The sequence below is a fragment of the Monodelphis domestica genome, chromosome 6 (genome assembly GCF_027887165.1).
Source record: "Monodelphis domestica isolate mMonDom1 chromosome 6, mMonDom1.pri, whole genome shotgun sequence".
Classification (NCBI taxonomy): domain Eukaryota; kingdom Metazoa; phylum Chordata; class Mammalia; order Didelphimorphia; family Didelphidae; genus Monodelphis; species Monodelphis domestica.
The window spans coordinates 130,342,872-130,414,960 of NC_077232.1; the positions used below are offsets into that span (position 1 = coordinate 130,342,872).

At 37.5% G+C, this 72,089-nt stretch overlaps 1 protein-coding gene across 1 annotated transcript; it reads right to left on the reverse strand.

The window, feature by feature from the left end:
* Positions 1 to 285: 285 nt before the first annotated feature.
* On the reverse strand, positions 286 to 52,431 carry BEND4 (BEN domain containing 4). The gene is made up of 5 exons (XM_001365112.5): positions 51,894 to 52,431; positions 39,877 to 40,437; positions 25,898 to 25,989; positions 19,201 to 19,441; positions 286 to 8,649 (listed from the first exon to the last, which is right to left on the reverse strand). Exons 1-5 carry the CDS (start codon positions 52,429 to 52,431, stop codon positions 8,432 to 8,434), a joined length of 1,650 nt encoding a protein of 549 aa, XP_001365149.2. The 3' UTR covers positions 286 to 8,431.
* Between the last annotated feature and the right edge of the window lie 19,658 nt (positions 52,432 to 72,089).

Consider the following 72,089-nt stretch of genomic DNA (forward strand, 5'->3'; position numbering starts at 1 on the left):
TGCTTTGAACTAATCGTGTCTTCTGGCTGATAGAGAAAATGTAAAGACACAAGTAGAGTCTTGTAAGCCATCATTTTGAGTGGAAGTGTGGACCCTGAGTACTTTGAACCTTAAGTGACAGTTCTGGAGACCCTATTTGTGAGAAGAGGATACTCCAGCCATAACAAGGAAATAAGCATATTATTTACCCAAAGGAACAAAAGACCCACACATTGGTGAGTTAAGTGGTAGATACAGTTTGGGGAATCATGGGAACTTTTTAAACAAAAGCTAAAGCATTAACCACAGTCTTGACATTTATTGTGCATTTTTTTTTTCTCAACAGAACACATGGCATTCTAGAGGTTTGTGAGGTAATCAAATCAATATTCAAATTAGAGAGGAACACCTGAAATAGCAAATTCTAGTAACAAATGTCTCATAATTAAAAATATTGGAGGTTTAAAAAAGTGTTATAACATTTTAAAATTACTGAAAGAAATGTACTAACACATAGAAAACAACTCTTATTTTCTCTAGAAATTGCTCACAAAAAAACCCCTTTCTAGTCTATATTACACTATGCACTTGCAGTTGTACGGTACCTGGTATTTACCTATCCCTAACGGGCATTTACACTACACAGTACAATCAAATAGAAATTATTCATAGAGAAATAATTACACTGTTAACAATAAAAATATTAGGATCAATGGTTTTATCACAGTTTCTCCACAAGTATTTGTCATAAAAAATTGAGTAAAGGCATGTTGGCACCAGTGTTGGGGCTGCTACATGAAATCACAGAGAGGGAAGGTAGACCAAGGCAGTGTTTAAATTGTGCAGGGTTTGGTTGAACTAATGACTTGTAAACTTTCTTCAGAGTTCACGTAATTTTGGTAAGCCCAAGCCCCACAACATGGGCCCTTATAGGTCACCTATAGCTCTCGCCTGTAGATCTCTTTTCCCCACATAATTTAAACAAAGCCAAAGTGACAATAAAACCAAATGATAGGAAAGAATCATAGATCAGGATGGATCCTCTACAAAGTCTCCAGGGCAATTTTCACAGTGACATAAACAAGGAAAAATCTTTCCCTTCTGAACCTTATTCCAGTCAATTCTAAGACTAAAAGAAAGGGAAAATGTGGAAATGAGAGAAATCACAATTTAAACAGGGTTTCTTTCTGATTTCTGTCAGTCATTGTTGATTAGTTTTTCTAAACAAGTTTGGTTTTTGTTGAACTTCAGTTTATCTCTTTTTTGGTTTGTGTGACTGGGATCCTGTGCTAGTGGAACTGTGCAGAACATGATGATAAGAAGGCTTACTATATTTGCTTAATCATTTATTTCCTTGAAATGTTTTCTAATTCTTACATAGTTTTTACTATGGGCTTTTACATAGGTTGTAACTCATGTAGAGACCTATGAGTTTTCAAAGAAGCTGGCCTAGCGGTGAGGACTTAATTTATTTTGTATGCTCTTAACCTCAAAATCAAAAGGGATTTTAGGAAAAAGGTGACCATTAAATTACTTTGATTAGCTAAGCACAGTGAACAAAATACTTATCCCATTGAGATATTGAGGAGACAGAGGAGAATTTTGGGAACTTGCATCAGTGACAAGGAAAGTCTATGGAAGGTGACCAAATTACCATTCCACTTGGGAGAAGGTTTCTTTATTTGGCTTTGTCCACTTTAGAGCCACTGAGTCTAATGTTCAGAATGATGTGAAATTTGGGCAAGTTGGATTGATGCGATATGATATTTAGAGATCTGGGTACTTATCTATAGGTGGGCAGGTTTCTGAATATGTACCACAGCATATAGATTCTCAAAGAAACCCTAGAGATTCTGTGCCATTTGAAATGTAGTCTTTATCTTAGCCAGCAATGAAAGATCATGAGGGGAATGAGTGAGGGGTCATAGTTAGGATGACTTTCACATGGTTCTCCAAATATACTACTTTAGAGAACAAAACTGATCTATTCAGGGGATTTTTTCTATAGAGAGAGAGAGAGAGTGTGTGTGTGTGTGTGTGTGAGAGAGAGAGAGAGAGAGAGAGAGCAAGAAAGAGCAAGAGAGAGGGAGAGAGAGAGGGAGAGAGAGAGCCAACCAATCCCACTTTCCACCACTAAATCAAGTAAAGCTACATTTCCCAGTTGTCAACCCAATAGGTAACTTTGTAGAGGTCTATGATCAACTGTATGATACTTTTTGACATAACTCCAAGTGAAATGATTATTTTTATTCCATACTCATACATTTGAAAGAAACCGTCACAATGTTTACAAAAATACATCATCAATGATACATACTGCTGTTTAGACACATTTACAGTAGAGTTCTGACTTAAGCGTTCTATTAGAAGACGTTTCACCAAGCAGATTTGGCAAATGTAACCACATTAAACATACACCAGCAAAACTTGCATCATATGTGCAAAGTTATTTTCTATTATATTTCTAAAAATTTGAATGTAAGTGCCACCAAAATCTACCACAGAAGATCTGTACTGTGAAGGGAGCATGGTATTTTCTTTCACTAAATGACATGAAGTTAGGAATTTGAGTTTTTCCTCTAAAAATTAAATTTAAAGCAACAAAGGGTTTTTTTTTTTAAGCTGGGAAAATAAAATGAACCTAAAGAGGTAGTTGATAATGTTTAGATTAGGTCCTAAAGTCTATACTGCATTAGAATCCAAATGTAGGAAGTGAATATACACTGAAATACTACTGAAATAGTAGTAACCAGGCACTGTCTGCTACTGGTGAGCTGGCAGCTCTTTAATACATCCAGGTCCCGATTAGTGTGAATAATAATAAATCCCATGAAGTGGTTGTCTTATTCAAATTTGCAGAGTATATTTCCACTGGCCTAGAACCAATTACCTTGTTTTATATAATTATGACTTCAAATAGTGCCAATTTGGATGCATGTGACTATTTCAAGGGATTCATTATTTATCCTAATCAGGACTTAGCTGTACGGTGTATTGCTAGCCTGTTCAATTTATTGGATTGTATGATGCCCCTGTTGACTATATTCATAGTCTTTTCTCTTGCTAATAGAGGGGGAAATGCAACTTGTTAGAATAAGCAAGGAATGGAAATGGAAGATCAACTCTTCTATAAACTGTCAAACACTGAATGCTAGGTTTTGGAGAAATGAGTTTATCTTTTCTGTTTATTTGTTTGTTTCTTTAATAGACTGGTCCACCTAGACACATTCACCAGATAGCCATCAACATTAAAGGTACCATTCTCCACAGATATCCAGGATCAAGAAAAAAAGTCAGTTCCTTGTATTCACTGGATCATGGGATCATATAGGAAACCACATTTTAACATGATGTGCTATTGTATTTTTATTTATTTTGTCCAACATTTCCCAATTATATTATAATCTGGTTTAGGCTACCCTTTGCACTTCCGCTCTAAAGCAGAGAGAACAATATTAAATGTGATGGCAGGAACTTAGCAAATGTCTAGAGGAGGTTACTATTATAGCAAAAAACAGGATGGTGAGTTCTATCTCCTGGGATTTTCAAGTAGAGAGAAAAAGAGTTGTTTAGATAGCTGAGTGGGCATTCTCCCGAAATGAGGAAATATTGAGATTAGCATACACAAGATTTTGAACCCATCATCCCCCAAAGGCCCCAAAACTATCTGCTGTAATTATTAGGGAGGTAGTATGCCACCATGGAAAGCCTCTCCAACCCTGGTATTTGAGAGATCCAGGTTCTAGTCTTGCCTCTTCTTGGTCCTTGGTTTTTTCATTTGCAAAATAAGAGAATTAGACTGAATGCTCCCTGGGGCCTCTTTTGGTTCTAAAAGCTTTTGGTATCTTTGTGATATTTAATTTCTCTCCTGACAAGATTCCTACCAAAGTCCTGTGTAGGTTTTACACAACAGCATCCACTGCAGTATGGCTTCAGCCCACAAAGGAAAATGCAGGCTTTCCCTCTTGGGCATGATATAGACAGGAAAAATCTAGGGCATGATGAGACCTTAACACTATATTTGCATTAACTTTCCAAATAAGGGAAGCCTACGTACCTTTTCTGCCTAATACCTTGCATGGTATGATTTTCCTTTCCTTGTTGCTTATGAATTTTCTACAGCTTTCTGATGACTCTCCTAAAATGCGAGGCCAAGAACTGACCACACTACCTCCGAGGAGGTCTGATCAGGTCAGAGTACAGCTCAGTTTGGTTTATTTAATGCCATGCTGGCAGTAGAGCATCAGTCTGGGATCCAGGGAGACTTACTCCTACAAAAGGCCATCTCTTCAACACTAGGATTCTCCTAGTGATGCTAGATGGCTGTGAGTCATGCATGGGACACCAAGAGCTTGGAAGACTCAAAATTACAAACAGCCCATAAGGATAAATAAAAAAGACATGTGGTAGAGAAAAATAGGAAGCAGCATGTTGCCAACATGACCTGTATGAAAGAAGTGGTATAAATGATGCAGGTTTATAAAGTGCTTTAAGGTCTGGGAAGCACTTTCACCATCATCAAGGACATATTTGCTTAGAAAAGGAAGTGGGAGAGTTAGATAGGCAAGAAAAAGACAACAGATAAGACAGAAGACTACACTGTTACACCCTCATACTTTCACACATATAAAAAGAACCAGAGGAAGGTCTCAGGGTGTTGGATGGATACTCTATGAAGGATTTATGGGAATATACAGGCAAAAATTATCCAGGATAGGATGAATTCTCCTTGGTGGAAGGAATACTTTGACTTAATGAGGTTATAGATCCATCCGAGTTTCAAAGTAAAGTTGAAGAGGCCCAAGAGCTGGTATGATGCTAAAACTGCTGAACAATGATGTAGACAACCAAACTAAAGAAGCTGGTATTATATTTTGTAGAATGGGAAGACAAGAGCAGATCCCTAATACAAACTCCAAGCCAAGATATTACTCAATAAGTAATAAGATCAATGCTAGGGCAGTAATTCTTGATGGTTATGATATTTGTATCAGTTATAGTAATACTTTTGACATCTTAACAAGTTAATTTTATTTGAGCTGTACTTAAAAAAAAACCTTAAATGGCACTATGGGATCATTGGCTTTGAGGTTCTAGAACTATGAAGGAATATAGCACCATTGAAAGGGATGCTCAGTGCCATCAGGCTTTTCTGGATAAGACAGATGTCTAAGTGGGTGTGATGAGACAGTGTCAGATGGGCAGAAGAAACAGTTTAGGGAACCATTGAAAAAGTAGAAAACCACTATGGATGCACCGTATCTTTCTGGACCTCATTTTTCTGATCTATAAAATGAGGGATTTGGTCAAGAAGCACCTCAAAGTCTATTCCAGAGCTACTATGGAATGTCAAGAAACAAGAGGCAGACAGACCAACTTTAAACATAGGAGTCAAGAGATAGTGGTTCTTTTTTTTCTGACAAAACTGGTGCAGTGCCTACAGTGAAAGCCTCAACAGACTATCCAAGCTGTGGTGATGGCAGAAAACTGAAATGATTTTGGGTCAATCACCTTAAATCTTTTTAGTCATATTGACACATGGATAGCATTGCTTCAATTCATCCTAATTTGTACTTAGATACAGAGTTCTGACAAAGCAGATCAGGGGATACCTTGGAACAATGCCCCTTCATTCAACACCAGCAAGACCCAAGACTCTCAAGGTGAAGTCAAGGAAACCATTTAGTGGATTCTTTCACTGCTCAGAAAAACAAAAACAAAAACAAAACAATCCAGAGATTTCCTGGTCACAGGTGTTACTCCTTCAGAAAAAGCAGATTTGTTTTAGAAATGATAGCGAAGGGGAATGCTTAATTCTGTCAATACAAATAAATAGAACTTATTCAAATGTAATAGAAAAATTATACAAACATGGCAATTTTCTTTCCTGGCCAATATTTTTTCCTTAAATAACGATGGCCCAGATCTTTGAATGAGCCTTTGTGGAGGAAAGCAGCAACTATAATCATTTTGCAACATGTTGATGGACTAATTCCTCAACTGCCTGGTGGCCTAATACTAGAAAGGCCCTAACTCTTAGGGAAGCAGAAACAAAATATTAACAAATGATATAAAGACAACTACTTGCTTTTTAATTAGATAAGAGACCCTGTAGTTTTGTTTAAAAGGATAGTTTTTTCCCTAAAATTGTAAAAGTATTTGGTCATTTAGCCTTGTTCGTTGCCCTTAAACATGGAACATTTTCTTATTCCAATAATAAATGTTGTCACTTGCATTTCCTCTTTTTCTACCCATCTCTCTTGTGAATGCTTTACTTATCTATCCTAGGTTGGTGCAGAATGCTGCTGATTGGTTTTGTACTGCAATTGAGTTTGAAAAGTCATAAAAAAACTCAATCTGTATCCTAAGAAGCTAAAGCTTCCCAATAGTGAGATTTCAGTCTTCTTTAACATGTTAATATCTCTCTTTGCTTTTAGTTTGGTCTCCTATTTGATCCACAGTCATTAGATCCCTAATGATAGGTTTGTCTCTCCTAAGAAGTCCCATTCCTTCAGCCAAGACAATTCCCTAATGTTTTTCAAAATGTGAAGTATATTTCCTCTGTGGATTTTTAAGATGGATAGTGACATGGGCATCTTCCCCAACTGTCTACATGGGCACCTAGAGGCACCAGTACCTTGTAGGGGCTCTCCTTTAATTTACTGGCCCATTATGCCTTGATTGTGACATTGTATGTCCTATCATTTACCCTTTAACAAGTATGGCAACAATAGTCTATATAAATAACAATAAAATAATATGAAACCTTAGAATTATGAAATAATGCTGTAAATCATAGCAAAAGAAAAAGGGAGAGGCAAATACCTCACCCCGTGTCTTTCTCACAGCAGAATCTCAATAAGTATTTGTTGAATGAATAAACAAATGAGTGAATGAGAAAGGGTAATTTTTAGACCAATACCCAGCAAGGCAATATTTTATAAATACAGACATGTACATTTTCATTCACTTGACAAATATTTATTGAGTGTCCACTGTGTGCAAGACACACCCATATTAAATATACGTGACATCAGTTTCATGTAGTCATTCCCATGAACGGTTTTAATAATCAATAAAAGCTGCCATTTTACCACTCTTCCTATAAAGAAATGCAATCATCTGGCATAGTTTAAAAAAAATAAAAGAAGTGACTTGACATCTGATCCTGGAGCCCTCAGGAGTAATTATACTAGCATCTATATAATACTTTTTAAAATAATGATAGTTTCCAAAGACATTTTTAGTTTCACACATGTAACACTATAGATGAAATGTGTATGGGAAAAGACCATATCAATACAATTTGGTCAATGTTGGTGGAACAAATGGAGGAATAGATAGAAGTTTTAAAGTTTTACATAAACCCACAAGAGCTCAGAAGCCAATTCATAAAAGCAAATAAACATGCTTCATGGACAATTGCTAAAAACCTTGTTGCATAAAAAAAAAATGAATGGTATGGAAGCTGTGTCTATATGACGTCAGAACATCTGTTCGATTCAATGAAAAGAATGAGCCAAGCCAGTTTTTGGCACACTTGCAGACCAAGCAACTGATTGGAATTTCCATTTTTAAACCAATTATTTTGGGATTGTGTAAACATAGCCTTGTTTAAGGTGTCTGAAACAGTGGTTCTATGAATCTGTAATTTCAGACATTTGAAAGATGGCTTTTGAATGATTCTCTGCTGAGTGGACAAAATGCATTATTGTTTTTGTAAACTCCAGAGATGACATGGTACCTTCTATGTCAACATGATGGAGTATCAGTAAAAATGACTGAGTGTGAACTGACTACAAATAACCCATGCCTATATAGATGATTGTATGTTCTCTGTATTTTGCAGATTCATGTTCTTTTAAAAAAATATTGCACTTTGCTAGCACAGGAATAGGCTACTAAGCCATGTATTCCTTGTCTGAGCTGTTATAGATTAGGAGTTCAATAATCTATAAGAAAAAAGGAATTTATTGACATTAAAGCATTGAATTAACTTATGTATGTCCTGATCATTAAAATATTACTTACCTTAAAACAATTATGAAAATCTCCACCCTCTCCTATGGAAAGAATACTGAGCAACATTTACTTTGAGATCACATAGCCAACTTTAATGGCAGCATTTAATGATTTCAGAAAGATTTCTTGTAAGTCCACTTATATTCCCCATCTGACAGTCTAGATATAAAGCATTTGAAACCAACTGCAGTTTTCCATTAATGACTCTGAAAAGTCTGTAGTAGGCATAAAGTCTTCCCAAGCTGACCCTGAAATGGATTTCTATCTGGGACTCATGGCACTAGGATAAGAGGGTGAAAAAGTAGGGTGTCAGAAGTATGACTGAATATGAAATGCTTTGGACTCCTAATTGATGTTAACAGTTCATCTCACAATCAGTATTCTCTAGTTGGCTGGCTGCTACTGTGGAATAGATAGCCTCTGATTTCCATCAATCTCCAGCTGCATCCTGGGAACCTTTATTGAAGACTTCATCCTGTGAAGGCTGATGCTCAATCCCTTCATAATATGAGCTGCCATTATGTAGGAAAGTCCCCACAGCTCGTCCTTGTCGGGCATGGCCAACTGCATCACTGAATACTTTATTTATTTGCTCCTCTGATGGCATCCACCAATCCGGGTTGGAAGTACAATGCATCCTAATGAACTCTGTGAGAAAGCACACAACAATAAAAACAAAACAAAAACAAAACAAGCAAACAAACAACAACAGGAAGCTTATCTTTGCAAAAGAAAATGGGTCTGCTTACTGAGAGCTGATAGCAAACTAGACAAATAGCACTTCCATGACTGTATAAGTGGAGGCTTTATGGGAAAAGCTTTATGGGAAATTCAATGAAATGCCATGATGATGCCATTTGTGGGGCCTCGTTTATTCCTATAAGAATCTATCTGGCTACATGCAAAATACAAATTCAACCATGTAAGTAAGTCACAGAAATAGCAGCTTCTCTCTTACCCCTATCCCCTTCTACTAAGAAAGCCTAAGGGAAGTGTTGAAGAAAAAAATTAAATATCATTCATCTGATGGGCAGTATATTGCTAAAATCTGTAGGGGCAAAGGTTTCTAAATCCATAGTTTGTATCCATTCTTTCATCATTTTAGTAATTCTAAAAATATAATCATGATAGTGTAGTATTCTTTTACTTGCTATACACCTGCAAATTTCAACAGAGTAGGACTAATGTATGGAAGAGTCGAGATGATAGCTTCTGCATTTCAACATGGGTTATAATTTGGTTTTGAGCTGTATTCTATGTACTTGTGTTTTCATTACTTAAAATTTTGAAAATGAGATTGGCTTTAAAATATTGAACTTCCTCTTTCCATCCCCCCATTATAATGAGCAAGTCTGAAGTAGTAAATTTATTTTTTAAAAAATTTCATTTTTTGTTATCCTTTTCATGGAGTATTATGGTTAACTTGCTGATGATCATTGTCTTTATCCTTAGTTAGACTAGTCCTTGGACAGTATGTAGCCCTTTACCAAGAACATACAGACCTAAAGCCTTTCAAATTCAGTAGGATCTCATAGGAATTGGTTCTAGTAGCATCTTAAAGAACCCAGAGCTCTCCCTTCTACTTAATAAAAAATACAAATAAACTCACTTTTTTTTTTTTGTAAATAGTTTTTTTTCTTTTGGCCGGACCTTCTATTTCATCATTGTAATGAATTGGAACTGTGCAAACTCTCTTGATCAGTGCAATGGCAACTCAAGATAATTACTTGGGGGCTTTGTTCATCATCATATAGCCAGTATGTGTAGAAGGAAAGACTGGAGTCTGTGTCTTCCTGACTTCCAGGCTATGGATGATGCCATATCTCCTCCTTAATGGTAGTTATCCTTTCCTATACATACCCTGTGTTGTCCTAATAAGATAGGTCATATAGATAGCTCCTTAGCAACTATCTTACTATTAACGATCCAAATTGAAATGACTTTCTGAAACATTTCTAATAAAGATGTATTATATTTTAAAGTAAGGCAAACACTGCATATCCATATTCAGTTCTCTGGTACCAGCTCCTCCCTAATTAAATACTATTGATGATAGGATTCCATTTTTGGTCTGAGTCTCATTCTGTTTTTAAGAATTGGGGTTTTTATTCTCCTCCCCATTTACTTAACTCCACAACAACCACTTGCTGTGAAAAGAGCTATGTATATTTATTGGCTGTTGGTGTTATTAAGTTTTAAGCATTCTCAAATTTCCCAGAAATAATAATAGACATTATGTCCAGTGTTGATCGAAAAAGTCATACTGTCTCTTAGTAGTCACAAAGCACATAGTTAATGATACAGTGAAAGGAACACTTGATTTGGAAAATGAGAACTCGGGTTTGAATCCTGCTTCTGTCTCTGAAAACCTCCATGACTTTGGGTAAGTTCCTTAACCCATTGAGACCTCTGTAAAATGAGGGTATCAGACTAAATTATCTCAAAAGTTCTTTCCTGCTCAAAATACATAATCCAGGGAACTAAAATGATCACATAAAAGGCCTCACTTTAACACATTAACCCTTTGTTTCCTCATGCCATTTTTGGTATTTATGTACAAGAGTCATCAATTCAACTAGTATGATATTGCTTTGGATTCTTCCCCAATTACATGTCTTTAAAGACACTCTTTCCCTGCAGAGGCTATAGTAGGTAAGCTGAAACATTGATGGATATAGAGATTTTGGTTAACCCAAGCAAAACATTCTGCAGGGGTTGGTGCCCTTTGTCAGCTATGTAATAAACATATTTATTATAAACAGAATCCAAGTATAAGGATCACTCAAGTTTTAGTTATACCTAATAAGAAAGAAAAGGCAAAATTTCTCCCCCTTTCTCCCTGCAGATCAGAGCTAAACGGATAACTGATAGGTAGTGTAGAATTAGTGGATCTTGCTAACATGGGTATCATGATAGCCTGAAAATGAGTCATTTGTGAAAGCCTTAGGGAACTCTGAGTTGGCTTTGAGATACCACTAGTTGATCTGGCAGAACTTAGAAATGGCCTTTATTTCCTCCCATCAACCCTGCCCCTCTGACATTTTCAGAGATTGCTTTGGTGATATCCATGCACTCATTTAAAACACATGACCACATATGCTCTATTACTTTAATTTAATTTAAGATGTTAACTCATGGGACCCCCCAACTAATTAAAAGTCTATTTTTGTCCCATCTTTTTGTTTTTGTTTAACATGAGTAAAATTACAGTGTGTTTTCTACTGTTCTTTAAAGCTTCACAAACTGGTCCTTCAAGTCTGCTGAGAATCAAAGTGTGTTCTGCAAAAGAACTTAGCCAAGGCTTTTGTATAATTCTGCCAATTCTTTCTGGTGCTTCTGAGAGAGTGTCAAGGGCCTAAAGCTTCACTATATACCACCATGAGAGTGAAACATACACTTCATAGGAATGGAACTGGCAGGAAGCTGAAGGAACAGAGCTTTTAGGTTGGTACCCCAACTCACCTTAAGGCTACCAGGATTATGGGAAGCCACTCCCCTCAAGGGAGGAGAAAAATAAAGCCATAGGGAGGACCTATGCTTATATCATATAACAATTCATTACACTTCCCATGAGTATTGCCAACTTTATGTGTCAGCAAAGGAGACAGGTTATTAACACATATACTGTCTACTTCACAGAGTTGTGAGGAAAGCTCTTTGTACATCTTAAAATGCTACAGAAATGAAATGTTATTTTTAACATTTTTGTTTTGAAACTGAAGCACTTAAGGAAAATAATATTTCATTATTACTATTGTTTGGACCTTGATCTTGTCCACTTTGCTAGATTGGATCCTCCAAAAGGGAAGGAAAATATGTTTTATCTCAGATTTCTATTTCCTCCAGCACCTACATAGTGCCTTGTGCACAGTAGGCATTTAACCAATATTTATTGTATGAATGACTGCAAACTTGAAAGACCACAACTAACCTATTGTTTTTTTCTCGTGTTGTTGACATGTTTTTGTGCTTAGGTCTACACCCCACTGACCCTTTTCATTCTGATCTGAACATTTCTAAATTTCTCGGGGCAGCCCGAAGGAAGGGCACACATGGAATTCACCGCTGTGACAGCTGGGTTCCAGGTCAGAAAGAAGGCACGGAGGCATTTATCCCTATCAGCTCAGGCTTTTTGACATCCCACAATAAGGAGAGCACTCTGCCACAAAAGACTGGAAGAATGAAACTCTTGCTCTCCCTAACCCCACCCCAAATCCTAACCTGATCACCAAAGCAAATTGGATAAGACTGCTCCTTTGTCCTTCCTTGTATGACCCTTCAGGGTTGTCTCCCTCTTTTCTCCTTTAAAGTTGACTTTGATGTTTATTTTAATGTGATTTTGCTTCCAGAAAGAATTTTGGCATGCTGAGCACCTCCCGCTACTGAGGAGACTGAGTTTGGTGGATATCTTGAGGTCAGGAACTCTGAGCTACAATGGGCTAAACTGAAGAGGTTTCACACTAAATTGGGCACTGATGTGGTCAGCCCTGGAGAAGAGAGTGGGATCACTAAAATGCCCACGGAGGGGTAAGCTGACCCAGGTCAGAAAAAGCAGGTTCGAGTTCCTCTGCTAATGAGAGTAGAATAGGACCCATGGATGTACCTTGCACTTCCAGCCTGAGCTAGATAAGGGGACACAGTTATTTTTTTTTAATTCCTACTTTCCATCTTAGAATCAATGCTGTGTATTAGTCTCAAGGCAGAAGAACAGTAAGGGCTAGACAATGGGGGCTATGACAGCTAGTAAGTGTCTGAGGCTAGATTTGAACCCAGAATTTCCTGTCTCTAAGCCTGGCTCTCAATCCACTGAACCTCCTAGCCATCCCCTGACATAGTCTTGTTTTTTTTTTTTTTAATTTAAATCTTTGGACATCTAAACAGTGTGATTTGCTATGAGATAAGGAGTGGAGGAAAGGTGTTTGGACTCAAGAGCCACAGGTATGCCAATTTGCTCATAGATTTATGGCCACTTGCAAGTTATTTATGTGGTTCCTCACCCCCCCCCCCTTTAGCATAAGTTTCTTGAGAATGAATGAGGGAAGTAGAAGCATTTATTAAACATTAACTATATGGAAGGCTTGGTGCTAAGCTTTGAGGATACAAATTAAAAAGAGAGGAGAACAAGGATCATATCTTATTTTTTCCTCTGACATAATAAGAGCTAGCATTTATATAGTGCTTTAAAGTTTTCAAGGCATTTTACATATGTTATCTCATCTTATCCTCACAAAAACCATGGAGATGATATATATATATATATATATATACATATATATGTATAGTGGTACTAGTATTTGCTCTATATTATTCCCATTTTACAGATAAGGAAACTGAGGCAGACAGGGTTTAAATGACTTGCCCAAGGCCACACAGCTAGTAAGTGACTGAAATTATATTTGAACTCAGGTCTTCTGGATTTGAAGGCTAGTCCTTTATCCATTGAACCACCTCTCAGCCTCTGCATAACATATGTGGCAAATTTATATCTTTCTTTCTTTCTTTCTTTCTTTCTTTCTTTCTTTCTTTCTTTCTTTCTTTCTTTCTTTCTTTCTTTCTTTCTTTCTTTCTTTCTTTCTTTCTTTCTTTCTTTCTTTCTTTCTTTCTTTCTTTCTTTCTTCCTTCCTTCCTTCCTTCCTTCCTTCCTTCCTTCACACACAAAAGAAAGAAGCCATTTTCTATTTCTTCTTTCTACCAAGGATTCCCTAACACCTTCTTTCTCTTTTTTTCTCTCTTGGATTTAGTTTTTTATGTTACACTCTGTCCAATTTTTCCAACCCTAACTGAGCAGGAAAAACTTGTAAAAAAAATCAGTAAGGAAAGTATTAGTGGTTTAGAGCAAGAGCTTTCATTTCCCATATTCACAATACTTTACAACTGTAGAAACAGCTGTTAGGACTTTAATAGCATTGACAGAATGAGTTGGCTGCATTGAACCTGGGGCTAATAGTATTCATTGTAAATGGTGAGACTGAGAGAAAGCCAAAAGCCCTTCCCTAGCATCCTGAGCAAATGCTCTATTAAAAGCTGAAACTAGAACTCTTTCCTTAGAAATTGCTTCTCTTTGAGGGGCTCTGTCTAGTCCCACTCAGGAAATCAAAGATCTCTCCCTTTTTCTCAGGGATCCAAAGACCTCAGGGGATAGTCAGTCAAGACTTGACACAGCAGCCCCATGATAATTTCATCAAGTCAAAGACTGAGGACTGAACATTTCCTCTGACATTTTAACCTTCTAAACTATTTAGAGGCATGAATCTCAACCACACTGACTCATCAATCCCAACAAATGAGTTCTCATTTCTCTTAAATTCTTACAACATAGATGCATCACATTTAAGTCCTAGCAGATAGGGTGGCATGGGAAAACCCTTCTAGTTTATCAGTCTTGGCAAATACCTAAATGACCCAATCAGCCACCGGAACACAAGTAAGTCTCATTTCCTTTCCTATTCATTCCCTATGCCAGAACTAGTACATACCACATGTGTGTTTTTGTGAAACGGCTAAAAATAAGGGAGAAGAAAAAAAATACCAGAGACCATTGCGGGGAAGTGGGCTTTGGTTAGAGAACTAATTAGTCTTTTAGTTTTATGATCAATCATGGCAAAGTTCTTAAATCAGTATTGCTGAGACACTATGGTGTTAAATATCACATAAACTTTCCTTTAGTGGGAGGAACAAAAGGCCAACTTTCCTTGTGGATTCAAATGGAAGAGTTTAAATATTAACTGTTTGCAGAATGGGATGGAGCCAATAGACCCTGCTTTCTCTGCAAATCAGATAGTGAATCTCTTAAATTTTCCTCGCTCTACTAAATGACCAAGCTCTTTATAGAGGGTGGGCCAAAAGTCTTAGTTGGACACCCTGTATAAAATCCCTCCAACATCTAGGGAGATGCTGAAGAACTGGGGAAAGCATTAAATACTTAGTCTTAGAGGTTGTGAAAGAAATACTGTTTCTACAGTCACGGCTTAAAGATGTTGGGTCTCTGTGTTTTCATTTTGCCACAGAAGGGTGGACTTCAGTTCCTGATCACTGCTATCTCACCCAGACCAACAGTGGATTCATTGGTAGCTGGACAAATAATGAGAACTTCTTGGGCTTCAGGGAGAATAACTGATGAGGTTCGTGGCTTGACAAATATTAAATCATTGCCACCTCTATGTGATACTCTCTGCTGAGAAAGATCATTATTATGGAATCTTTATTGCTGATGATTTTCAATCCTGACAAAATTTTGGCCTCTTCCCATAGTAGATCAGAACTGAGTAGCTTTAGGACTAGACTTTATAATCCTTGCTGCTTTTTCATAGAACTATGACATCTGAGAAGCCGAACCATACCAAAATTGGAACCATTTCTACAATGTATCTGACAAAGAGCCATTCAGTCATTGTTAAAACTCAGGCCTGAGATAATATCTTAAGAACAGAAACAGAGCTGGAAGGAACTGCAGAGACTGTCTAGTCCATATTTTACAGATGAGGAAACTGAGGTTCTGACTGCATAAGTGACTTACCCAGAGTTACACAAATAGAAAGCCTCCAAGGTGAGAAGTGAACCCACAACCTCTAACTCCAGAATCAATTTTCTTTCCCCTGTACTACTTCCTGAGGAAGCCTGACCCATTTTTGGACCATTTTCATTGCCAACTTTTTCCTTACATTGAACTTAAGCTACTTCCACAACTTCTATTCATTCAGCACTCTGTTCTGCCTTCTGGGGCCAAGTAAAACAAGATGAAGTCTTTCGAATGATAGCTTTTCAAACATCTCAGGACAGCCTCTCACTGAGACTTCTCCAGAGTAAGCATCCTTAATTCCTTCTGTGATCCTCAGGTAGCATAGTTTCTAGTCCCCTCACTTCAGATGAATGCTAGACTGTCAACATTATTTCTAAAATGTTATACCCAGAACTTTATACTCCATGTCACAAAATAACAGGAATATCATCTATGTCCAAGAAAATTTTCTTCCATTGAAATATCCCATGATGCCATTAGATTTTTTTTTTGGCTGTTACATCTCATTACTGATAAATACTGAGCTGCCAAATGTGCTAAGATGCTGAGGTTTTTTTTCATACAAACTATTGTCTAGTCATGTCTCCTCCCATTCTGTATTTGTGTCTTTTGAACCCAAGGTTAGGACTTGGTACTTCCCCTTTGAAATACTCTCTTATTGGATTTGGCCCATTATTATAAGCTTTTGAGATATTTTTGGATTCCTATTCTGCCATCTAGTCTCATATTTATATCATCCATAGATTTGATAAGTAAGCCTACATTCAAATCATTAATTAAAATGTGGAATGGAGAGATCCCTGTGGTACTTCAGTGAGAACATCCTTCTAGGTTGATTTTAATTCAGTTAGTCCCTTAGTCTACTAGAATTTATTAAGCACCTACTATGTGCTAGACACTGTGCTAAATGCTAGGGGTACAAAGAAAGGCAAGGAAATACCCCCCCACACACCCAAACCCACACCCTGCTCTCAAGAAGCTCACTCTTCTGTGGGTCCAATTCTAAATCCATCTAACTACTATCATCAAGACCATTTTGTTCATAAATATCCTGAAAGAATCTGTCTAGTAGCTTGATGAAATCTAAGTATACTATGTCTGTGACATTCTCCTGATCCAACAGGCCATTAACCTTGATTTAAAAAAAAGGAAACAAGGCTAGCTATTTCTTGACAGTGCATGCCAGCTTTCTGTTCTATGAACCATCTCTTTAATAATGCAGACTAGAATAATGCTAGTAAATAAATTGAAGTCTACCATCCTATAGTTTGAAGACTCTACCTCCTTTATTTTTTTGTTGTTGTTGAAATCAGGGACATTTGCCTGCCTCATCTTTTGTGGCACATCTCTGGTTCTCTATAATTTTCCAAAGATCACTGTCAGTGTGACACCATGCACATACACACACAGAGATAGTTGACACATATATGTCATTTTAAGCCTGACAAAGCACCTCATAGACATTATCTCTTGCGATTCTCACAATAACTTGTGTGTGCATGCGCGAAGTATTACAGGCATAATTATCTCTGTTTTACAAATAGGGAACTTAAGGCTCAGAGAATTTAACAGGTTGTCTAAAGCCACACAGATGGTAAATATTAGGAGCAGGATTCAAACCTTAGTCTTATTAGGGCTCCAAGTCTTATATTCTTTCTACCACCCCAAATGCCTCCCTAGAAGTGCTTTCAGTACTTAGGGTTCTAGTTCTTTTGACTCTGGTGCCTCAAACTCATTAAGTGTAAGTAACTGGGTACTTTATTTCTATATCTTCATTTATCTTGAGTTTCAATTTCCTGTGAACCGTTTTTATTTCTGATCTCAGGAACATTCTTGTTAGAAAAGAAAACAAGATAAACAAGAGTTGAGAATTCCTGCTTGTTCTCTTTTGTCTGATATCACCTCATCTCCCCTAAACACATTTCTCTCCCTTCTTCTAGCTTCCCGTTCCTTCCAACATAGCTAAGACTCTTTGTCCTTTGCATTCACCTCCACACATCAATTTACAGGATTAGGATTAGGACACTCTTTTGTATGCGTCTTCATATTTTCTATGACTAACATTGTTGATATACTGATTTTGAAGATCTTTTTTTAAAAATTGCTCCTAAAAATGTTGGTAGATGAGTTCCCTCGGTAGCCACATCAGTTTCTTTAGATAGCTCTTGCTTGTCACATATCCTGGAATAATTTATGCTCCAGAATTTTGTTCCTGAAAGTATTTCATCACTTTTGAGTGTAAGCTTTCCCTGCAGAATTTTAAGTCACGGGAATCTTATTTATCCATTCTATGATCTTTCTGAAATCTGCTCATCCAAAATCTAGGATAGAATTCAAATAACAAACTGCATGGTCAGAGTTCCCTAAGATTCCAATTTCTACCTTAGCCTTTTAGTTTTTAATTATTGATCAGAATTAGGTCCAGAATAGTAATTTTCCTTGACACTTTCTCTACTTCTGAATGTACTAAATCATTATCAAGGCTAGGCCATAATTTATCATATGTTCTGTTCTTGGCAGAGAGATGGGAGAGAGAAGGGGGAGAGGGAAGGAGGAAGGGAGAAACAAAGACAGAGGGACAGAATCAGAGAGATAGACAGATGACAGAAAGAGAGAAAAAGGGAGGAAGAGGGAGAAGACATAAAGACAGAAAGGGTCAAGGACAGACAGACAAACACCCACAGAGAAAACTCCTAAGATGTGTAGATGTCTGGATAGTTGAAGTCCTCCATCACCATTATATCATGTTTCTGGAATAGCTTCTGGAATTCATTATTCATTTCCTCTTTCTGGTTGGCTGCTTGGTAGCATTCACCATAATATAGGTTAGAGGAAACTGAGATTAGAGAATTTAAGTGACTTTTCCAAGGTCACACATTTAGTAAATGGCAGAGCTGGTTGTAGACTGTTTTTACAAGACTATCCACCTGCTGAAACAATCTTTTTTTTTTCCCTGTTAATTTTCCCTTCCTCGCCTTCAATCTTATTGGCACAATAGATCTAGCCAGCTGTAAAGTGGCCCACATTGACTGCTTAACCTGATTAAAATACCAAATCAACAGTTTTCCAGGGAATTTCTTTTTAATAGCATGGGAAGGACTTAAGAAAGCTTAGTGAATTTCTGGCCATAATAAATATTTATTGATATCCGGTTAACATTAGAAAGAGGTTACATAAATTTGGACTAAATACTCTTGAAGGACTAGAAAATGGGCTGTGGGGGAGGACAGATATTTGAAAAGGAAAATTGGAAATCATCTAGGCAAAATTATGTGAGGAATTATGAAAAGAAATGATTTCTTCCCTTCTTCTTCCATACATTTCCCCTACTAGTCCTCCCCCCCACATTTACTTCCCCAAATAGTCCTATGCTCAGGTTCTTCCCATCTCACACCCACCCCACTCTGGTCAAGGAAGCCCTTTGGTTGAAATTGAATCTGGATTTAGCATGTAAATCAGAGTGCTACACCACATCAACGTATCATTAAGTCAGAGCATTGATGCCAAAGCAAATAAAATGTTCTCTAGGAAGTTTTGGGTAAGGAATCGATGGGCCACACAAAGCTTGTGAGTTCTCAGGAAAATCAAGATACAGGAAAGCTGAACACTTCTACGGAGCCACAGCCAATGCAGTGAAATGGGATCACATATGGCGGACACTGAGCAAAAGGATGCAGTACCTCTGAGACATGTTACTTTAACTGGATCCAGAGGACGTCTTTCAGGACCTGTCTCTCCTGACTGCACTGACCTTTTCCTTTTTCCAAGGCCGCATGAGTACTTAAGCTCATCGGTTGTAAAAACAAATCTGATGAGGTATCGAAGTAGCCGCCTCCCATCTTTCTTGGAAGAATTTACAGCCTCATCCCATTGTTTACTAGTGATGTAGACAGGATAGTTGTTCAACAGCTGCTTGCTTCCCTGGGAAAGTGAAACATTTTCCATTACACACTGAGGCAGACAGAGAGAAGCTCCAACGATCTCTGCTTGAAAGGAAAACAGGCGTGTAACCAAGCTGATAGGCTGACAATGAAACGCGTATTGAAGGGAGCAAGTAATCGCTCAGACTCAGAACGGGCACTTTTTAAATTACATTTGCATTTTCTATAACAAGAGCCCAATGAGGTATAATGAACACCTTTGAGAGAGCAGCTATTTATAACTTGCACTTTAACAGGTAGGTTAAAATGTGTCAAGATTCAATGACAGGGAACACCATTTAAATATACCCATAACTTTCCTTTTCAGTCTACTCAAAGGTATCAAAATGACTTTGAAGAGTGGGATCAAACATGTCTCATCGCCCTCTCCACTTCCAGTGAAGCACTTCAGACATAGCTTTTGTGACATATTTTCCCAAGATATTTATTTTTCACAATTTAACACCTCACACCTGCTAGCCAGTCTATTACCTTGAAAACAATGTGGAGAAAGTAAATATAAAAGTGAATTTTGAAACTAGAAAAGGTTCATTAATAGTCACAGGAAAACACATTAACTCAAATTATAGCTCTGTGCAAATGCCACTGTGTCAACTCAAAATTTTTCTTCCTTTTAACCTTCATAATTTATGTCTGCTATAAAATCCCAGGGCTCAATAGCTGCAGTGGGGCTAATTACGGGAATTTCAGTAACGTTTATAAGCCATGTTTAGTCAATTGTACCTACACTACCATTACTTCAGTTCTTGTGGTCTATAAAATTCTATAGTCCAGGACCAATTAATTAACCCAAGATCTCAGTTTTAATGTACTCCTTCTCCAGTAATTAAGGTATACAAAATAAAGAAGGGGAAACCTTAACAACTCATTCAGTTTTACAATGCCACAAATTTACTACTGGTTATAAATGTGGCAGTGTTTGAGCCTTGAGGGGCCTTATTTTGAAAAACCTCTGTTCAGCTGGAGGCTCTTTTGCTCATCTTGCATGCCAAGAAATTAGGAAACAAAATGCCAGATTTGGCTGTTATATATCTATATCTATCTATCTATTTATCTATTTATCTATCTATCTATCTATCTATCTATCTATCTATCTAGCTATAGTTATAGTTATTGTTCAGTTATTTAGTCATGTCTGACTCTTTGTGACCCTATGGTCCATCCTGTCCATGAGGTTTTCTTGGCAAAGATACTGGGATGGTTTTCCATTTCCTTCTTCAGTGAATTAAGGTAAAAAAGAGGATAAGTGACTTGCCCAAGGTCACACAGCTAGAAAGTGTCTGAGGACATATTTGAAAAAATTTTCCTGAATTCTGACCCAGTGCTGAACCACCCAGATGTGCCCCCCTCTCAATCTCTCTCTCCCTGCCCCCATCTCTGTCTCTGCCTCTGCCTCTGTCTCTTTATGTCTCTCTCTCTGTTTCTCTGTCTCTGTCTCTCTCTGTTTCTGTCTCTCCATCTCTCTGTCTCTCTCTCTGTCTCCCTCTCTCTGTCTCTCTCCATCTCTCTGCCTCTTTCTCTCTCTGTTGGTCTCTCTTTCTCAATGAGGCTCAAATCCCATATATGTGAACATTTTTGTTAGACTAAAAAGTACTAATAAAAGTCCTGTTAATTTTATTTTCAACATGGTACAAACTTCTTTGGTTTCTTAAATCATTAAATCTACATTGTGATTTTTAAGAAAATGAACATATTTAGCCAAATAGAAATAAAAGAAACCAATCAGGGGCAGACTCAACAGGGATAATCAAACCTGATCAAAAGGTTCCATTACCATTGCTTTGAGTCTTTCAAAATAGCAAGACGTCAAGAAATACAGCAAATCTCAATTTTTAGGAGCATCTTTTAATCTTTTTCCTTTTTTTAAAACTAAAAGGTAAATAAGAAAAATGGTGTCCTTGACAGCAAAGTACTGGACTTGGATGGAGTCAAGACATTTGGTTTCCAATAGTTGGACAAGTCATTTAACTTCTTTGTAACTCATAAAGCTTTCCCTAAATATTTGCTTATTTCTAATTATCTTATTTTTATATGGCATATTTACATACTTACATGCATATATTAAACATATACTTTCATACACATATGCATATGTGTGTATGTGTATTTCCCCTGAGAGAATTTAAGATCCTTTAAAATAGGAATTGCTTCATTTTTGTCTTTATATCTCCAATGCCTAGCACAGGACCTGGTACAGAATAGGTGCTTAATAAACACTTGTGGATTGACTGATTGGTATGTATGAAACAGGGATAAAGACTCTTACCTCTCCAGGTTGTGAGGAAAGAGCTTATAAACATGTGAGTAGTTATAGGATTGAAATTTTGAAAGAATTTCAAAGATTCTTTAGCCCAATCCCATCTCTTTACAGATGAGGAAACTATCTCTGAGAGGTAAAGTGCTCTTGCTCAAGGTCACATAGCTGCTGAGAGGCAGGGTTAGGATTTGAACTTGGGTCTTTTGACTACAGTTTGAATACTCTATTATGCTCCATTGCTTCTGTGATCAAGACACATTTAGTCTACTGTCCTATGCTTCAATAAATGCTAAAGATGTTAGGAATGTTTTTGTTGCCTTTCCTATACAAGAGACTAGAACAACTTTCAGGTATTACACTAAAAAACATACTAATAAATTAATAATAATTTGTATAATGTATAATAAAATTAACAACATAATAAAATGATAATACATAGTAAATGAATTAATAATTAATTTTTAAGTTAGAAAGGACAACAAAGGAGAGTTATGATAGTTACATCCTAACAATTGGACAGATAACTGTCACAGTTCTAGGAAGAATGAATGCAGTTTGCCATTAAATCCTGTCTTTGTAGTTAATCAGGTAACCATCTTGAATAAGCATGGCTATAGTTTTTACATAGGTGCCTGGCACACTACAAAATTTTCAGATAAACTAGTAAGTCTGCATATTCCCGTTTAAAAAATAATGATCCATGGTTTCCAGAGAGAGAAGCAATCTTTCCTTATCCCAGAGGATTTAGAGTACTATTCAAACTTTCTTGAAATCTGGATTTCAGTCAGATGATACATTCCTATTCCTTGCAGGCTCCAAACTTAAAATAGATGTACATTTCACTAAATTCCTCAGTGTGTTGCCAATGCCAATGATAGTTTATTATAAACATTCTTGGCTGGCAAAAATTATTAAAAACAAACAAACAAACAATACAGTAAAAACTTTTGACTCCACATTTGGACACTTCTGCTACCTGAACTTTAATCCTCTAGTATCTTACTTTTTCTTTTATCTACAGGAGAGCAGAACATTTAAATGTGCTTTTTTAAGCTGAAAAACTGGTGAAAAAAAGATCCTGATCGCTTATTAATAGAAGCAGAGAGACAAAAGGGCAGCCTGTTTTCTAATTTCATTCTTTCTTTTTTCTCTTTCTGACAACATCGAGGATTGTTCACAAAATGTAATTCACCTCCAGATGGGTTTACTCATTTTGACCAGCTATTTAATTTTAATTTCAAAGTAGTGTTGGATTTGAAGTGTCTGTTTTGCAAAGCAAACAAAACCATTTTCTCTGTAGCTGGGAGATTTGTGTGACTGCACTGAGAAGGAACTGATATCCATTTTTGAGGCAGAGGGGTGTGAGTGTGAGTCTGGAGGGTGGGAGAGGAGGAACTGAACCAGAATGTTCTTTACTGATGTTCCCCATTGCTACAATGTCCCCCAATCCCAACTGTGCTTAAGGGAGGGAGAATATGGGGATAAGGGGAGAGTTAAGTGGAGTTCTTAGAATAAAAAAAATCACCCAGTTGATGGAAGAGTGGGAGAGGAAAGGGAATGAAAAGGAATAGGATTATAAAGATATTTTTCCTTCATGTTCCATCCCTTCCTCAAGCATTGCCAATATTAAATTAAGAGACAATGTGAAGTAATGAAAAGAGACCTGGATTAGAGATCAGGGGACTTTGGTTCTGTTGCTTATTATCTGCGTGCCCTTAGGCAAGTCACTTAATCTCTAGAATCATCTGTTAGAAGGATTTCAGAGATCATGTACTCCCATCTTCTCTCCAATTCATGAGTTATCTTCTCTGGTTGTCTTCAGACTATAACATACACTCCTTTACTGAGCCTGTTCTGGAAGTTATATTAGTTTAGAAGACTCTGCTAGAGCCTGCTTTCTCATGACTCCATCTTCAATAACTTAGGGCCATTTCTATCTTGTGATGAGGCATCACAATTCGACTTTTAGTCTTATTATATCTAACTTAGTAGAGGAATTCCCCCCTCACACACACAAAATCCCTCTTCTTATGTATGGTTTCTATAATGCTGTGAGGAAGTCTTATAGGAAAGCATATCATATTCATGTTAAAGATAGGAACTGAACCAGGTATTTCATCAGGATAGGGAACTCCAGGTGAAAAAAGTCCCTCTATTCAAGCAACTTGGCACTTTCTCTATTAACATAATCTTAGGGAGTTGCCTAGAGTATAAAGAGTTTAAATGATTTGCCCTATGTCACAGAGCCAGTATATGTCAGAGGTAGGACTTCAATATGAGTCTTATTGGATCTGAGGTGATCTCTCTGTACACTCTGCATACTCAACTTACATCATTAAATTCAGGAAAATATGATTTTTTGAGATGTGAAATATCAGTGAATAGGGCCAATCTAGGACCCTTCTCAAACATTTTGAATATTCATTTATAAGAAAGCAACTCATTCACTGTTATTGTTTAGATTTACCATTTGGATGTTATTCAGAAAAAATGCTCTCAGAAAAAGGAGAAATTTCAAAAATAAAAATAGAACTATGAAGCTGTTTAGATTATGAAGGAAAGAATGCTTTATAATAGTTAATTGGGATAAAAGATAATGTAACAATATAACTGAGGACGTTCTATGAGCCTAGATTAAAAAATAAAATAGTAGTAGAAATAAATTCAGTAACTTTCCCATTCTGCTAGAATAAGAAAAAAACCTAGTTGGCATAGTGGATTAAAAAAAAAAGCCTGGGGCCTAGAGTCAAGAAAACTGGAAAGTAAAATCGTGTCTCAGACATTTAGTAGTTGTGTGACTCAGTTTCCTCCATTGTAAAATGGGGGCAAGAAGAGCACCTATCTGCCAGGGTTCTTGTGAGGATCAAATGAGATAATATTTGTAAATCACTTAGCACAGTGTCTGACATATAGTAGGAACTTAATGCAGCCCTTCCTTTCTGCCTCCTTCCTTCCTTCTCTCCTCCTTTCCCTCTCTCCCTTCCTTTTTTCCTTCCTCCCTCCCTCCCTTCCTTCCTCATACAAAAGGCAACATGATATAGAGGAAAGAAACTATATTTGAAGTCAGAAGACCTAAAGTTGTTTCCTGGTTCCAACATTTGTTGGCGAGTTGGGCAAATCACAGAAATTCAGCCTGGTTGCTCCTTTGTAAAATGGGAATAAGTATATTTCTTACCACCATACTATATACCATGCAGATTTATTGTGAGGTTCAACTGCTATAATATTTATAAAGTACTTGGTAGCCCTCAAAGCACTGGTATTTACATAAAATCTTGTCTACAAAGCAAAGGCTCCAAACTGGTTGACCTTATTTGCTCCTCTACTCAACATGGTTTATCTCTGCAAATATGCAAAGGTTAGAAACTTGATCATCCACTGCTCAACAAAGAACTGGGAAATTTTTGTATGAAAGTTCTTCTCAGTAGATAATAATATTTGTAGTATAGATTGCAGTGAAATATCCACAGGACCAATTAATTCTTTGCTTAATATTCATTGTTATTGTGAAGATAGTTCCTGGCACACAGTAGGTGCTGAAGAAGTGTTTATTGATTAATTGATGAGTCTCTTTGGTAGAAGATATATGCTCATATTTCACTAATAGAGTTAAATGAGTAGACAAATGGTGGGTGAGGGTAAATGATAAGTGGAGTGGGAAGACTTGTTTAAAATGGTGAACATTTGCATGGACTCTGTTTTTTTCTTGCTTAGCAAAGAAACTCTAAATTTAACCTGTAGTCCACTTATTCTACCATTACCACCATCATCCTAATAGCTAACATTCATATAACTACACATATTACCTCATGTGATCCTCACACTGATTCTGCAAGGCAGGTGCTATTGTTATCCTTGTTTTGAAGAGGAGGAAACCAAGGCAGAAAGAGGTTAAAACACTTGCCCAGAGTCATAGCTAGTAAGTTTCTGAGGTAGCATTTTGAACTCAGGTTTTCTTGACTCCTAAGTCCAGCATCTTCCCCACTGAACCATTGTCATTCCAAGACTCATGTAAATCCAACAAGGCATGTACACAGGTCAGTCCATGGCTTTCAGAGATATATTCTGTCACCAATGCATTCTTTGGATTTTTATTGGTAGATACTAAATTGTCATTTTAATCTTAATTAAGTCGGGAACATAAAACATGCTTCTTTTTGTTTTTGTAGCATACACTACCTCTGTGGGCTGATCTGCTGGCTGTGGTATCATAAGTTGGTTATGGTGCTGAAGGACAGTTTTCAAATAATCTAAGACCGTCTGGCAGGGCACTGTGGGAAACAGATTGCAATTACTGAACATTCCTGGTGTGGCAAACAACAACAACAACAACAACAACAACAACAACAACAACAATAACAGCAATTTTTAACTAAATAAAGCATTCTACGATTTGCATTGTCAATTCCCCAAAGACATATTTTGTAGCAGAAATGAGTTTCTCTTCTTCTGATTTGTACAATCATTTAATTGAATAAATCTGAGATCTTTAAAGGGTTTTCTACCCTCAGCCCAGTGTACTCCAAAGGGTTTTCAGATTAAAGAAGATTACCAGACTAAATTAGGTCAACAACAATGATAATGAAAAAATTTGCATTATAAACAATTTAAGCCAAAAAAAGGGAGAAATATATCATATAATATGATTCATCATTCAAAAGGAACATTCAAAAACAATGTGACCCTTTTAACATTGTAGCCTGGGCAGTTAAGTTTTTATTGTAGACATAATATTTATTTGGTTTATCTTTACTTCCTACATTTTTCAGAGGGCAAATACTGAATGCAATTCAGACATTTCCCTTCATATACAAATGTACACACTTAGACACAGTCTTACTTCATAGATAATTTCTCTGAAGGTGAGCAAAGTGATTAGTTCAGACTTAAAAGGCCCCTCTTAAGTAAATGTTGCCATTTGGGCAATACATACCCAATTAATGAAGCAAATTTTTGGAAATAGTTCTTTTCTGTTGTGACAGAAGTAGTGTGACTGTTTAGCGCTACTAAATAAATAGGCAAATTTTATGAATTTTTTAAAAATCCTTTAGTATTGGCCCTCTTAGAATGACCTAACTGAAAAAAAGTCTTGGGAACCTTGAGAAGACTAATTTGTACTGATAGTCTTTCAGTGGCTGTCCAGAGTGCTGAATAGGGAACCCACATTGAAGAAGATAATAAACATTGTATTTTATTAGAGCCCCATTTAAAATTGCTTCTTAGGGGGCAGCTGGGTAGCTCAGTGGATTGAGAGCCAGATCTAGAGATGGGAGGTCCTAGGTTCAAATCTGGCCTCAGACACTTCCCAGCTGTGTGACCCTGGGCAAGTCACTTGACCTCCATTGCCTAGCCCTTACCACTCTTCTGCCTTGGAGCCAATACACAGTATTGACTCCAAGACAGAAGGTAAGGGTTTAAAAAAATGCTTCTTTCTTTCTTATTGTTCATTCTTGTCTCTTACTTAGTTTTGTGGGTAGCAAGCAGAATCTTTCGTATTTTTCCTAATACTTAATGCTTTTCAGTCTTGAGAGTTTTTAATATTCACAATTAATTCTCTCACATTTCACTGATGCATTTTTGAAAATCTTGAACAAGAAGTTAAAAGGCAGGTTGGGAAAATTCTTGCTTTCAAAATAGTTAGGTAATTAGTAATATTTATATGCAGGTTTCTTAGGCAACTCCTCAGCAGTTATTTGACTTAATCCTTCAATTTCAATGACATTTGCTAAATGATTATACAAGTCAGTTTTAATAGGCTGTGATATTGCACAGAACATCTGTTTTAAATAAAGTAGGTTAAAAACCTAGAGGATTCTCTAAATTTGCGGATTGCAATTTGTATTGGTGAAGAGATTTCTCATACTAATGAAATTTTATATATATATAATAAGTATATTATTATATATATATTCCCCATAAAAAAGCAAAGATTACTTCTCCTCTTTGTGATTTAAATTGTGTTCAACAATTTCCCCCCACACTTAACAATGATAGATTAAGAATATATTTTATAGTGATAATTATTGGTCACATAAAAATAGAAGAAATAGAGACAGAGATTTAGAAGACTTGAGGATCAGTATACTTTGGGGGTTCTAGTCCTGTCTCTGTCTTCAACTGTGTGAACTCAGGAAAATCATTACTCTCTCTATGCCTCCTTTTCTTCATCTGTACAGTGAGAATAATAATAATAATTGTCTATATAGAACTCACAGAATCATTATGAGGATCAAATTATAAAGAAGATATAAAGGTGAGGTAATCTGGTCAAACATGTCTCCTTTCTCCAAAGGGAAAACATATTTATAGAATCCAAAATAATTGGCAAATACTCAAGCATCAAAGAACAATCCTGGTGTGAATTCTTATTTGACTTATTTCTGATTGGAAAATTAATAGACAGTACCCAGGATTAGTAGAAAGAGCAATGAAGTAGTTTACTTGCTATTGAGTATAATTGAATTAATCTCCATGGTCAGTTTGTGTACCTAGAAGAGTTGGCCAGGTTTTTCTTCAACCTCCCTGTAGCTATAGATGTCTCAAAGCCAGGAGAAACCAAGGGACCTAGGGCTGCTACATCAAAAGCTGACATATATTCTCCACAAAGCTTTGTTCTCATTAAAAATAGGCAAGTGTCTTATGAGTGTGAGCTTATGTATCTTGATCTCAACAGGAAGTGAACTCTTGCAGGAAATATTTTGAAAAATCAAACAGGCAAGATGCTATTACTACTTTTATCTGTGTTTTGTGATGTTTGGGGTTCAATTATTTATTTGCCTAAAGATCGATTTTTTTGAGACTTGAACTATTGCCAGGAGTGGTGATACTAGGTTGCTTAAAGAAAGGGTGAATTGGTCCAGGTGGGAAAAAGAATAGATCAAAGCTCTGAGATGCTCAATTAGTATCACTATCAGATCCCAGAGTGGCCCCTGCCCTTTCAGCCTGAGTGGGTGAGATAGGGAGATGCAAAAACAAACCACAGAAAGGGCATGAACCATTATTGCTTTCTGGGCTTGTATGTAGATAGAGATGGTTAATGCAGACTTTGAGCTTTAAACAACTATTACCATCACCCAAGGATGTTTTTGCTAATAAATGCTATTTTTCTATAATTCAAACAGATGGATTTAAAAATCTATTAGTTATGTCTCAAATGGGAATAATAATACTTGGAGTCCCTATCTTTTAGGGTTGTTATGGGAATCAGATGAGTATACACACACACACTCACACACACACACACTAATTGTTAAATATATATTATACACATATACACATATAGATACATAGTACCCTCAGAGTGTTAGTTCATTTTAAACTACTGAATCTAATTTTAAAATTAAGAATATTAAAGTAGCTTTGTAATTAAAAATAGCTAATGAAAGTTATAAAATTTTTTAAATGAACTAAAACATTTTGGGGGGCACCATACATACCTTTTGCAAATCTTAAAATGCTATGTAAATTTCAGGCATTGTAACCAACCCATACTTACCAATACTAATAAGTCCATGCCTTTCCTACTTACCTGTTCTTCCATGAAAGTAATATCGACCTGCAAGAGATAGGTGTGACAAATCCCTAAATTCAGTTTATAAGTAGAAGTGATGGTGATGACAGCCAAATAGAGCAGCTTCATTCTGCTCTCTTCACCTTGCAGCAAATGTCAGGGCACTGAAGGAAAGAAGGTCTCTGAGCTTAGGACTGCTTTTTATTTGATCTCTGAATCCCCAATGCCTGGCAGAGGGTCTCATACGCAGTAAGCACTTCATCAATGTTTATTGGCTTGGTGTGGATTATAGTCAGTTACTATATTTCAAGCTACATAGCTCTAGCTAGCTCTTTAGGATAATGTAGCTTAAAACAGAATTGTAGGTGGATTGATCAAATTAGTGAGCAAAACTGGCTAATGCAAAAACCTTTCTGGGAAGTAGGTATCTCTATATAGGCCTTTATAACCCCAGCATAATGGCTGGGGATCAGACTGAGAGCCAGGGGCAAGAGTACATTCCTTTCTGCCTCACTACATTTGCAGAGGCACTTTGAGGAGAATCAGATAAAACATCTTATGTGCCAAACAAGTGGTAAATATTATTATACTATAAATATGTAAAAATTGAGTAAGATTTACCTGCCAAATCAAGGGCCAAAATAGAAAAGAATCTTTTTTCTTGGCCCACAGAGCAGCTTAATTAGCTAAACTGTGCTGCCTTTTTAGAAGATAATTGTCATTTTATCAGCAAAATGAAAGCACTGAAATTCCAGGAATGTTTTTTTCCTTTGTTTTGCTAGAATATTTTTGGTAACAATATTCCATAACTATGTATGAACAATTTCCATGGTTATCCAAAATATTAATGGTACACTTCATTTTTACTTCTCTACAGTCAAAGTTGCTATATAACTGTTTTAGCCTCTAGTCTCTACTAGGCTAAAATTTATTTCTTAAATCTGCAAATTAAAGATTAATAGGATCTCTTCTAGTAATAAAATCATGACCTAGAGATCTTATTCCCTGAAAGTCAATTGCACCCATCTCCTCCCTGTGTGACCTTAGGCAAGTCACTTAATAATAATAATGATAGCTAACATTTACATAGTATTTACTATGTACCAGGCACTGTGCTAAGCACTTTACAATTATTATTTCATTCAGTCTTCATAACAACACTGCAGGGTACAGGCCTCATTTTCTTCATCTATAAAATGAGGGGGTTATATTAGATAACTTCTAATATTATATTTTTATTAATTAAGTCTAATATCTAAAATCTAGATATTAGATAGCTTCTAAGGTTCCAGGTTTGTAGATATATATTTCTCAGATCCTATTTTAAATAATGAGTTTTAAGCAAACATTATAATTCACAGAAAAGATACCAACTACTTTGGAATAGTTACACAATATGACTTTGTCAATGCCAAAATAAAAAGCCAAAGTAAAATGAATTTCATGTCTCTAACCAAGGGAATAAACTATGAGTGATGGAGAACAATAGAGGTTATGATGGAATAAGTGGAGTAACTGTTAAAGGTGCCTTAAGTTGATCTGGACCATTTATATTACTTTTAAACTTAAAATTATTCTATTATACAACTGCTTTATATAATTGAATTTTTAAAAGTTCAGTAAGATAATTCTGGGAATGAATTCTGGGTATAATTCTAAGGAATGAAACCTGAGAATTCTTTTCTTAAGATAGAATTTTAGAGGCAATGCTAAGGGTAATGGATCATAGACAGACTATCCTATATCTCCCAATGTTCAGTTTCACATGCTGTCAAATGCTAAGATGTTCCCAACCTACCATTCCTAGGAAATAGGCTTGGAGTTGTTTTTCTAGCAGGGATAATATGTGAATTTAGTATTTTCCCACTTTGTGCATCTTTGAAATCTCAGTTGGTTCTGATCCATGCCAATTTATTGACCAAGGATTGCTGTTACTAAAGAAAGCTTTGGGTACTATGACTTTAACAAAATTACTCTTGTTTCTTTCTAAGGCTGTCAAGTGGATGGCTTTTCTGACACTATTTTAAATGGTTCTGTTGATTGCATGGTTTTAGCATTCTTTAATGACTGAGCAACTGGTGCAGTGACTGTCAGATAAGAGAGTCTCAAGGAAAATTGCTCTAATACTACTCTCTCCCATATTAAGGCCACTGGATCTCTATTTTCTAATTTTCATTGCAGATAGCTGTATTAAAATTTTGATTACAGTTTCTCCTCTCTCATCCCTCTCTCATCATTTAATCTGTCTTGTTATGCAGTTGTTTCATTTCAAGACTCCAAACATGAAAAAATCCATCTCAAAATATGTCATATACCAATCCCATGTTACTCAGTGGTGAAATGGAAATTATTTACTGTACTATTTGACCTTTTAATGGTTTACTGAATAACTTTGTCATGGATTGAAAGATCCAGAATACAAACTAGCAGAAGCTTTGACTTGCTCTGAATATCTTCTGGCATACTGGGACAATAGATTTCTGATGATATATGTTAACAAGGCTGGTCCTTAGGCAATAGCCATATAGACTTTTGGGAGACCCAAGCTTATACCCTTCCCATTCTGGCAGGGCTTTCTGGAGCTTGCACTCTCTCAGCATAGTTTTCAAGAGGATAGGAAGGAACAAATATCTATTAAGCACGTAGTATGTGCTCACCCCTGGACTAAGTGCTTTACAAATATTATTTCATTTAATCTTCACAAAAATACTAGGTGGTAGATGCTGTTATTATCCTCAGGAAACTGAGGCAGTCCAAGTTTAAGTGAGGGTCACAGAGCTTATAATAGTAGTAGTCTAAGACTGGATTTGTATTCTATTCTTCCTGACTCTAGGTTCACTGTGCAACCTAGCTGCCAAGAACTCAAGGTTACCCTTATGCTATGATGTGGCATTGGAGTAGGAAGTTTGGGAAACATGCTTATTGTTGGGACTCTAAAAGGTTATCATTTCTTGAGTTTTTTTCTTTTCTTAACAAGCCAATTTGCCTGACATATAGACTACACCCATAGGAATAAGTGTATGGAAAGAAAGAGGGAAGCTCAAGAGTTGGGAGAAAGGAATGATAAAAACAAACAGACATTTTCACCAGGTCATAATTGGCTCCCATGGTACAGTTTTGGAAAATTTCCCCTGGTATGTTTTAATCCTTTTATTTCACTGGGCCATTCCTGGATTTAGATTTGAAATTGAAACCCTCCTTTGCCAGTCAGCTTACTCTGTGTCCTAAAAGGGGTCATTAACTTGATTGTGCCTGTTTCTTCATCTATAAAATGGAGAAATAAAACATTTGTCCTGCCCTAGCTACTTTGCAGATTTGTTGTGGATATAAAATGAGGTACCTGATTCCTGAATTGTCCTCTGCATTCAGGAGCCTTCTTTCTCATTTCCTTTTTCTGGGTCTTCCTCTTGCTTTAGCTTCTCCCACCCTATTAAGTACTACCGATACAATTCTCCTTTCTCCTTTCTTTGCTAATTCTACTTTCTCTTCCCTGTGCTTTATAGTATTTTCCATTCTTCCTACCCCTCCCTTCACAAGACCTAATATCCAGTGCTAGTAGTCTCATACTAAGTGAAAATGTCTTAGGTTATTTGAAGGCCATTTTAAAATGTGTTTACAAGCTATCTTATCATTAGATTAGCAGAGTCTGGTGAAGCTTTTCTATGCTGCAAATGCCAGCATAGTGCCCTGCACATAGTAGGTGTTTAATATTACTTGTTGATTTGCTTATAGAATTAAAGACTAATTTAAGGAGGATAAAATAAAAACACATCATTGGCTTCCAAGTAAGGCAAACTGACCCTTCCTCTCAAGAAAACCTAAAATACTTTGTTCCCTTTTTATAAGCTATCTCTGTGAAAGGGCTGTGTTTGTGAAATAACTTTCCATCCACTTTATAACTCTTATTTGAGATTTGCTCTTGGTTTTGGGAGAACATGGCATAACACTATGTAGGGGTGAGAGTTTTGATGGACCACCTCCCCATTGGCTATTCACCAGCTAGAGATGCCTTGGATGTTCAGGGAAGGACCAAGAGGTGAACTCCAAAATTGTATTATACCTGTTCAAGGGGACTTTCTGCTCTATGATCACCCAGAGAGATCATTGCCCAATTAATTTATTGTTTATTGCTAGCCTGATCAATAAGTTGATTTTCTTACACAGAAGTCAATCTCTTAGAATTTTTCATTGTCACAGGAGTTTCTGCATCACACTAGCTCCCAAATAACCTGACCTCTTTCCCTCCCCTCAGTATTTTCTTTTTCTCTGAACTTGTCTGTTCTTGCCTAGCCGTGATGAATGAAAATATTCTCCCAGAGCACACAGCATATCTGGATAGTCTCTCTAAGGAATATTAAGTTCTTGGCCCTTCCAATAAAATGATCAAGCCTCTATGGTTCAAGTTTTTAACCTAGGGTCTGTGGACCTTTAAGGAGTCCTTAGATAGATTTCAGGAGGGTCTGTGAAACTAGATGGGGTAAAAATTAGATTTTTGTTTTCATTAACCTTTCCCTGAAATTTAGCATTTTCTTCAATTATTTAAAAACATTACTCCCATAAGGGGTTTAGAAGTTACACAAAAAGGCTAAAGATGACTATGACATACAAAAAGGTTAAGAACCACTGCTTTAGGGCAACTTTTGGCCATTAGGTAAAACTGTAACTGCTTAGGTCACAAGCTGTGTAAGCCAGTTACTTCCTGGAGAAAATTGCTTTCATCAGTGATAGTTTACCTTCAGAGTAAGAGGAATTGCATTTATTTAAGGGAGAGAGGCTACATAAAGAGATGGAAGCTTTGGGAAAATGCACAGGCAATGAATGGGCTGAAAAAATTAGACTTCCTGATAACGTAATCATAGCTGACCTTGTTACTTGCTGAAGTAACTCTGGGATTCCTTCTCTACTTGGGTCAAGTTTTCATCTCATGCTGAAACACCTTTCCAACCAAACATACAGATCTTTCTCATGGGATGCTATATTAAGGTTTGCCTTCACACATGCTTTATAGTTGGGAACTCAAGTCTGCTGACATTAAACCTTAACTCTCCCCTAATTTATCTTCTATTTATAATTTGCAAGTCATTTCTTTTTTCTTTTCTTGGCTTTCCAATGTCAGTTATTTAAGACCAAATTAGTTTTCTGTGTGAGATAACTATTGATTTAACATAAGTGTTATTAAATTTGGAAACAAATATTATTAATAAAAAATGATCAACAACATAATTTTAAGGAGTGTTGTCTCTCTTCTGAATCATAAAGAGTATTCAAGAAGATACAATAGATCTCAATCTTTGTGAAAATGGCTTTGTACATAGTGGTTCATAGTTGAATTTATATATTTCTTGGGTATATGTATATACAATATATATTACATTAATTATATATATGTAGGTAGTTGCCTAAGTATTTCAGGAATTTTGCAGTTGTTTAAATAGAATTTCTCTTTTTGTCCCTTCCTGCTGGGTTTTATTGGTATTATATAAAAAATATTGATAATCTATGTAGGTTTATTTTATATCCTGTAACTTTGCTAGTTATCATTTAAATTAATTTTTTGTTGACTCGCTAGGGTTCTTTAAGTACCTCATGTCTGCCAAAGTAATATTTTTATTTCTTCTTCTTAAATTTATTCTCTCAATTTATTTTTAAAGCTTAATTTCTAAAGTCAGCTCTTTAGTATTATATGAAACATAAGTGTTGATAATAGGTATCCTTGTCTCACTTCTGACTTTATTGGAAAGGATTCTAGTTTATCACCATTACATATAATGTTGATTTTTGGTTTTATATATATACTATTTAGCATGTTAAGGAAAGGTTCAGTTTTCATGTTTTCTCATGTTTTTTTTTTAATGGAAATTGGTGTTTTATTTTGTAAAATGTTTTTTTTCTGCATCTTTTGATATAACTATATGATTTTTGTGCAATTTTCTATTAATATAGTTAATTAAGCCTAAAATTTTCCTAATATTAAACCAATTCTGCATTCCTGGAATAAATCCAATCTGAAATCATGTATAGTCTTTGTGATATGTCTTAGTCTCTTTGTTAGGACTTTATTTAAAATGTTGTAACAATGTTTATCTGGAAATTGGTCTATAGTTCTCATTTTCTGTTTTGATTCTTCTAAGTTTAAGTATCAAGACCACTTTTGTGTTATAGAAGGAATTTGGTAGGATTCCTACCTTTTGCTATTTTTGCTAACACTTTATGTAATTTTGTAATTAATTGTTTCTTGAATGTTTGAGAGAATTCAATCATGAACCTATCTGGTCTGGGAATTTTTTTCTTTGGCAATGTCCTTGTAATTTATTCAGTTTCATCTTTTGAAGTTAGTTTGTTTAAATTATCTATTTCTTGTTCTGTTAATCTATCTTAATTTTTTTGTAAATGTTAATTGATTTTATTTAACTTGTCGGTTTTATTGCCATATAGTTAGGCTCCTTGGAATCTCCTTTATTATTAATTTCTTATGAATTCTTATTTTTCGTTTTTGGTACAGCAAATTGGTTTTCTTATCTTCTTTTTAATTGAATTACTTTATGGTTTATTTACTCTATTTTTAAAAGCTCTTGGTTTTATTTATTAGTTTAATCTTTTTGCTTTTAATTTTGCTAAATTGTTTCTGTGTTTATCATGATTTCTATTTTGTCTTTTAATTGGGGTTTTTAAATTAGTTACAAGGCATCAGACAAGTCTAAATGACTGAACAACAACAATTAATTGGTTTTCTATTTTTTAGTTATAATACCCATTTCTCTTTTTCCACTAGTGAAAATGTTCAGAGAAATAAAGACCTAGGTAATTGAAGAAATATTAATTGTTTAGGGATTGGCTGGGTCAACATAATAAAAATGACAATATCAACTAAATTAATTTACATATTTGATATCATATCAATCAAACTCTCAAAGGATTACTTTAAAAAATAAATACAATTCATATGAAGGAAAAAAAGTTAAAAAAATCTCAAGGGACATAATGGAAAGAAGGGAATGATTGAAGGGGGTCTAACAATGACAGTTCTAAAATTTTACTATAAAGGAGTAATTCTCAAAAAAAATCAAATCAGGTGCTGGTAACAAAAGAGATAAATCAATGAAATGATTTAGTTATACAACTTATAGGAGCAAATGAATCTAGGAGTATAATGTTTAATAAACACAAAGACTGTAGCAACAGGGATAAGGATTCACTATTTGATGAAAACTTCTGGGGGAATTAGACATTAGTATGGAACAATTAGAGCAGTATGTCACACATTCTACCAAGATGAGGTACAAAAGGATATGTGAATTAAATATAAAAGGTAACATTATACACAAATTAGAGAAACAAGGAAGAAATTCTCTATTAGATTTATGTATAGAGAAAGAATTAATGACCATACAAGGGATAGGATCACAGAAGACAAAATGGATAACTGATGACAAAAACTAAAAAGTTTTTTGCACAAACTAGTCTAGTACAGCTATGATTTAAAGAGAAGCAATTTACTGGGAAAAACTCTTTTGCAACAAGTTATTCTAATAAAGGTCTCCTTTCCAAGGTATATAAGGAATTGATTAAAATTTCTAAGAACAAGAGCCATTCCCCAGCTGACAAAGTATTTAAGGATTCAAACAGGTAGTTGCTCACAAAGAAACCCAATCTGTCTATAGCAATATGAAAAAAATGCTGCTTCCTTCCTTCCTTCCTCACTTCCTTCCTTCCTCACTTCCTTCTTCCCTTCATTCCTTTCTTACTTCTCTCCCTCCCTCCCTTCCCTCCCATCCTTCCTCCCATCCTTCCTCCCATCCTTCCTCCCATCCTTCCTCCCATCCTTCCTTCCTTCCTTCCTTCCTTCCTTCCTTCCTTCCTTCCTTCCTTCCTTCCTTCCTTCCTTCCTTCCTTCCTTCCTTCCTTCCTTCCTTCCTTCCTTCCTCCCTCCCTTCCTTCCTCCCTCCCTCCCTTCCTTCTTTCCTCTCTCTCTCCTCTCTCTCCTACCCTTCCTCTTTGTCCCACCCTCCCTCCTCTCTTTCTCTCCCTCCCTCTCTCTCCCCTCTCTCTTTCTCTCTTCCCCCGCTCTCTCTCCCCTCTCTCTTTCTCTCTTCCCTCGCTCTCTCTCTTTCTCTTTTTCCCTCCCTCCTTCCTTCCCTTTCTTCTTTCCTTTTTTCCTGATGGGCAGATGGGAGAGGGAAGAGGGAAAGATGAATACTTGATAAGTGAAAAATAAAATAAATTAAATTTTAAAACTGCATTGGTGTGTAATTATTGCTAGGACACCATTGACGTGCTAAAAGGCTTCAAGCACACTCATTCAGGTCATGGGAGGTGAATTGATCCATGAGTTTGCTAAGCAATATGAATATCAAGTCTAGACAGCTTGACAAATACTTGTGACTACAAGTCTGTCAAAAATAATGAGGATGTTGTTATCTATCCTAAGAATGTGAAGCAATCAGAAACATGTGTCTTAATACTTCACCTCTGCCAGATTAATAGGTAAATAGTTGGAATTATAGTTTTGAAGAGTGAATATGAATTATATATATTAATAACATCTATCTATCTATCTATCTATCTATCTATCTATCTTCCCATTGCTGTTCATTTGTCCAATGACACAGTGTCATCAATAGACATCTGGATACTTTACCCCCCTCTGTACAAAGGAGACTTCTAGAAGAAGAGGAATGAAAATCATTCACAGAGTTTCTACTCACAACATGGTGTAAAGTGACTGTTGCTTTATGAATCCCAACAGAGAGAGCTATCAAATACTGAGATGGGCTGGGGTAGACCTGGGCCTTCTCCCCATGTGGAAATTGGGAAATATTCAGAGAAGTACTAAGGCTCTCTGAGGTCATTTCTCTATGGTTGTCAGTGAACAATTCTGTCCAGAGCACAAAAAGTGACTTCACCACCCTCTAGGGTTCAAATAGATGAAGCTAAGACCTAATATGCATTAACCTCATTCCTCTGTCTCTCTTCTGGGCATAGTGTATTACAAAAATATTTTAACTGAAATTTCTGAAGGGGGGGAAGGAGTTCTTTTTAAAATTGTGGTTCATCTTTGTGTAACATAAATCAAATCCACATTTTTATTATGTATAAAACACTAAAATTTAATACAGTTGATACTTATTTGGAAAACAATAGGGTTTTTTGGAATTTTTAGTTCAAAAATCTTGAAAAGCTATTACAGGGGGTGGAAGGAGCTTACAAGGTACCTGAGTTATTACAAAAAGATGTCTAGGGTTGCATATGACAAGGAAAGGAATGATCAATGCTACAGAGAGGAAGCTATGAATGAATTATGCCAAGAATGAAGAGACAAAATTTTCATTTATATTGGCAAAATGACGTATGGAGCTGAATAATCTTTTGGTGACTTTGAAAAGTGTAGTCAGCTAATCTGGACAATTCAGTTTAAACCCAGTTATTTTCACAATAGAACTATCTGGGGCCTAAATTAATTAGATAATGGCCTTAGTTTCTCCATTTCATTTAATGTTTTTGGAGAGAGCAGAAGAATTCACTGGAGGTTTTTCTATAGCTAGAAAGAAAAGAGTGCCAAACAAATAGACTGACAGGACATGAGGTGAACAAGGGGACTCAGTCTGGAGGTTATGTTTGACAAAAGGGATGAGTTTATACTCATTCCTTATATCTAAGTAGAAAAAAAATATAGAACTACTCTAAGAAATACACATCCCCCCCCCCCATTTTCATTTGTGAAATCTATATTAGGTCTTATTTGCAAGGTATGCTTTCAAAAAACTGAGCTGTCTTAAAAATCCTTTTTTTCCACTTCCTACACATTCCCTAGTCAAGTCATGAGCTGCCTTATGGCATACTTTTCTTTACCAAGATGGTAGGTAAACACCTTTTCTCACTGACAGACCATAAACCAGAAATGCAGTGAAATGCATAATAGAAATTAAACTCACTAAATATGTTTTTCTAACTGGTTGAAAGCAACTTGTGACTCCATGAAGATCCTTACCAAAAGGAGACTTTGCTAGTATGTAAGTTTAGTATTGATGAGAAGTAAAGAGTATTTTATATTTAGCAAGATTAGTAAATATCTTTGATATTACTTGAATTATTGGAGTGTTTTTGACCCATGAGACTTAGTGTTCAGTTTCTTATCAATTTGAAATAGGAGTTTGCCCACTAAAAAACAACCAAAACACTTTGAAATTTAATAAAGGAAATCAATGGATAAGAAGAGGTCTTTTTTTTGGCACAACTGGAATGCTATCCTAAAAGTATCATTTCATTTGAATTTCTATCACTGACTAATAAAACAGAAATCAAAAACACTGAAATATAAAAGTGATTACAAAGTAATATGACCACTTTGTAGAGGAAATTCAGAACCACAACTCATCCATTTCAGGCTCTTTACATCCTCTTGGGAACTGATTTTCTATTGATATAGATATGGTTCGGGGGTCCTGGTCTTCAGCTCTACCCCTAAGTATTCTGTAGCACAATACTCTAGATTGCCCTGATTTGTACTCCTCCCACCCCACCTTATTAATTATTTTGACTTCTGAAATGCTCATTCATATGTCCTTGATAAAATCAGAGTAATGCGAAGAGAAGGAGTAGAAATGAAAGCCAGTGACATAATGTTTGCAAAATTATTCAACAAGAGTACCTGGGATGCTCTCTAGTTTTCTTCTGAGTTCCTCATTTTCTTGTTGTAGTGAAATGACTTCTTGTTCTAGTTCTTGGCATCGGGGGCAGTATCCTTCTTCCTCTTCTTCCTCTTCTGGGAGAGTAGAAGATGATGGGTGACCATGTGATTCTGAAGTGGCTGGGGAGGTCCATCCACCTAAAGTATGAACTGGGGAGGTTGAAAGAGGGTCCACATCTGCCAGATGGCTATAATCATTTACAGATGAGGTATTCTGAGTTGGAAAGCTCCCAGAAAGTAGATAATTTTGTAGGGAATCAGTGAAGACCCTCAAGAAGGCAGAGGTTTGCTGTTTCTTTTGCATATATTGCATCTCAATGTCTAAATTGTCTGTTGTCTGACTATGAACGATTTTTCCAATCTGACACTGTTCTTGTCTTTCGCTATAACTTGAACCTTCCTGCTTTACACAAGAAATCATGGATTGCGAATGGCTGGAGTCCAGAAATTTTCCACCACAGTTTAAAAGACTAAGAACCCGACTGCACTGCTGGGCAAAGGCATCCAGGATCATACGACTCTCTGAAATAAATGAAAAGATATATCACAGAGACCCACAGCAAAAAGGCATTGGGGGGGGGGGGGAAGGAAAACCCATAACTCTTTAAAGCTTAACATTTAAATAGCAACAGAAATATTCATTATGATCTCCTTTATCTATCAAGAGAATATGAGTTACCCACCATTAGAGGGGTGTATGCTATTTTTATTTACTCGTCATCATGGCTTATACTGAGCTGTCAAACTCAACTAATTCAACAATCTTTTAAAAGCACCTACTGTGTGAACAACACTGAATGAAGTACTGGAGGAGAAAAATAGTTTATATAAGAGAAAATCTATTCCCAAATAAAGCTCACAGAATAATGAGATAAGATACATACACAGACAACTACAATATAAAACCACACATTATCCGTACATTAGAGAGGAATGATTAATCAGTGCAAATATATTAGATGCCTACCTTGTGTTAGCCACTGTATTAGGTGCTGAGGATTCGAAATTTTAAAGTGAAACAATCTCTGTTCTCAAAGAAGTTACAATCTGTACAGATGAAAACATGATTTTTCACTTGTTTATTTGGGTATATGTTTGGGAGATTTGGTTTTATAAGATTATTCACGTACAAAAATGAATGATATGGAAACATGTTTTGCCTGATAACACATGTATAACCCAGATTAAATTGCTTGCCATCTCTGGGAGGGGGAAGGGAAGAAGGGAAGGAGACCATTTGGATCATATAACTTTGGAAAACTTATATGGAAATTTTTTATTACATGTAATTGGCAAAAAATAAATAAATTAACTTTTTAAAAGGAAAAAAATGTTACATTCTAGAGTTCAAGCTAGAAAGGATCTGAGAAGTGATTTAATCCAACCATCTTATTTCATAGATGAAGAAACTGAGCTCTACAAAATCCACCTGTGTCTGTTGTGCTCCTTCCTTCCAAGTGACCCGCCATATTTCTAAGACTTAAACTATTTAAAGCCCTGAAAATGTTGCTTCTCCAGTGAGAAATTTTAATTCTCCCTTTAATTCCATCACAAAGAGATCTGGTATAGAATGAATCTTTAAGATAGTTTGACACCTTATGAGCATCATTTCATTATATTTTCTGCCCTTTGACTTCTATAATCTTTAGCAAGTCACTTAGCCTTTCCAGGCATCAGCTTCCTCATCTGCAAGATGAATAGGTTGGACTAGATGACTTCAAATATCCCTCATGATTTGAAATCTATGCTCCTATATGTGACTTTCTCATTGTTACATAGGTAAAAAGAGGCAGAACAAACAATCCATTCTGATTCTAAGTCCAAAGCTGTTTCAATATGCTTTCCCAGAGAAGCAAAACAATGGACCATGTGAGGCTTGTGAGGAGGAAAGGACATTTATAAGTGGAGAGATAAGTGAAGGAGAACTTAAATGGATGGATAAGCATTCAACAGAGGAAGAGAAGAAGAAATATAGGATGGCCTGTATAACAGGCAAAGGAGTTTGAAGTTTATTCAACAAAAATAGGAAACCATTAAAGATTTTTTAGCACTGTAGTGACATGACCATGGTGTATGTTGTGTGTGTGAGTGTAATTAGGCTGGTGAAATATGAAGGATGACTTAGAGCAGGAAGGAAATAGAGGTAGAATGATATTGGGAGGCTAGTGCAATAATTTGGGGGCAATGGTGGTGGTGATGATAATCAAAGTTAACACTAGGATGGTGACAGTAGGAATAGCATTAGAGACAGATACAAGAGATATTAGGGTAGAGTCAACCAGACATGAAAATTGATTGGATATGAGAAGTGGAGGAGAAGGATAACTCTGAGGTTTCTACCAGGAGAAACTGGGGAAATTATGCTCCTAATAGAAAGTTATGTCAGAAAAAGGAGAAAGTAATGAAAGGAAATACAATAATCTGTTTTGGAAAAATTGAATTTAGAACATCATCTAGGTAAATATTTCACAAAGGAGAAGGGGATGAGATGGATAGATAGTGTCATGGAAACAACAAGCATGAACTTGGACAGATTTCAAGAGAAAGTGGACCATAGAAGGGTCTGGCATGCTATGATCCATAGGATCATGAAGAGTTGGACACAGATGAACACTACCACCATCACAACTGGATATGCAGGTTTAAAGCTTAGGAGAGAGGTCAGAATTAAATATCCAGATTTGGGGATAATCTTCAAAGAAGTGGTTATTGAACTGGTAGCAAAATGGTAGAATAGATATGATTACTGGGAAAGAGAAACTATAGAGGGAGAAGAGAGAGAAGGAGGAGGAAGAGGAAGAGGAAGAAAGAAGGAAGGAGAGGAAAGAGAAGGGGAAGGGGAAGGAAAAGGGAAACAGGAAGGGGAAGGAAAAAGGGAACAGGAAGGGGAAGGAGAAAGGGAACAGGAAAGGGAAGGAGAAGGAGGAGAAGAGGAAAGAAGAAAGAAGACCACCAAAGATAGAAACTTTGGGAACATCACTCATATTTAAGGGCTGAGAAGATAGAGAAGATGCACTTAGTTAGAATGGCAAAGTGTTATGCCTTGGGTTAAGGGAAAAGAGAGAACCTTAAATGATCACATGGCAGTAGTATCAATTGCATCAAAGAGGCCATGAAGAATGAGAACTGAAAAGGGCCATTGGATTTGCACAGCTGGTGGGTAGTTGTTACTTTCTCATTCATATCCCCTTGTGACTACAGACAAGCATTTTCAGAATGTCTGGCATGTTCAGGGTATATATCATCGGTATAGAACACAATCTTTCTGTGAGGTTAAATGATATCACAATTAAGGCAAATAATGGGTTTCCCTGAAGTAAGTGGCATTATTTGAATTAGCCCTGCATATTTTCAGTGACTGGAACCAATCACCATATTTCATGAGTATAACTTTGAATAGTGTGAATTTGAATGCCTATGTCTACTTCAGGGGACTCACTATTTGCACTAATGGGGACATAGCTATATATGGGTCTGCTTGCTATTCCCTCATACATATACCTTCATCGCCTTTGCATTGGCAGTATTTAAAACGTGCTTCAAGCCTCCAGGAGGCTTTTTCTGATGGTCCCTCCTATTCCCCAGTTCTTTCTCTCTAAGACTACATTCCATCTATTCTGTATTTACCTTGCATGTACTGATTTATATAAATATTTCTCCCATTAGAATATAAGCTTGTTGAAGGCATACACCACTTTTGCTTGTTGGTTTTTTTTTCTTTTTTGTATCTCGAACACTTAGCATGGCATCTATCACAAAGTTCGGTAGTGTCTATATAGCACTTTAGGGTTTTCAAAGTACTTTAACATTTTATGCTTACAATAATCCTGGGTGTAGTGCTATTATTATCCCCATTTTATCGATGAGGAAATTGAGGAAGAAAGAGGTTAAGTGACTTATCTAGGGTCACAGCTGATAAGTGTTTGAAGCCAGATTAGAACTCAGGGTTTCCTGACTCCAAGTCCTGTGCTCTAGCCACTGTGCCACCATTGTAACCTAACTGTTTAATAAATGCTTGTTGATTGGCTGAATATATGATTTACATGAGTCTGATATCATATTCTTGGTTTTTATGGAATCACTGAATTAATAAGTATAGATAAGATTCTATGATGACATTAATATTTAAACTCACCATTACTATTATTCCTAGAATACCCTCATGCTTGTTGTACACTTAATCAAAACAACCACTATCACATTTAATATATTTTTTCTCAGTCATAAACTGCAAAAGAAAGATGTACTTTTTGAAAAATTCACTGCACTTATAAAGTAAATTAAAAAGTAATCTTAGAATCCAGTGGTCAGCCCCAAAATGACATTATATATTCAATCTAGTAATTTTGTCTCTAATGATTTTAATTTTTTTCTATGATTATTCAAGGCAAATATACAGGCTGGCTAACATCACTGTTATTTGGAGGTTAGCTAAAATACTATTTCCAAAAGAACTTTTTCCATTGGAAATATCAATCTACTAAAATGTCACTGATGCCAAAATTAGGTATAGAATTTCAGACTTTCTGGTCGTATCAGTTAAAAACACACATGCAGCAACACAGATCAGAAAAACTAATCAGAAGAAAAAAATCAGTAAAAACCTTTTCTTTTAGGAATGCTGTGAATCTACAACTTAACTTTCTCAGAGCCTATAGATCTGAACCTCCCTCTAAGTCTATAATTTCGTATACATGAAATCCTAAATTATATTATTTTCCCTCCTAGCTTCCACCCAAAATAATTTCAAGAAACAAATAGAAACATGCATAAATCTGATTGATTAAAATAAGGTGAAAGTCAGTAGTAGTATGATAGTAATAAGTGTCAGCTGACATACATATCATCGTTTATTGTTTCTCTTTAAAAAATGTTTTTCCACTACCCTTTTTGACTATCAATGAATAGTTGATATCCCCTCTTCTCTGCCCCATTCCCAAAATACACTTCTTATTCACATAGAAAGGTAAAGTGAAAAGCATTTTATTAATACTTCAAGAAATGTGGTTATATGAGAATAGCTACCTCTAGGCTTACACTAATTTTTGATTGTGTTTATTTCACATTGTACATATCATGGGGGCAGCTAGGTTGCTCAGTGGAAGTGGAGGGGTTAAAATCTGGCTTCAAAGACTTCCCAACTGTGTGACCCTGGGCAAGTCATTTAACCTCTATTGTCTAGCCCTTACCACTCTTCTACCTTGGAACCAATATGCAGTATTGATCCTAAGGCAGAAAGTAAATATTTTTTAAAAAAATAAGGCAGTGTAGGATCCATTAGCAGGATCTATTAAACACTACTGATTATTTATTCCCTTTGAAATTGCACACATTGGACCAATTCATTCTCTACTTTTTGATGGTGACTAGAGGCTGATGTAAACCTCTTTTAGGTTTGCATATTAGTGGGAGGATGTCCCCCTGAAGTTACTTCTCTTCTCCTCCCTATTTGCCTCCCAGCAAGGGTCTAATAGTTAGTTCCATTGCCTTTGTGACTCTGGTCCTGCATAGTTCCATTTGGGGGTATATGGTCTGAAGTGGGAAAGTGAATTGTTATATCTGAGAGCCCTTTTTACATTTCCATGGGGTATCTCAGAGCTAAATTTTCTGTGTTATAGAAAAAGCTTTTTAAACTATCCCATAGCTAGGAGTAAACCACAACAATGGCCAAGAGATTCTCTAGGAACACCAGAGATAATCCACTATCCTGGAGAATATGGAAGGTAGAAAAAGAGATGCTCCTTCTCTCTCCTTTCATAAATGGTATTCATGGTACCTATGCAGTCTAGGAGAGAAGAAATGGGTTTAATTGGAAAGATTGTGAGAAAACATCATAGATATGTATGTAACATTTGTTCACAGGGATCAAAAAGTCAAGAAATCAAAGTGACAAGAAATTTCCAAAAGAAAAGCAGTATTGCCTAGTGGATAGAAGACCCCCCCCCCCCCCCCCCCCCACGGATTTAGAAAGAGCTAGATCCAAATCCTGGACCTACCATGCACTAATTATATGTCCATGTCACTAAAAGTCTCAGGGCTCCCAAGCAACTCTGTAAGACAATAATAATAATAATAGTAACTAGCATTTAAATAGCACTTAAAGATTTGCAAAGCACTTTCGAAGCATTATTTCATTTATGCTTCAACAACCCTGCTATGGAGAGTGCTATTCATATCCTAATTTTACAGAGAAGGAAACTGAAGCACAGAGTTGCTAAGGGATTTATCCAGGGTCACCCAGCTGATAATTGTCTGAGGTCACATATGAATTCAGGACTTCCTGGCTCTAGGTCCAGTGCTCTAAACCTTATGCTATGTAGGTGCAATAAGTTATAAAGCAGTTGCCAATATATATTGTAGAAAATTTCCTCCCTGGAAGTTTCCCACAGTCTTGAAATCACAGGTCAAATGCAAGAATGGGAAATTTCTATTTTTTTCTTTACTTTATTTTTCCCCCTAGGCTCAGAGAATCGTAGAGCTGCCAGGGACTTTAGAGATCGGTCAAATCCAGCCTGTGTATTTTGTGAACCAGGAATCTTAGGCTTAAATAGGGGAAAAGAGTTGCTCAAGGTTACATGGAAAGCTGGGAGAAGTTTCTTTTATTTGAAATATCAAAGGAAAAAACTGATTGGAATTTTATAATTTTAGAATGTGGCATTTTTCATTCAGTTTAATCCTATAATCCTATTCTGGACCTGGAGTTATTTTTGCTATGTGCATTTTAATCATAATAGGCCCAAGTAGCATAAGAGTTACACTGTTTTCATTTGTGCTTGATAAAAGGGGGGAAAATGGGAAAGTTAAGGTTAAAATTGAATTATATGAGACAACCACTCAAATACATTTGTTCTCTGTTCTACAGAACATTCAGCATTTTAATCATATTAATAAATCACATGTCAAGGTATATATTTTTGAAGAGGAAAGTCTGATTAAGCTGAATATTTCTTCTTTTTTTTGAAAGATTATCTCATAGGGTACTGAGAAAAAAGATAATGTAATGTAAATTTACCATTAACAAAATGTATTAGACTATATTCAGAATATTAAAAATTGATACAAATACCAAAGGCAATTTGTTCAGACCCATGAGATTTTTTTATCTTTTTAACTTTCAATTTTTTTTCAGAATAATGACCAAAAAAAAGCAATTGATACTCAAAAGCAGAATCTCTTGTATTATCAGTAGTTAAATACATGAATATTTTAACATTTAGGAACTAGAAACATCAGGATGAAAAATATTACTATTATATTTGGTGTAAAACAAAATAAAATCTTCCCACTTAACATTTATTGCGGCCTTGAGTATTTTAGCTTTCCAGACAAAATGCAATTAGAAATGTATGCATTGTGCAATGCCTGTTATTGCTAAGAAATGGGGGAGAAAGTTCTGATTTCATGTGAAAGCAATTGTATGGTCACTCATCCATGATTACTAATTAAGAAAAGTGCAAAAACATATCTTGTATTTTCTAAAAACAAAATTTTAAATCACTGAAGGCTGTAACCAAGTGAGGTTACAGAAGCATCATGTCCAACAGTTTACAAAAGTGCTCCAAGGCAATTTTATCTTACACCACTCACTAACCACAGAATGCTGTAAAATGCTAATAGATTATGATCACAAGCCACTCCATAACGATTACTTCTATCTCATTTATTTTGTTCTCTGGTACCGCCTACTTGTGGATAATGCCATGTTGTAAGTCGTCTGTTCTGTTTCCAAGATTTGAACACATGATTACTTTTTATAATGAGAAAAAACAACATCGTATTCCTTCCAAATGTATCCATTTAAGTGACTTAGTTCATCCTGTATTTGATAGTGAGGTAACAAAAGTCTAGAGAGTCACCCATCTATCTTCTGAAATATGTGAGTAATAGTGATGTTAAGTTTGTAGACATGGTATATCAACATTATTTTATGTAAGGGCTCCTGTGATATTTACCAGTCCCAAGATATTCCTCTGAGCATTTTATTTTGATAAAGAAAATCATGGGAGTCATGATTAGTGGCAGTATTTTGATCAGTTCCATCAAAAGGTGAAATCTGTTAACACTGAAGCATACTAGTATTAGAAATACTATATTAGAAAGACATATACGTCTTTTAAAGACAATAATATTCATTTATCAAGCAAATTTACAATTAGTTATACGTAGAATTCATTGTTTAAAGCATTACTGTAACTTTGGTTAAAGAAAGGACTTTATGAAGTAGTGATATACAGTGCTTATGAAGTTGGAGAAGGAAATCTTTTGTAAAAGCACTTATGGCCTTAAATCAAAGGATTGTGCTCCATTAAAGAAAGAGCTATCTGATTTTTTTATAATGTCAAATATCAATACAGCAAAACAGGATGCAATTTTTCTGAATAAATAAATCAATGATGTGTCAAAAATTAACAGATGAGTTAATATACTTGGTGCTATCAAAACCAGATGGTGCTTCCTAATATTCATCCTGCTCAGTCAAACCCTGAATATTTTCTGGACCATCGGTATATAAAATAGGATGCTGCTATTTGTGATGGCAAACAAAAGCAATCATGCCTGCCAAGCACATACTATAACAGGCAGCATTTCAGCTCTGCGAGACAGAAAGTAATTAGAATGCTTTTAATGTCCAAAAGAATGATGCTGATAGGCTGCCACAGATGTGTAGATTTATGAATATTTATATGGTGGTTTATAGCTGACACTTTTATCAGTTGAAGAAGATAAAATATCTGCCTGACTCAAAAGCTTGACAGTCAGGTTAATAAAATCTCATTAAAGAGAATGACCTATGCAATTATATAGGATTTATTGTAATTCATTTTTGATTGTACTCTGCTTAAAGATGCAATTTCCCATTTCCTGATGCCAAATTTAGGCTGCATATCAAGATCTACGTGGGTTTTTAACTCTAAGCCATCCATAGAGGAAAGATAGGCTTTAGAAATCATGGTATGATGCATGTTCAAAAGATAATTATTTTGATATTTTGTTCAGAATCATCACATGAAAATAATGAAAAGAACTTGGAAATCTATTTTTATAACATTTTAAAAATCTTATAGGGATTTCTATTGATAGAAAACTAGGACAATCTCCAGTCATTTGCCCAATTCATTTATTTTCTAGTCATTAGTTTTCTGGTCATATAAGATCATGCTTTCTTTTCTGTTCATCAACTTTGACCACTGTCCCTCTCATTCTTCAACTTAATCTTTGAACTCTTTCAGGATATCAGATGAACTGTCTTTTGAGAAAATGCATTTCTTTTTTTGGTAAAGTGTTTCTAAGTGTCTGTCTGTCTGCACAACTGCTCATTGGTTCAAATGGGAACCACTGGTTTCTTCAGGAACCAATCAGCTCTTTAGATAACTGTGCCTCAGATGGATACTCATATCCCTGTTGAAAGTTCTCTGTCATTCAATATCATTACTATTATGACTATAACTTGTACATACCATAATGTAATAGCTTTTTTCTTTACTTTGACTTGGACCCTCCCAGATTATTCTTTTCTGACTCCTGGAAAGGAGCATATATTATTTAGTTACCATCTTGGCAATGAAAAAACTAGTCTACTGCCCTTGATACTATTAGTTTAGCCTCCTTTATGGTATTTCCTTTACTACTGAAAAAGAGAGACAACTTCTCTTTTACTAGTGAAATTAACTTTGTGGCTATTTAGGTGTTCAAGGCCCTACCCGAAGTGATAGAAATATAAGTTCAGTCAGAGGGAAAATTAGGAGGAAAAAAAAGAATGGTCTTCAGTACAAGGCAGAAGAAAATATACAATGAGCAGAAATAGGAAAACTACCAGGGTAGAAGAAAGAGAAGAGATGAAGGGGAATAATGCAGGGAGAGAAATAGGAGGAAAAAAACCCATAATGAAACAAGGAAATGCAAAAGGTGGGAAAAGAGAAAAAAAGGTTAAAATGATGAGAATGAAAAGAGAAGGCAAAAATAAAGGGAAGAGACTAGCAAGGATGCAAAGAAAAGTTAAAAGATTGAAAACAATGGCTAAAAAAGAGCAGATCAAGAAGAAAGAAAAAATTCTTCAAAATAAATTGAATACTAGTAAACTGAAAATAAAACAGAAAAGGCTGCTTCAAAACAGAGGAGAAAAGAAACAGTTAAACATAGAAAGTAAAAGGACAAAACTACATAATAAGAATATAAAAAATAATAGTAGGGAAAACTTAAACTGAGATGAGAGGAATAAAAGAATGGAAAAGTAGAATAGAAAATAGGAACCAAAATGTGGAGGGTGATAAAGTAGAGATTACTTTGATTTAAAGAGAAGATGACAAGGGAAGGGGAAAAGACAAGGAAAAGAAGAACAGAGAAGTCAGAATGTAAAAAAGAAAAAGACATTAGACCAAGAGATCTTGACAAAAAAAGAAAAAGAAAAAATGCACACAAAGCTGGAGCATAACTCTCATCCAAACAACACCTGACATACAAAATTGGCCAGTGAAGCGGCAGAGCTAGTCTTCACCATAACCTATAATTAGGTTTTCTTTCTCAAAACTAATCATTCAAGTGTCAAAATATTGACAAACAGCAGAACGTTTGCTTAGGGCTTCATAACTCATGTGGGGGCAAGGTGCCCTCATTTTCTGCTGAAGAATCAGTCAATCAATAAACATTTATTAAACACCTACTATGTGCCAGGCTTTGTGCTAAGGGATTCAGCTTCACCACTGCACAGTTTATTTGTTCCACAAAACCAGGAAAGACCTGATCAACAACTTTTGACTATTATATGTGAAATAAATCCACATTCAAGGTACTGAAATAAATACCAGTAGGTTTTTTTCCCACTCGCATTTCTTATCTGTCCATCTTTACCCCAGCAAAGGCAGAATAGAAAGACTCCTTTTCACCAGAGACTAGCACTGTAGACCCTAGGGAGAAAAGGTGTTAAAAGCAATTTAGACCTCTTTATAAACTGCTTCTCACAAGGCATTTCTCCTGTAAACTCTATGCCACTCGGACTGGAGAAATAAGGCCCCCTGCTGAGCAGCATTTCATATCAGACAATTCTGACAGGCAAACACTGAGACTTCCTTGGGCCTCCAGTAAGGAGCATGAATTTCTACTCATTCTTGTGATCTCCTTGGAGGTCAATCTCCCTTTCACTCAAAGTAACAGGAGCAAGAAGCGGCATTCTGGAGCTAAAGGGAGGGAAGGGAAGTGGGGAAAGGGATGGAGAAAGAGGAGAGACAAGCTAAAAGGAGAGAAGAAAGAAAAGGAGAAAGGAGAGAAGAGAAAGAAAAATAGAAAAGAAAAAATTAAAGAAGAGAGAAGGAAGAGAAAAGAGGAGAGAACAGGGGAAAAGAGGACAGGAGAGGGGAGAAGAGGAGAGTAAAGGTTAACAAACAACCCAGGGGGCGGCGTTTGGTCAGCTGCAACCTCTAGCATTAACAGCAGCTGTCACTCTAGGGAGCAAGTCGTTGTCTCTGGAGCCCCAGCCCGCCCAATCGTATTGCTCCAGTGTCAAGAGACAGGCATGAATCCCAGCAGCTTCTACCTGTTAGAGGGCAATCTGGTCACTGCAAGACCTTCTTCTGAGCAATCCTGTCAAACCAACTACTATAGTCTCTTCTCTCCCCCCCAACTAGATTTGGAAGGGAAAAGCCACCTGTTAGGAGCAACACTTTTCGAGGAGGGGGAAGGAAGAGGAGGCGCAGAGGAGTTAGAAAAAGCATCAGCAAGGAGTTTTCAGAATCCCTTTCCGGGTGGGGTCCGTGGGCTGGGACGACGGAAGTGAGACTAGGAAGCTCCCTAACTCTTTCTGCTTAGTTTGCACGTCCCTTCACTCTCCTCCCCGGCTCGTCACCTCAAAGTTACAGTGCGCGCCGAGCGAGGGGAGGGGTCTCCCCCACACCCCCCTGCAACAGTTTTCCTTCCCACCACTTCTCCCGAACTGCTGCCGGGGAGAGGGGGTGGGAGCTGAAGTTAAGGGAAAGAGTTGGTACCTGCGCTGAGCTCCAGGCTGCCGCTGGTGCCGTTGCTGCTCCCCTCGCTGCTGCTGCTGCTGCTGCTGCTGCTACTGCTGCTGCTGCCTGCGGCCGCCGCCTGGTTGGCTCCGTACCTGGAGACCCCGGCTGCAGCGGCGGCGGCGGCAGCGGCGGCGGCGGAGGAGGAAGCCAGGGGAGTAGGCGGAGGGACTGGAGTCCTCAGGTGGCCCTGGGACACGACTGGGGTGCAAGAGGGGGAGGAAGAAGAGGCGGCGGCGGCGGCTCGGCCGGGCCCGTTCGGATAGGAGCTCTGCGCCTGGTATTGAGAATGCTGCTCGCTGCTGCTGATGGAGGCAGGAGGATGCTGAAAGTGGGGTTGCTGTCCTCCTGCAGCTGCCCTGACCGGAGGGATTTCCACCATGGTGGGTCTCTCGTACCTCTTGGTCAAGGCTGGCCTCTTACTGGGGAAGGTCTTGAGGACGCTGTAAGGGCTCCGCTGCTTGTAGATTTTGGGGAGGCTGGGCCCCTCCTCTGCTGGCTGCATCTCCTCCTCCATCCTCCTCCTGTCCTCCTCCTCCTCCTCCTCCTCCTCCTCCTCCTCCTCCGGGCTGGTTTCCCCCCCTACAGACCCCCTCCCCCTCCTGCTCTCGGGGCTCTCTCTGTCTTTCCCTCTATGTATGTGTGTGTATGTGTATGTGTGTGTGTGTATGTGTGTGTGTATGTGTATGTTTCTGTGGGGCTGCTGCTGTTGCCGCCGCCGCCGCCGCCGCCGCCGCCGCCGCCGCCGATGCTGCTGGGGCTGCTGCTTGTCGCTAAGGCTGGCACTGCCGAGCCCCCGTGCGGGGGGCTGCTGCCGGGGCCGTGATTGACAGGCGGTCTCTCCAATGCCTGGAGGGAGAAGGGAGGTAAAGAGCAAGTGTTTAGGGTAATATCTGCTAATGATAATGGGGGAAGGAGGCGGGCCCTGGCATCACAGCTGCGGAGAGGGCTTGCCTGCTAGGTCTTTGCCTCTCACTTGGGGGTGGGGGGAAATGCACCGCCAAGGAGGAGAGGAGGGAGGGAGTTGCTAGAGGGGCGCCCTGTAGACAGGTGAAATGGGTGTGCGACCTGGGCGAGGTGAGTCTTGCTGTCTGAAGTGGTTTGTCTTTAGAGCCCCTGGGCGCCCCTCCAGCAAGCCCTTGTCCCTGGGCACTTGCTGCTGCCCCCTTGGGCTACTTGCTCCAGGCACTTGGCTAAGGGAGCATTCGTCCTACTGCCCTTCTCCGCCCCAGGCGCTCTAGTTAGACCCCTCCACCCCCCCAGAGCCCAGAAAGGCATTCGAAGGGTGGCTCAAAGTAGCCTGCCTTGGGCACACATTCCTGGGAAAACCTTTCTCTACCCGGGCGCCTCTTGGCCTTCTCGCCCAGACCAATAGCAAGTGTTCAGCATCCACCTATGAACTTGTAGAGAAACCCAAACAGGTCTTGGGGCCAGGAACTCTTATTAGGAAGACTGGCTTTTCCTTCTCCTTCTCGGACCATCGCCTCCCCCACTCCCCCATCCACTTCTCTCGGGACCCCAATGGATTGCTCCCCTACTCGAGAGTCTGGGGGACTGAGACTCCCCGGCACCCGGCTCCGGTCTCATATCTGGCAGTCTGCGCTTCTGGTCCAGGGCTCGGATTTCTGGGTATCCTGTCCTCGTGCAGAAAGCATTTTTTAAAGCACAAATTATTTAACCTCCCTGAACCTCAGTTTCCTCTTCCTAAAATGCGAGTGTTGGACTAGACGACTTCTGAGCACCCTTTCCAGTCCTAGACCTATAATCCTACTATCCTTTGCACTTGAGGCTATGATAAGCATCCCTATCGGGTCATGTCACAGAGACCTTCCCCCTGTCTTCTGAGAGCTTCTAGGCTAACTTTACCATTTAAACAAGTAAAGGACACACAGACTCCACCACCGAATGACTCTTTTGGGAGAAAAGATGAAAAGAAAGGAAAAAGCTTTCATATATAGCGAGTATTCTTTGGTAAGGTAAAGGAGCCCTGAGATTTCTTTGTTGGGGGGCCGAGCTAAGGGCAGCCAACCTCTTTTCCCAATAAGCAATAAGGCTAGGCTTCCAGAAAGAGGGTCGGGGATGCTGTTGATGACTGTGATGGAGAGTTGTTTGAACCGTGGGACTGAGGGCGGAACCCATGGACGTGGACTGGAAACCAGACGTTTGATTAGAACAAATGTGCTTAAGCTGACTGATTTCTAAGAAGAAAAATGATGGAAGTGAGCTGATATACATTCATAGGACTTAGAGCTGAAAGTAGTCTCAGAGATGTCATCTGGCTCAACTCTCTAAATAATCTGATAAAGATATGGAAATTTAGAGAGGAGAATAGACTTGCCCAAGGTTACACAGCTCAGAGATAGGATTGGAACTTTGGTCTTTTGACTCCAAATTACCCAAGACACCATGCTGGTCCATGAAGGCTGATGAAAAATTCTTTGGGCATGATATTCAGTGCAGTTCTTACCATAATCTCTGTCTTTTCCTCTACGTTCCTGCTAGCATAGACTTTGAGCAAATGTTTGTTTGAGGACCCTGGATCTCAGTCACTGATTACATTTTCAGTCCTGGGGTACTCTGCAAGACAGTATAGACTCAATGTCCCACCTACTCAAGGGCTATTTCTATATTTTATTTTTCTCTGTTCTATTTCATATCTGGTTCATTATTGTGTCTTCTTCCATCTAGTTTTGTGGTCAGTCAATTAACAAACATTTATTGATCAACTACAATGAACATTGTGTTAAGATCTGGTAGGTACCTCCTATCTTGGGTACAGTTTCAGATCAGGGTCCTTCATCCTTTTAAACTCTGTAGTCCTGTTCTTGAGTTCTCTTGTTAATCTGTGGGTCATTGATTCATTTCCTTCCTGTGTGATTTGACATCTTGACCTGTGGGTACTTTGACCTCTGATGCTCTCTCCCAGGTATGGCAACTTATTTCCAGACTGTGTTTTGGAAGATGTTTACCTTTCTCCCCCTCCTGTGTCCCTCTACCCTGTCTCCCTCCCTTCTGCAGTCTCCTCAGATTGTGGTCTCTTGGTTTTTTTTTCTTTCCATTTATTAGAGATGAAATAAATAATGCCATAAATAAAAGTATTTTGGAGTCCAGGAACTGTCAGACCTGATTAGGGCATAGAGGACATTTTCTTTCTCATTATGCAAAAGCATTTCATGGAGAAATAAAAGAGGTTTCATTGTAACTCATGCATGTCATATTTCAAGGAATTCAAGATATTAATCATATTTAACATTATTTGCAACATTTCTCTCTGGCTTCAGAAAACTGCTAAATGAGGACACGTGGATCCCCAGGAAAAACGGAGACAGGCATTAGAGGGACAGTTAAGAAATAATGAAATGCTGGTGAAAGACAGGGAGAGAATGAGATGCCATAGAGACGTTTCTGAGGCACCTAAGTGAGAAATGGTGGAGATACTTCTGAGATGTGAGACAGCTGAAATTGAATGATATACTAGAGAAAATAAATGATAACAAAGCTCCCAACACTTTCCTTTTCTTTCTATAAAACAGTTCCATATTTTGCATTTGAAATGTTCCCCTCCCAACCAATAAATCATAGCTTTGGAAAATGGAATTATGGGAGTAGTTTACAATAGTTCTCCTTAAGAAATAATTTTCTATTACTGGTAGTTTTCTGTTCTGCCAATTAATTTTTTTCCTCTTACCCTTCTTTGCCCCATTATCACTCGTTCTCTTTAAAATGCTTAGAGTGTTGTCTGTTGCAGTTGATAAAATTAGTCCTGTATATTAAAAAATGGTCCTTCCTATGAAATTGACACTTTCAATAAGGGAAGAAGCTAAAAATGTTGGATTCTCAACACAAAAATCTGAAAGAAGTTCCTTGCTCTTTGTAAATTATAAATTTAACATATCCCCTAGCCCTTGTGCAAGGTCTATGGAAAAAGAAAAGATGTGACATGCAGGATTCATCTTTTTTTTTTTTGTCCTATTATAACCTTTTGGCTCTCTTCAGGGAAGATTAGAGCTATCTGAATAATGGACCAATAACAGTTCCAATAACCAGACTTGTGATAAAGTAGATACTTGGATATTTTGGGGGAACTGATTTCATTGATTCATGTTCTCACTCCATTGATAGAACTCACATTTCCACCTTGTTGTCTTGTCAAGGCTTTGACTCTCATCTAAGCTTTTTCATTAATCCCTCACGGACAGTACACCCAAAAACGAAAATCCTTCCTCTTGTGGGTACCAATGTATCATCTCTTTTGATGCATGAGCAACTCAACTTCCTGTTTTTGCTTGTTATATTTGTCCTAGATACCACTTCTATCCAAGTTGTGTTTGTTAACAGTCTGAAGAAGGTGTATGTGACTTAAAAGAGTATTGGTGGGCTCTCTCTATATAGACAACACTCTACCCTGTTGAAACAAGATAGGGACTTACTGTGACTCCAGGCTTTTGGAGTCACTTCTACTTCTGGGTTCCCCTCTCATGCAGGGGCTCCTCAGGCAATATGTTGTCCTAGAAACACAGAAACTAGCACCAGAAGGCACTTTAGAGATAATCTACTCTAACCTTCCTTACTTTATAGACTGAATCTGAGGTCCAGAAAGACTGTGATCTACCTAAGTCTTTAGTCATTTACTCTTCTCTTGAAAAGTACAGTGAACTTTTAAAAGCCTTGGTTACTTCTTATAGATAAGGTAATTTTTGATTGGCAAGATATCAATTCTTTGAACCATTCAGAATATAGCTTTTAAGTAATAATACAGCTATGGGGAATGTTTTTTATTGCACCAATTTCAATCATATTTAATGAGCTTCTGATTGACTGTTTGATCTCCCAGTGTTTTGTGCTACTTTTAATTCATTTCATATAATAGAAAAAAGTAATTGGAATAAAATTTTGTGACAAGATAATGACCTTCCACTTTGAAATTAAATGTCTGATTAGCTTCAACATTTTAATGTTGAGATGATATTGCAGCAGGAACAGGGATATGCCTATGATAATTTGATAGGAAATGACTAAGAAACATTCTCTTGCCTCTCTTGCTCTTTACTATGACATAATAATAATAATAATAATAATAATAATAATAATAAAGCATGCTCATCAAGCAAAAAGGATCTTTTCCAGCAACTCATGAGACCTGCTTTATTTCTTTCATAGTTTGCTATTGAGTTTTGGGATGTCTCTTGACTTTTCTGCTTCTCAAACCACCCACTCTTCTACACCAGTAGAGCTAAAAGTAAACTTTATCATATTGTGAAATACCATAATGAATGAATAGGAGAAAAAACCCTAAACCATTTATTAACTACTTATGCCATGTGAAGCATTGTGGTAGGTGTTAGAAATAACAAATATACAAGCTCTATCCTCAAGGAGCTTACATTGGAAAAAAAAACCCCAAAACCCCTTACCTTCCATCTTAGAATCAATACTAAGTACTGTTTCCAAGGCAGAAAAGCAGTGAGGATCAGGCAATTGGGATTCAGTGACTTCCCAAGGGTCACATAGCTACAGAGCATCTGAGACCTCCCATCTCTATTCACCGAGTGACCCAGCTACCCCAAGAGCTTACATTTAATAGGAGAAGACAATTCATATATAGGGAAATATTGCCTATGAAGGGGCAGTTTAGTTAGGAAAGTTTCAGAGATGGCCAGTGAAGCCATGGGAAAGTAGATTGACATCTCCTTCCTAGGAGCTATGACAGATGGTTTGATTATGGATCCAGAACTGGCAAGGAGATGAGGTTTGAGAAGAGGAATGGCCATATGTGTGGCTGATGAGAAAATGGTGTTAGGGGATTGGGGAGGGGAAGGGAAGAAGGGGCAGAGAAGTGAGGCATATCTAAGGCTAGGGCTAGCTGCAGTCATCAATGTTAACCATCAGTGAAAACTTAAAACAAATTTCCCTAAAAAAGCTTAGGGTCAGGTCTGTAGAATCAATTGTACACTTGAAGCATTTAGTATTCGAAAGTTGAATGCTAGGGCCCAAAGGAAAACAGGAAAAGATGTTAAGAAGGAAAAAAACCTTTATTTCATGGAGGGGGGGAAGTTTAGTTCTCTGGAAGATTTGGCAATCATTGGCAGCAGTTATGCTAAGGAAGAGTAAAATGTACTGATACTGGGGTTTTAGGATTTAGAGGTGCAACGATTGTAGTTGGCAGCGCATCTTGATATGACAATAAAGCTGAAAGCAATAGAGGTCAAGTGATTTACCCAAGGTTGAACAAAGAACAAACAGCAGAGTTGGGGTTGGGACTTGGGTCTTCTTCCTCCAAATGATGTCTGCTGATAAACTATTAAGATTCTCAAGGGCTGGCTGTGCTAGCTTCATTTTTATTCCTTTAGTAATTTATGTTATAGGTCTTGATTAATTAAAGCCTGCTGAGAGCCTATCTAGGGATGAGGAATGGAAGATGCTAGGACCAAACAATTATAAGCATAGAGGCAGAGATAGATGGACTTCCACAGAAGGTTTTCAGACATCTGACAAGTAACCTATGATGTAGCATGGTCAAGGTCTCCTACTTGGGCCTGAGCATATGAAGCCTTTTATGTTTTCTGGACACATATACTCAAGTAATCTGAGCCGTTCCCTTTTGTGAATATAATACAAAGGTTACACAAAAGGGTCTTTTTTGGTGGTGGTGGCAGGCTTTGGATCTGTGATTTCATTAAAGTAGCCTCTTTTGAAACCCCTCCCTCTACTACTGCAGATTTGTAATTTACCAGCAACTAACAGTCATAAAGAGCTGTCCAGGGTCCTGCAAATGACTAGCCCAAGGTCACACAATTAGTATATATCAGAGGTGAGATTTGACCTAAGTCTTCCAGATTCTGAAGACAGCTTTCTGCTGGCTTTCCAGTATCTCATGCTACCTTTTAAAAATGGTTATTTTGTAAAAAAAATTCCTGCCCCCCCCAACAAATAAGCAAGTAAGTAAATGAACACAAAAACCTCACTGATTTCATATTGAGAGAAAAAAGCAGTTGAGAATATAACTGTAACCACATATATTGAGCAGAGCTTTCCAAGGTAGCTTTCCTAGCCCCAGTCAATAATGTTGAATCAGAGCAGCCTGCAGGTTTGAGTATAGGCAGATCCTAGAGGTGAAGGCCAAGCTGTACCTAAATGCTCTCTGAAGACCATTCCTTCTGTATTGCTATTCTCTGAAGGGTTTATACTTCTGATTTGTCACCTGGAGGAAGCTCCCCACAAACTCACACCAGCTGTGTCATATTTATTTACCACCTAATTTGATTATACCACAATCCACCCTGATCCAGGCTCCTAATGATCTGGATGACCAGTATCACCATTCAGAGAAACTTCTCATCCCTTGGTTTCCCCAGCAGCAAGGTTGCTGCCTATGTGGAGTCCATTTGTTTACTCCCTCTTTCTTGTGGCCCTCTTCATTTACTGACCACACTGCTATCCATGCTCTGTTCATACTTTTGTTGCTGGTGTTTGCATCACTGCTTACACTGCTTCTGATAGGACAGGGGATGGCTTCCTCATCACCTCTGATCCAGATCTTGCTGACTATTCCTCTTAACCTAGGATGAGTGTTTTTTTTCTGATCTGGCAATTGGAGCCATGGTATCAAATTGGGTGATGCTTTCACTGAGTGCAGTAGGGTAGTCTTCCAAGATCTATTCAAGCCTAGGTAAGAGAGGCTCTAAGAGTTGTTTTGTTTGGTTTAGGAGGGGCAGCTTCTAATGCTCCCCAGAGAAGTATCTACTCCAGGTGGATGTCTATGCTAAGGACCCATAATTGAACCCCAGATCATCCATCTGGGAAAGCTTGCCATAGGCTCATGCCAGCTGAACCTAATTCTGCCTTATCAAATCTGAGTTCCAGTCAGATCTTTTATAAATCAGTATGTTCCTCTTTGGATCTCAGTTTCACTCCTCTGTAAAATGAAATCACTGACTATGATGAGGTCTCTTCTAGCTCTAACATTCTATAAATTTGCAATAGATGGATGGAGGGTCATAGGGAAAGGGAGAAAAGGCTTTGCTTCAGAAGATCAGGTCTAGCAAAGGGAACAGACTTTTTGGTTGTTTTAGGTCAAAGGGCAGTTCATAGGAAGGAGAAATGTATACTTGTTGAGAAAAGATATTTTCTGCAAGGAGGGAGTCTATCTGGATGCAATTGCAGGAATGCATGGCAAAAATCTTCCACTCTGACCTTTATTACTTCAAACTTATCCAGGAAATAAAGTTCCACAATTATCTGCATAGTTTTAGAGCTAGTTGCCTAGGATATAATGGGGATGGAAATAAATTTACCTAGCCAGACCTAAATATCAATCAGGTCTCAGAGAATTCTCACTGAAAGGGAACCAGAGTAGGACTTTTGCTGTACTGGCTGGATGAGAATGGGACTGATTCACAAACTTAGCTGAATAGTCCTGAAACTGTGGGCTGGCATACAAAGAGCTCTAAATGGTCTTCTGTGTGGAAGAAGCTTCTAAGCAGGCTTCAGTTTGTCAGGGATAATCTTGGTTTGGGGGAACTATAGCCTAGCCAAATTCAGGATAAAAATAGCAGGAGGTGACTCAGTGGAGAAAGTGGTGTAGCAGATGATACTAGTAGCTGGGTAGAGCTGCAGCAGATAGTGACATCAGAGGCAGAGGATTGCTCCAGATGGGATGCAAAGTGAGAAGTAAGAATTGTGTGGCTTTGATAATTTCCTCTCCAATTGGGGGTGTGGAAGTCTGTTGGAGAGTGTGCACCTGTGTGCATGGGGCAGGGAGGAGGGATTTTCCCCTGTTATTTTATTTAATGAAATGCCTTGCTTCCTAGCAAGTATTTCTTTATGTATTGGCTTCTTCCATGAGTGTGTAAGCTTCTGAAGGGCTGACATGACTTAACTTCTTGTATTTGTGTTCCCAACCCTTAGCACAGTGCAACTTAGTAAATGCTTAATAAATGCTCTCTCTCTCTCTCTCTCTCTCTCTCTCTCTCTCTCTCTCTCTCTCTCTCTCTCTCTCTCTCTCTCTCTCTCTCTCTCTCTCTCTCTCCATATATATATATATGCGTATATATATATTTGTCTCTGTTTCTGTCTTTGTCTCTCCGTATCTTGTCTCTGTTTCTGTCTCATCTATTTTTCATCTTGTTTGGTTCCTTTTGATAAAGGATGAAATGGAAATTCTTGATCTGTGATTTTGAATAAATGTTGAACCAAAGAGTCCTTTGAACCTGAGTGAAGCTTTTGGAAGTCCATGTTGAAGGAACTGGGGTCACAGTTATACTATAATATGTAAAAACAATGGGGAGCTAGGTGATACAGTAGATAGACTGCCAGGACTCAAGTTAGAAAGACTCCTTTTTCCTGAATTCAAATCTGGTCTCAGATACTTCCTAGCTATGTGGCCCTGGGCAAGTCACTTAACCTTGTTTGCCTTAGTTCCCTATCTGCAAAATTACCCGGAGAAGGTAATGGCAAACCACTCCAATATCTTTGTCATGAAAATCACTGACACAACTGAAACAACAACCACAATGTGAAAACAAATTTGAATTTAAGTCTCTGAAAGTAAAATCCCTAATTTCTCTACTTTCCATCATCAGAAAATGTTTAATTTTGTCACTTTCTCTAAGCCAGGTCACATATATTTTTAGAGAAATAGGGAAAGGAATGGGATAAAAGATAATCTCTACTTTTATGCTTAGTCATAACTTGGAGGCTATTAGATCTTTTAATAAAGCTTTTGATTCTGCCCCCCCCCCCAACCCCCTTAATGCCCTTCTTTCTCTTGAGGCTAGTGAAATTTAGGTGAATTGATATGGACTTGTTTATACACTGACAAACACACCTACCCAAATAACAGCTTAAAGTGATGATGGAAAGCTTTGTGTTAGAATTCATGGTAGGGGGGAAAAGCATTGAAATCAGCTAAGAGAGACTAGAGTTTCAATCCCAGCTCCCTCATTTAATAACTATGGCTGTAGGCAAGATACTTCACTATAGTAAATTTCCTTATCTACAACATGAGAATAATAACACTTGTCCAGTCTTATTGGGAGGAAAAAGCCTTCCAAACCTTTAAGCAGACATTTTGACATTTCCTCCACCCTTGAAAATTCCCCAAATGGCTTCATAAAAGCCTACATTTGGTCTCAGACTTTAGGTTGCAGTTCCCCCCCCACCCCCTTTTAAAATAGTTTTCAAAGTTCTAAAAGTGCTATAGACATTTGAACTATTGATGCTGTTGCTGTTAACTATAACTAATACCTTTGCTCTCAGTGAGAACTGTGATAGCTCCCATTTATAGATTGTTTGGAGGTTAATAAAGCATGTTACATACATGATCCCATCTGACATTCACAAACCTGTGAGGTATATCCCCATTTTGTGGATGATTTGACAGACTTGGGGAAGTCAGGTGGCTTGCCCCAGGTCACAGTGTCTAAGACAGAATCTGAATTCCTTTTCCTGCCTCCTAGCATTGTTTCTCCTTTGCTACATTGAATAGCCTCGAGAGGATTTTCCTAGGTTATTCCTTCCAACAATTCTAATATATTAATGATATTACTTGCACAATTGTGAGCTCCTTGAGGGCAGGGACTGTCTTTTGTCTTTTTGTAACTCCAGAGCTTAGCACAGTGCCTGGCATGGAGTACTTAATAAATGACTGCTTGATTGAAATAAGACATAATTTAGATTCCTTTACTTGTCTTTGTTATTCTTTTCTCTTTTTAATTAAAAAAATTGTTTTTAAACCCTTGTCTTCTGTCTTAGAATTAATACTGTGTATTGATTCCAAGGCAAAAGAGTCAAAAGAGTAGCGTGACTCTCAATCCACTGAGACTCCCAGCTGCCCCCTATTTTTTTCACTTTGAAATGAAACTCTATGCTCCCTGAGGGTCCAGGAGATTCAGAAACTTAGGTAGGGCTCATAAGGAAATTACATAATATCTTAGGGGAACCTTTGACCCTATGCAGGTATATTTTCAGTCTCTTTAAACAAACTCTATGTCATGCTCCTGGTTTCTGGTAACATTGGCCTGTTTGACAACAGTATTTATTGTGGTGAGATAAGTTAAAAACTATAATTTGTGAGGATTTTGAAATGCCTTCTCCTTTCCTGAACTCACCCTCAAGGAGTTTGGTAATTGGATGTACAATCTGACAGCAGTCCTTAATTATCACAGAGTTTAAGGTGAAAAAGGGTGATGTTTTGAAAGAAATTTTCTGAGTGCCATGAAATGATAGGTCTCAGATCCAGGACCTTTGGTTAGGAAGTCATGGGGTGAGAGGAACTAGAAATACAGGTCTATAGAGTCACTTTTTATAAAATGCTAATCTGTGCCTTAAAGAAAAAGACTTGGTGAATGAGAACTGTGCCCTGATCTACTATAAGGAATTAAGAGAATTAATTCTGTAGCAAAGGAGGGGAGCAACATGGAGGGTAGACATTCCTGCCAATTAAACTGTTGCTAGGTCAGGGCAATTGGCCAAATTGAGGCCATGCTTGTTCTTCTCTTAGCATTTTTTCTATATCAATAGTCACATGAAAAAATACTCTAAATTACTAGTAATTAGAGAAATGCAAAATTTGAACATCTCTGAGTGACCTTGAGTAAATCTTGTGCTTTCTGGGCCTCATTTTTACCATTGGTAGAATAAGAGGATTTTACTGGACTGTTCCAGTCAGCTCTAAATTTCTAGAACTCTATTCTAATATACTGATATTATTCCCAACACCTACCTATCAGACTGACTAAGATGAAAAAAAGACAAAAACTGAAGGGGATAAGGGAAAACAGGTATACTAATGCATTGTTGGTAGAACTGTAAACTAGTCCACCCATTCTTGAGAATAATTTGGAACTATGCCCAAAGGGCTATAAAAGTACATATGTTTTTTTGACTCAATAATCTGCTTTTCAGTCTATGCCTCAAAAAGATAAAAGAAAGAGGAAAAGTACCCATATGTACAAAAATATTTATAGCAGCTTTTTTTTTTTTGTGGTAGCAAAGAAATGGAAATAAGAGATGTCCATTAATTAGGGAATTGCTAACAATATGGCATTTAAGTATGATGGAGTACTACTGTAATATAGGAAATGATGATTTTAGAAAAAAAATGCAATGGTTTAATAAAAACCTAGAAATACTTGTATAAATTGCTACAAAGTGAAGTGAGGAGAATTAGAAGAATAAATTATACGACAGCAGCAATATTGTAAAAATAATCTTTGAAAGACTTAGGAACTCTGACCAACACAGTAACCAACCATGATTCCCTGAAATAAACTATCTCCAGAAAAAGAGCTGATGGAGTCAGAGTACAGAATGAAGGAATAAAGCCACCTTTTGTTTTCTTTTTTCTTTTCTATCCTCCCTCCCTCCCTCCCTCCCTCCCTTCATTCCTTCCCCTCTTTCTTTCTTTCTTTCTTTCTTTCTTTCTTTCTTTCTTTCTTTCTTTCTTTCTTTCTTTCTTTCTTTCTTTCTTTCTTTCTTTCTTTCTTTCTTTCTTTCTTTCTTTCTTTCTTTCTTTCTTTCTTTCTTTCTTTCTTTCTTTCTTTCTTTCTTTCTTTCTTTCTTTCTTTCTTTCTTTCTTTCTCTTTTTTACTTAATTAGTAAGGGAGGGAAAGGGTGGGGAGAGGATTCAGAATTAAGAATAAGATGAAATTGAAATTGCAACTATCTCCTCTTGCCTTCATGTTTAGATATTCATGTTCCTGAGGAGTTTGAAAGGATCATCTTTGATGGGCAGGAGGGAGTGTTTAGGGTCATTTTGTATTTGAATCTGAATTGGGTAATCTAGAATAACTTTGTTGCAAATTATACCAGCCCTGGGCTTCCTTGTCAGCTTCATAGACTTTGAATGTAGTGTCTATTGATGCAAGATGGTTTCATAAGCAAAGGCAGCTTCCCACTTGAGAAATTCATAGAGGCTAATCTTTGCCCCACCTTGTATATGATTAGCTCTTGAGTCAGAAGACCTTGGTTTATCTTCTGATTGGCTTCATCTCTGACAAAGAGTATGATAGGCAAGCTACTTATAAGGCAGTTTCCTTATGTGTAAAATGAGATGCTCTCTAAAATCCCTTTTTCTATGGTATGTGTTTTTAGATAGAAAGACAATGCAGCATTCTTTAAAAAAATTAATTTTTATTATTTTTCAGTGAACAAAAATCTATTGTCTTACTACTGACACCCCTACTGAAAAAAAAAAAGGAAAACAAAACTCTTGTAACAAATATATGTAGTCATCAAGCAAAACAAATTCCCACATTGGCCATGTCCAAAAAAGATGTCTTTTTTCCACCTTGAGTGCATGATCCCTCTGATAATGAGGTGGATTGCATGCTTCATCATTGGTCTCCTGAAATGATTATTATTGGCATCATCTTGATTAGAGTTCTTAATATTTCAAATGTATATGTCTTTGCAATGTTTTTATTGTCTAAATAGTTCTCCTGGTTCTGCTCAATTCATTCTTTAAGAGTTCAAACAGATATTCCCAGGTTTCTCTGAAATCATCCATTTGATCATATCTTCCAACATTATAGTGTATCATCACCTTCATATACCATACTTTGTTCAGCCATTCCCTGATTGATGGCTATCACTTCATTTTTCAGTTTTTTTTTTGCCACTGCAAAAAAGCTGCTATAAATTTATTAAAAAAAAACACATAGATTCCTTTTCTCTTTTGATCTTTTTTTGGGAGCATAGGCCTATTTGTGGTATTTCTGGATCAAAGGGTAGCACAGTTTAGCAACTTTTACAGCATAGCTCCAAATTTCTTTCCAGAATGGCTGAACCAATGCACTAACAGAACAGTGTATTAGGTACCTGTTTTCTCAAAACTCATTTAACTTTTGTTATTCTCCTTTTTTGTTCAACTTTGAAAATCTGATGGGTATGAGATACAATCAGAGGACAATTGAATTCTAAGATGAATGTTGGGCTTAGAGTTAGAAAACTTGGGATCGAGTATTTGTGTGTGTGTGTGTGTATATATATATATATTTATATACATACATACACATATGTGCATATACATATATACACAATATTGTGTAAATTTCTTTCACTTTTCTGGGTAGAGTTTTCTTATCTATAAAATGGAGACAATCATAGAATACCTAATTCAAAATGGTATTGCAAAGATCAAATAGATGCATGGATACACATCCCTCTGTAAAACTGAATTTATTGGGCTGTTTTTAGTCATGCCTAACACTTCATGGCTCTTTTTGAGGTCTCCTTGGAAAAAGATATTAGAGTGGTTAGCCATTTCCTTCTCTAGCTCATTTACAGGAAACTGAGGCAAAAATGATTAGATGACTTGCCCAGGGACATACAGCTAACAGATTAAAAGTCTTATGCAAATGTCAGCTATCACTAACTAATAGATGCTTCAGGAAATAGAGTACACCAAACACAGTGCTGTCACTTGTTATAACAAGCTCTCTTTTTATCCCTGTCTCACTCTCAAGTTTTTTGCTATTTTTGATTTAAAAAAAAATGGCTCAGTTGCCAAAATTGGTTGAATGAGATACTTCTTAAGTTAGTTAAGTGGTGTTAAGTACCACTATGCAAGCAGTTTTTCCTTTTTTTTTTTTAACAATGATTACTCAGGGAGCCATCATACATGAAAATATTCTAATGGAAGGGAGAACCCATGTATCACCCTCATAATGAAAATCGAATCTCTCTGTAACATTCAAGTAATGCAGAATCATTACATTTCAGATTTGGAAGGACCTTCTATGGTTACTCAGTACAACTCATCTCTGAACAATAAACCCCTCTAAAACATATCTGACAAGTGGTCATGCCATCTAGCCTTTGCTTGCAGGTTTCTGGGAAGAGGGAACCCATTATCTCTCAAGGTATCCAGTTACCATGTCCCTCTCATCTCTTCTCTGAGCTAGATATCACCAGTTCCTTCAAATGATTCTCATGTGGGATGTACTTAAGGCTCTTTACCATTCTGGTTATTTTCCTCCAGATAAGCTCAAGTTTATCAATATTTTTTTTCTGAATTGTGGAGCCAAGATTTGAATACAGTACTATAGATGTGGTGTGAACAAGAAACAATGTGGTGGGGACTATCAAATTCTCTTCTCAATCCATGTTAAATTTCTTTTAAAGCATTTTAGGGTGGAATTAAATTCTTCTGCTGCAATGTCAACGAATTAATTCATTCAATAATTATTTATTAAACAGCTACCATGTACTGGTCCTGAGGATACAAAAAAACTCCAAAACAAAACCACTAAACTAAACTGAATAACCCCTGACTTTGGGGAGCGTAACATTGTAATACATTGCTAACTTGTATTGAACAAAACTAAAGGCAGCCTAGCTATGCCTCCTTAATTTTGAACTACAGCTGATTAAAAAAAAAAAAACAATCCTGAGTACAACTTTATATTCCATTTTGGCATGGGACTCTGGGTTTCCTAGGCCATCCCAAACCCTATAAGTTTTTCAGGTTAAACAGAAAACAGGAAATTCTTTTCCTTCTTTGCACTCTTGCTAATGCTGAGGAAAAGGGACCCCTGAGAGAAATATTCTCCTTGTATTCTCCCCTAGATTCCAAGATGGACGCTGAAATCATCGGGTTGTATCTGGGACATCCCCCACTCCTGCCCCAACCTCATTGCATTACCTCATTCTTTGTCATGTAGACCCCTGTTATTGTAAGACTATAAAAAGCCCAGAACACATCCCCTCTAGGAGACAGTGTCAATGCCTGCACACTCTCCTCCCAGCCAAATTCAACGTAACTTCTAAATTAATAAATTTCTCTTTTTATTTCTAAGCCGAGTTATGGAATCTTGCATTCTTGCAAAGGGTTCACCTCACCCCCCCACCCCCCAATTTTAGTAAAAACACAAGTGCAGTGGAATGCATGTTGAACTTGGAGACCTGGACTGGACCCTACTTAATGATAGTTAATGATCTAGCCATTGGACCATTGGCAAGTGGCTCTCCTCTCTGGGCCTCCCTCAGTCTTCACGGCTAGTGCCCCACCCCCCAACCCATTATAAAGTGAAGGAGTTAAAATAATCTGAGGTTTCTTCCAATTCTAACCTTTTGTGATTCTCATGTAGCTCACATTTCTATGGTGACAAATTTGATCAAATGAGATTTTAGGATATGTGTTTTCCCTTTCTGAAGGCAGTTAGAGGAACATTTTAAAAGCTACTATCAAGATGACAATCCAAGATATAAATTATGAACAAATCTTCTTCTATGTGGTGGCATCAGAAATAGGAGATTTTTTCTTTAAGCATTGCAGGTATGTGGGTATTTAGTAAACAGTGAGGCTACAGAGAATCTTGACCTCTGTTGCCAGGCTAGGCATCCATGGATGCCCTCAGGTTTTAACCTTAGCCATTTAATTTAAACTTGGCTCAGTAGCTCATGTTTATGGATAAATGAGAAAAATAGTAAAGATCAAAAGTAAAAAAAAAACAACAAAAATGACTGTGGAATTCAATATTTCAGAAGCTGTTGATGGGTAAATGTTATTGAAGTGTAGCATTCAAAACCAAAGGCCTGCACTTATGATAATGAGCCTAACAAGGAAATGAGATTGACACAGCAATTCTCTGTTTTTGTTGTCCCCTGAGGTTAGAGATTATGCAGCGCATGGTTCTCTTTTTAGCTTCTTTGGTAATTCCTACTGTGAGACACAACACTCTGCTTATTTGTCAAGGCTGCACTCTTGTCAGGTGACTGGGGTCTTTGAGGTAGCTGTTCTTATTTGAACCCTGACCCATATCCTTCTCAGCCAGGAGAACCTGCCTGCCTGCTGAGGGCCTCCTTTCAGTGGCCTATTTATTTTCTTAATACTTTTCTTATTCATTCATTCATTCATTCATTCATTCATTCATTCATTCATTCATTCATTTGTTTATTAATTCATCTATCTGTCTATCTGTATCTATCTATCTATCTATCTATCTATCTATCTATCTATCTATCTATCTATCCATTCATTTATTTTTTGGCTAAGATTTCTCCTCTAAAGCTTCCCTCTGGCATTGAGGTGACTATGGATTCTTAGAGAGATAGCTCTGGAAGGTCAGGTCCTGCCTGGATGGAAAGGCTTGAATCTGGTCACAGACTTTCTATTGATCTGAATATCAGCCTGGCTCATTTCAAAGAGGCTCATCCCAGAGGGTTTCCCATTAGGTAATTACTTTTTTTTTTCTGTCATTGCTGCTTGTGAATACTATTAAGGTGGGGCTATGATCTGAGTCTGTGAAGGGAGTACTCAGGTGGATGAAACCAATATGGTTGTATTGTCTATATATCTCTAGCTCTTCAGAGCTGTAAGCACCAAGTCTGACACCCAGAGCAGGAAAATATTTCCTCAAAGAAGCTTTTAAAGATGAATTCAATTGTGGGAGTAGATGGAGGGGCAATACTCGATTGGGGATGGATAGGAGTAGATGGAGGGGCAATACTCCATTGGGGAGGGGTAGGAGTAGATGGAGGGACAATGCTCTACTGGGTATGGATAGGAGTAGATGGAGGGGCAATACTCCATTGGGGATGGATAAGAGTAGATGGAGGGGCAATACTCCATTGGGGACAGATAGATACCCTTCCTCTTGTAAGAGGTCACCATCTGGGGGGGGGGGAAGGACAAGGTAGAGAGAGAATAGTTTACCTCAGGTAGAAAATATCTTCCTGTTTTGACCAAAGTAGTCTTTGTAACTAGATAATATACTCTAAAGGAGGGTAGTATTCTCAGCTCCCTCTAAATTTTGGAAATACTATATGGGCTCTGTACTACATAAAGGCTTTGCATTGATCTAGCTATATATCTGTCTATCTAGCTATTCATCTACCTATCATCTATTTGGGTGTGTATTCCTCTCTATCAGTCTATAAGTAAATTAGATACTACCTGCTCCTAAGGAGTTCCATATGGAAAAAATAGTTGATCTTAGCAATAATAAATATGGATCCCCATCTAGAGGGTGAGAGATAACTCTTTGCTTTCAGCTTCCTGTGAGAGAATTGTCTGTAAAGGGAAGGGCTATGATATTTTCTCCTCTTCCAGCCAGATGGCCCCTGAGAAATGATCTTGAGTCCTTACCCTTTTCATTGATTCTTTTCTATTCTAGGTGCAAGCAGTGGAATCTCCAAATTGAATCAGGAGTGTGAGCAGTGAGGCCCCAAGAATCCAGGAATCCAGGCTAGGTGTTGCAGCTGGCTGAAAATTGAAGCCCTGAGAAATATGGGTTCAAGACCCCAATCAAGCAGAAGCTAGCTGTGAAGCTGTTTGGAGGACAACTTGGAGGGACCAATATGTAGGAACCAAGCAAAATTTGGAGCCCAATACCTTTCTCTGGTTCCAAACTGAAGTGGTGCAGGGAGATTATACTCCCGAGGTGTTGAAGGAAATGTTTATAGTTTGTTCTGACTATATCTTTGAAGTAAATATTCCTTTGTAAAATTTAAAACAAGCAAATGACAATATAGTAAATAATGCCTACAAATTATAATACATATAACCTAAATGGATGGGCTGGTTTCAAAATATTTATAACTTTGAAGTCTTTCTCTTATTATACTTGAATTTAGAATCTCTTGGATTGATCACTTTTGTCCCTGTGGGAAAGTCACCTCTCCTTCTCTATTACATGCGCAAAATAACATTAGTGTTGTCTCTCTAGCTTGGTAAGACCGAAAGACTACCTTTGTGTGCTTTAGGAGTGGTATTATATTCTATTTAAAGGTGTTAAGAAAAGCTGACTACATGCCACATCTTGTCTTCCCTGTGAGCAGAGGGAAAGGAGCTATTTCTTGAGTGATCCAAATAACTACTTAGTAATATGGTGGAGGGGGTTGCTAGGTGGCACAGTGGATAGAACACCAAGTCTGGAGTTAGGAAGACTCATATTCCTGAGTTCAAATTTGACCTCAAACACATAATAACTATGTGACTCTGGTCAAGTCTCTTAACCCTCAGTTTCCTCATTTATAAAATGAGCTGGAGGAAAAAAAAAAGGCAAACCACTCTACTATCTTTGCTAAGAAAACCCCAAATAGGGTCACAAAGAGTCAGGTATGATTGAAATGACTAACCAACAACAATAGGGTGAAGGAATAAAGCTGTTTGATTGACTAGAAATGAAGCTGGGACTATAGACCAGGCAAATGAACTCAGTCTAGAGGACCCAGCTAGTTGAACCTGGGATTACGGATGGGAGATGAGCTTTCTTTGCACCTGGCTCCTCTTCTTTGGGCTTTACTACCTCCTAGTCTAGACAGAATCTGGTGGTCTAAGGGAAAAGGGAGCAGGTATTAGTTAGGATGACAGCAACAGGAGAGGCAAAAGGGGCCAGTTGAACCTCATCATCTGCCTTGTAAACCTTAAAATTTCTTAGACTTATGAATGTTGGAAATTTCCCCATTGGGAAATTTCTTACTTGAAAAATTTCCTAATGATAGTAAGAACTCTATTGGAATGTGAAACTCCTTGGCATGGGAGGATCCTTCTCCTCTCTACTTAAGACTACTTTAGGACAGAAACCTTTCGCTAAACATTGCAAAGGGCTTTGGCCTATGCTTAAGCATAGAACAGGAAGTTCTTTGAGTCATGATTGATTTTAGAATTGATACAATAGAGATACTTGGAATGACAGAACCAGGTCTTGGAACTTACAATCTCCACCCTACTCAGAGTAACAGGATTTAGGAAGGGCTGCAGCAAAGATCAAGATTTAATTATTTGAGAATATGACCTTTAACAGACATGTGCAAAGGAAACAGACCTCTGGGCGGTCCTGGGTTAAGCTAGAGCCACCATTGGCACAGGGGAGACATCGACAGTGATTGGTAGATGTGAGAACTGAGGGGAGGGGACTTCGATGGTTTCCTTAAAGATAATGGGGTCTGAGGAGAGAAGGGGGAGGTTTTGCTCTGAGTGAGGTGGCTCTGAAGGAGGACTGAGGAGGTTGCTCTGTGGGAGGACCAGGAGAGAAGGCTGGCTCTGAAGGAGGAGAATTCTCTGGAAACATTTCTTGAAAGGAGGCTCTCTTGAAGGTGGAGCCTGAGGTTGGCATGAGAAGCCTTACCTAGAGAGATCTAGGGTGAGTGAAAAAACCAACTGACTGATTTATTCATTCTTATTCCTTTCTTACTTTCTCTCTTTTTTCTATTGATTAATCAGTGTATTAT

Coding starts and splice junctions, on each gene's coding strand:
- BEND4 (XM_001365112.5), bottom strand. CDS start 52,431: ATGGAGGAGGAGATGCAGCCAGCAGAGGAGGGGCCCAGCCTCCCCAAA. Junction 19,442..25,897: donor CAGCAGATCAGCCCACAGAG/GTAGTGTATGCT, acceptor TCACTTTCCCAG/GGAAGCAAGCAGCTGTTGAA. Junction 8,650..19,200: donor TAAAGTAACATGTCTCAGAG/GTACTGCATCCT, acceptor GCTTTCTCACAG/AGTTCATTAGGATGCATTGT.